Raw genomic sequence first — 72,089 nt, forward strand, 5'->3', positions numbered from 1 at the left:
CCAAGATTTGTCGTTTAACTCCCATTTAAAACAAACCTCACAGACTGCGTTATTTCATCTGCGTAATATTTCGAAAATTAGGCCTATCCTGTCCCCAGAAGATGCAGAAAAATTGGTTCACGCTTTTGTTACTTCTAGGCTGGATTACTGTAACTCCCTATTATCAGGTAGCTCTAATAAGTCTTTAAAAACTCTCCAGCTAATTCAGCAGCAGCACGTGTACTAACAGGAACTAAGAAACAAGATCATATTTCTCCTGTTTTAGCTTCTCTGCACTGGCTCCCTATAAAATCCAGGACTGAATTTAAAATTCTACTGACTCCTAACTTACAAACCTTTGTCACATCTTAGAGAGCTCATAGTGCCATATTATCCCACCAGAACACTGCGGTCTGAAAATGCAGGGTTACTCGTGGTCCCTAACGTCTCCAGAAGTAGATCAGGAGTCAGAGCCTTCAGCTATCAGGCTCCTCTCCTGTGGAATCATCTTCCTGTTCCTGTTACGGTCCGGGAGGCAGACACCGTCTCCACATTTAAGACTAGACTTAAGACGTTCCTCTTTGATAAAGCTTATAGTTAGGGCTGGCTCAGGCTTGCCTTGGACCAGCCCCTAGTTAGGCTGACTTAGGCCTAGTCTGCTGGGGGACCCCCTATAATACACCACATGTAATACACCAAGCACCTTCTCTCCTTCTCTCTCTCTCTCCTTTGCTAACATTCACGTTCTATTACTGCATGTCACTAACTCGGCTTCTTCTGCAGAGCCTTTGTGCTCCACTGTCTGTCTGGATCGTGTGACGTGGTTGTGCTGCTGCTGTGGTCCTGCCTGATGCCTCCTACTTTTGCTGTTATCATTAGTCATACTAGTATTATACACATATGATTATTGTCACATACATATACTGTCACAGATTAATATATACCTACAACATATTGTACCACAACAGCCCTAATTATTACTGTAATATCATTACTTAACCCTATGGGCTCGAACAACGCATAGTGCATCCAAATTCACACCTGTTCTTCTCTATAGTTTTCCTCTGCGACCGTGCGTCATAGCGAGAAGCCACGCATATCACGTAAAACAGCGGAATTGTAGCTTTCCGACAAGACCAGGCACATGTTGGTAGTCCAATGTTTTCACAGCAAAAAAAATGATAAAATTACACTAAAATTATGTATAACAGAGCTTTCATACAGCTCTGCACACATATTACTCTTGGATGGATTACTCACAAATGCAGGCTCGCACAGAAATGCCATGCATATCACATGAAAGGGTAGGACTAGAGCTTTCCAGTGATACCACACACATCATTGTGCTGTCATCCCATCATGCTATAAATCCAGATTAATTGTCTACAAAATAAAAACCTAACGAATTTCTTTACAATCCATTATACAGATCTTGTTATCAGTCACTTCATATAGTGAGGAATATCGTATCTTACCACGTTTTAGGCTTGCGTGTGTTTCTCCCTGTCTATCCACATTTGTAGTCCGGCTTTCAAGATGCAAATATCTCCATATTGTCCAGTTGACACTCCATCAAACTTTGTATGACAAGACAAGCCACTTTACCTTTGTGCACCCAGACAACTGTAGCCTAATTATGCATGCATGACAGGGCCGTAGTCACCATATACATTGAGGGGGACATGTGTCCCCCCCAATGCCCAAAATGTCCCCCCAGTATATAACTGAAACTGAAAAACAACAACAAACTTTGTTTACTGCAAACAAAGTGGCAAATATTATCTTGGAGGACATCATTGCACTTGGTTGATTAATTTTCTATGATCTTAGATGTAAATATTGCATGTTTCTTTCAGATAAAACACATTTTTGACTTGTGAATGAGTCAATGGAATTTCTTGCAATAATGAAAAAATACTGTGAATCATGTCCGCCTGGCACAAACCACATGTTTTGGACAACTGTGAAGTGACAGAATGTCCCACCATCATGGTTCTTATATTGCTAGATTCCAGAGAGTCTCCCTTCTTCATATATGGCAGAATATGTCATTTTCCAACTTGCTATGCTGAGATACATGTAAAAATGTAAGAATTTTGTAACACGGATTTGTTTTTGTTTTTTTTTTCATTGATATAAAAATTAATATAAAATACAGGCTTGTAGAAGGACATGAAATGATGGTAAATCTCGTTAGCCCAGATTGTCCTGGAAAAAAAAACCCAAACAAGATATAGCATGTGTATGTAGCCTTTATAATGACTGTGATATGAGCTTTAAAGTAAAGGCAGTAAAAATACCCCAAAAACACCTAGGGCCCATAGGGTTAAATTAATGTTATTGTAAGCTGTCATTACTGTCTGTCCTGCATCTCTCTCTGTCTCTGTCTCTCTTTCTGTGTCATTTTGTCATAGGGATTACTGCAGTCTCTATATACAGACTCTACATTCAGTGTGTATGAATGTAGAGTCTGTAGGCAAACCCCGGAGATCTTGGCTCTGGAAGAAGAGTGGAAGAGCCCTGGTTTCCAGTTGTAGGCTGTTTGTAGTCCTCATGATATTGACCAATCACGTTTGAGCCGGCTGCAGTTGTTGCCAGGTTAAACGGTCCGTGCGGTGAACTAACAAGGTGGAACATAATTGGCGTCACTGCAAACTCTGACTCCGCCCAAATCAAAAAATCGGGGGTCTGTCCCTAGAGGCTGTATCGCCATCTGCCGGAAGTCAGACACCAAATACAGCTGATGGGTTCCGAGAATGGGATTACTGTTATTTTATCATGTTGATCTGTTCTGTATGACATCTATTGCACGTCTGTCCGTCCTGGAAGAGTTATCCTGCCTCAGTTGCTCTTCCTGAGGTTTCTACCATTTTTTTCCATGTTAAAGGGTTTTTTGGGGAGTTTTTCCTTAAGCGCTGTGAGGGTCCAAAGGACAGAGGGATGTTGTATGCTGGAAAGCCCTCTGAGGCAAACTGTTATTTGTGATATTGGGCTTTATAAATAAAATTGATTGATTGATTAAATTAAATTTTAAAAAGTCACAGTGCAGTATATTGTTCAAAAAGTAAAAACAACAACAACAAACAAAACTAAAAGGTTAGTGTTCCCCTAGAATTTCACATAAAAGGTCATTGTATCATATGTCACCCATTCAAAAAGTAAAAAAAACAAAACACAAGATAGTACACCATAAAAATTTCATTAAAAATTATGCCCTTAAAACTTCAGAATATAATTAGAATAATATAGAATGTCATTACAATTTTAAAAAAATAATAAAATACGCCCTAAAATAAGCTAAAATAAAAAAAAGCTTACAGGATAGTATGGGATAAAATCTCATTAAAAAGTCATAGGACCGTACGCCCTTAAAGTTTCAAAAAAACAAAAAGGTTACAGTTTAGTATGTCATTTAAAAATTAAAGAAAAGGTCAAAAAATAGTATTCTGGAAAAATTTCAAGAAAAAAGGTCATAGTATAGTATACATACATACACTATATTATAAAATAGTAGGTCATTTAAAAGTAAAAGAAAATTAATTGGCTATAATGCCTTAAAAATGTCATAAAAAAGTAAGTGTGAAATTTTTTTTGAAGAATTTCATTTAAAAAGGTTAATCAAGGTCATAACAAAGGTCATAGTATAGTATATAATTTAAAAAGTAAAAAAAAGTCAAGAACGAGAATGCCATAAAAAATATTTTAAAAATATAACATTGCACTTAAAATTGCATTTAAAAAAGTCATTGTATAATTTGTCTTTTTTAAAGTAAAAAAGGTTATATTATTTCACGCCATAAAAAATGTCATTAAAGAGGTCATGAGATAGTAGTAGTAGTAGTAGTAGTAGTATGAAATAAGTCATAGTATAGTATGTTAAAAAAGTCATAGCATAGTCTGTCGAAAAACCAAAAAAAGTGACAGTATAGCATGCAAAAAAAAAACCCTCTCAAAATAGTCATCCCGTTGCATGTCGAAGAAACTGAGACAAAAATTATCATATAGTGTGTCAAAAAAAGTTATAGTGTGGCATGTCAAGAAACTGGTGAATAAAGTAAAAAAAAAAAAATCATAAAAAATCGTAAAGTATGTCCAAAAAAAGTTCTAGTGTATTATATTGTAGAATTTTAAAGAAAAATCATAGTATAGTAAACCAAAAACTCATAGTATTGTATGTCGAAAAAACCTTGTATAGTATGCTGAAAAAAGTCATAAAATAGTATGTAAAAAGTTATTTTTTAGCAGTTAGTTTTAGTGTCGAAAAGTCATAGTTTAGCAATTTAAAAAAAAAAAGTCATTGTATAGGAAGCTGAAAAAGTTATATTATGGTATGTTGAAAAAGATATGGTATTGTGTCTCAAAATAGGACATGGTACAAAATGTTGAAAAAAGTGTAAAAAGTCATAGTAAAGTTGAGAAAAGTCATAGTATAGAATGCTGGAAAAAAGTCAGAATATAGTATGTTGAAAAAAAAAGTCATAGGTTAGTAGGTTGAAAAACTCATGGTATAGTATGTCAGAAAAGTCATAGTATAGTACATTGAAAAAGTTGTAGTGTAATATGTTTAAAAGTTATAGTATAGTGTGTCAAAGAAAAGTTATAGTATAGTATGTCAAAAAAAAGGTATAGTATAGTATGTTGACAAAATGTCATAGTAAAATATGTTGAGTCACAGTGTTGAAAAAAGTGATTTTTGACATACTGTACTATGGCTTTTTTAACATGACATTCTATGACTTTTCAACAAACTATTCTGTGATTTTTTTTGACATACTATGTGACTTTACTCAGTTGAAAGCATTGTGCACTATGACTTGAACACTTTTTTCGGTATGCTGTATTGCTGTTGCTATACCATGACTTTTTATACCTTTTTCACTATGACTCTTTTTTGACATACTATACCATGTCTTTTTTTCATACTATACTATGACATTTTTTTGGCTTTGTATACCAGGACTTTAAAAATTATAGTCTAGTATAGCATGTGGTCCGACTTTTTCAAAGAAAGTCCTGCTTCTTTTGAACCTAAAACCTTTTCTTCCAAAGATAACTCCTCTTACTTCACAATTTTTTGTGTACATCTCTTTTAGAGTTTGTGTTCTGCAACAGTCGTAGAAATTAAAGTTCAAAAATCTATACATCTATGACTCGTACTCGTACTCGTACTCGTCGTCCTCCGCTTATCCGGGTCCGGGTCGCGGGGGCAGCAGCCTCAGCAAGGAAGCCCAGACAGTCCTCTCCCCAGCCACTTCCATCAGCTCTTCCGCGGGAACCCCGAGGCGTTTCCAGGCCAGCCGGGTGATGTAGTCCCTCCAGCGTGTCCTGGGGCGGCCCCGAGGTCTCCTCCCGGTTGGACAAGCCCGAAACACCTCCCAAGGGAGGTGTCCGGAAGGCATCCTTACCAGATGCCCGAACCACCTCAACTGGCTCCTCTCGATGTGGAGGAGCAGCGGCTCTACTCCGAGTCCCTCCCGAATGTCTGAGCTCCTCACCCTATCCCTAAGGCTGAGCCCAGCCACCCTGCGGAGGAAACTCATTTCGGCCGCTTGTATTCGCGATCTCATTCTTTCGGTCACTATCCAGAGCTCGTGACCATAGGTGAGGGTTGGAACGAAGATCGACCGGTAAATCGAGAGCTTCGCTTTCTGGCTAAGCTCCCTTTTCACCACAACAGACCGGTTAAGCGCCCGCATCACTGCTGACACTGCCCCAATCCACCTGTCAATCTCCCGCTCCATCCTACCCTCACTCGTGAACAAGATCCCGAGATACTGAAACTCCTCCACCTGAGGAAGGACCTCCCCCCCCCTGGAGTGGGCAATCCACCCTTTTCCGGCTGAGGACCATGGCCTCGGACTTGGAGGTGCTGATTCTCATCCCAGCCGCTTCACACTCGGCTGCAAACCGCCCCAGTGAGAACTGGAGGTCACTGTTCGATGGAGCTAGGAGGACCACATCATCCGCAAAAAGCAGGGACGAGATTCTCCCATCACCAAACCTGACACCCTCCACCACTCGGCTGCGCCTAGAAATTCTGTCCATAAAAGTTATGAACAGAACCGGTGACAAAGGGCAGCCCTGGCAGAGTCCAACCCTCACCGGGAAGAGGTCCGACTTACTGCCAGCCACGCGAACCAGACTCATGCTCCTTCGGTACAGGGACTGGATGGCCCTTAGCAAGGGGCCACCCACCCCATACTCCCGGAGCACCCCCCACAGGATGCCCCTGGGGACACGGTCGTAAGCCTTCTCCAAATCCACAAAACACATGTGGACTGGTTGGGCGAACTCCCATGCCCCCTCCAGCACCCTGGCGAGGGTAAAGAGCTGGTCCACGGATCCGAGGTTCAACTATCGACCGGACCCTCTTCTCCAGCACCCTGGAGTAGACCTTACTGGGTAGGCTGAGGAGTGTGATCCCCCTGTAGTTGGAACACACCCTCTGGTCCCCTTTCTTGAAAATGGGGACCACCACCCCGGTCTGCCACTCCAGAGGCACTGCCCCCGATGTCCACGCAATGCTGCAGAGGCGTGTCAGCCAGGACAGCCCTACAACATCCAGAGCCTTGAGATATCCGGGACGAATTTCATCCACCCCCGGGGCTCCGCCGCATCGGAGTTGTTTCACCACCTCGGCGACTTCTGCCCCAGAAATTGGACGACCCGCCCCTGAGAACCCCGTCTCTGTTTCCTCACTGGAATACGTGTTGGTGGGATTGAGGAGCTCCTCAAAGTATTCCTTCCACCGCCCGACAATGTCCCCAGTTGACGTCAGCAGCTCCCCGCCCCCACTGTAAACAGTGTGAGCAAGTTGCCGCCTTCCCCCCCGAGGCGCCGGACGGTTTGCCAGAACCTCTTTGGAGCCGATTGATAGTCTTCCTCCATGGCCTCACCGAACTCCTCCCACACCCGAGTTTTTGCCTCCACGACTGCCGCCGCCTCACTCCGCTTGGCCCGCCGGTACCCGTCAGCTGCTTCCGGAGACCCACAGACCAACCATGCCCTGTAGGCCTCCTTCTTCAGCCTGACGGCTCCCCTCACCTCTGGTGTCCACCAGCGGGTTCGGGGATTACCGCCGCGACTGGCACCAGCAGCCTTGCGGCCACAGCTCGCAACCGCCGCCTCAACAATGGCAGAGCGGAACAAGGCCCATTCGGACTCAATGTCCCCCTCCGCCCTCGGGACGCGGTCGAAGCTCTCCCGGAGCTGGGAGTTGAAGATCATCTGGACAGGTTCTTCCGCCAGGCGTTCCCAGCAGACCCTCACTGTTCGTTTGGGCCTGCCAGGTCTGCGTGGCGTCTTCCCCCACCATCTGATCCAACTCACCACCAGGTGGTGATCAGTTGACAGCTCTGCTCCTCTCTTCACCTGAGTGTCCAAAACATATGGCCGCAGGTCAAATGATACGACTACAAAGTCGATCATTGACCTGCGACCTAGGCTGTCCTGGTGACACGTGCACCGATGGACATCCTTATGTTTGAACATGGTGTTAGTTATGGCCAAACTGCGACCCGCACAGAAGTCCAATAACTGAACACCACTCGGGTTCAGATCGGACAGGCCGTTCCTCCCAATCACGCCCCTCCAGGTCCCGCTGTCATTGCCCACGTGAGCGTTGAAGTCCACCAGCAGAACAATGGAGTCCCCGGTTGGGGCACTGTCCAGCACCCGTCCCAGGGACTCCAAAAAGGGTGGGTACTCTGAACTGTTGTTCGGTGCATAAGCACAGACAACAGTCAGGACCCGTTCCCCGACCCGAAGGCGCAGGGAAGCAACCCTTTCGTCGACTGGGGTAAACCCCAACATACAGGCAGAGAGTCTGGGGGCTATCAGAAAGCCCACCCCGGCCCTCCGCCTCTCACCCGGAGCAACTCCAGCGAAGGAGAGAGTCCAACCCCTCTCAAGGACTAGGGTTCCAGAGCCGGAACTATGCGTCGAGGTGAGGCCGACTATATCTAGCCGGTAGCGCTCAGCCTCTTCCACAAGCTCCGGCTCCTTCCCCGCCAGAGAGGTGACATTCCATGTCCCAAGAGCCAACTAAGGCCCCCGCCTTGGTCTGCTGCCCCCATTGCACCGAACCCTTCTGGATCCCTCTACGGGTGGTGGGCCTGCAGGGGGACGAACCCATGTAGCCGGTTCGGGCTGGGCCCGGCCGGACCCCATGGGCGAAGGCCTGACCACCAGGCGCTCGCCCACGGGCCCCAACCCCAGGCCTGGCTCCAGGGCGGGGCCCCGGTAACCCTCCGGGCCGGGTACACGTATCCTTGATCATAACCATCATGAAGGGTCTTTTGAACCGTTCTTCGTCTGACCCTTCGCCCAGAACCAATCTGCCATGGGAAACCCTACCAGGGGCAAAATGCCCCCGACAGCATAGCTCCTAGGGTCATTAGGGCACTCAAACTCCTCCACCACGATAAGGTGACGGTTCTCGGAGGAGCCATCTCCTCCATCTATGACACTTTTTTTAATTTAAATGGCAGGTTGATGTGCCTGCTACTTGCATAACCTAAATACATGTCTGTCGTAGCTACATGTGTGTTTGTGCATGTGAGAGCATTTGTGTTGTTTGCACGATTCTTTACTCTGAAGCCAAAAGCTTGCAGAACAAAAAACCCCAAATCAAATTGACGACAGTGAAATATTTTGGTTTACTTGTGTGTGTGTTATTGTGAGCGTTTGCATGTAAACTGAAAGTTCAAGAACATGTTCTTGTTTGACTTCAGAACATCAAACATGTTGATGACAGGACAGTCTCACCAAAACCCAGACCAAAGACAACCCAAACCACACGCACACACGCACACACACTTTCCTCCACTTCATTCTCAAAATAAATGTCATTTTGTTCATGTTTCCTCACAACCACACACACACATACCCCACTCCATTACCTCATCAATGCAAATCAACCTCTGCTCACGAGATGCCACAAACACAAGCAGTACATCTCTGGACCTCTAAGCTTGTGAGGACAGTCATTGACATAATGCATTCCTAAGCCCCTAACCCTCGCAACTAAATCCCTTACCCCAAATCTGACCATAACCCTTGCCAAACCTAAGTCTAACCTAAAACTTTAGAACCAAGTCTGGACCCACAAACAGACCTTTGAAGATCTGTTCCAAGGTGAGTACTGGAGGATTTTTTTTTTTATTTTTTTTATTTTTGAGGAAAAGTCATAACCTTTCAAAAATGCACATATTCTCAAGGTCTAAAGCAATGGTCCTCATAAAGATGGATGTACAAGTTCACAGGCACAATGACTTGCTGCTGTTTGTTGGGATTTCCTGGCTTGTTCTGGTAGTCAAAGCCACAACTCATTACAGTGATCTTTAAAAGCAGCCAGAAGTGGAGGGCAGATTCTGACTGAATGATGTTGGCAAACTGCTGCTGAGGTGAAGAGCGTTCTGGGTTTCTGTTATGACTGTGAGTCATTAATGACATTAATGACGGCCAGTTAATAAGAATAAGAATAACTTTATTCATCCCCAAGGGGAAATTCAATTATCTGTCAGCTCATCTATTATATGTCAAAGAATTATAAAGCCTGATGGCTGTTGGTATATAGGATCTTCTGTATCTCTCTGTCCTGCATCGAAGAGAGAGGAGCCGTCCACCACAGGTTTTTTTTGGTCCATCAAGGTGTTGTGGAGTGGATGATCTGGGTTGTTCATGATGGCCTCTAACATCTTCAGTGTGCATCTCTCCACCACCTCCTCCAGTGTGTCCAACCTGACTCCAATCACAGAGCCAGCTCTTTTGACCAGTTTGTCCAGCCGCCTTGCATCTTTGTGTAATGGCAACTGATGTGGAATATCCTCAGTTAGCAAGTCAATCCTGCATAAAGGGGGGATTTGTTTATTCATGCAGTTCCTCTGTAGGCGAGTTGTTTCTGAATTAGCAAAGTGGTGTTACTGATGTAGCATGTTTTTCCCTTTTAGACAGAGATGGTGTTATGGAGCCACTACAAAGTCCCTTCTTTACGTCACCTTTCATTTTTCCACAGAACCAAACAACGGCGGCATCATGTCACTCCAGTGTGTGATTTTAGACAGCATGCCTGCATTGCGAAAGCAAAAGAGGCGTGACATACAAGGTTGTATAAAGTAACATCTCACACAACACTGTTGGCCTCCAGTGTGACATACAACAAACACATCAGCAGCACTTTATAAACATTAGGCTAATAATGACATGTCAGTAACAATCATTTACCATCCCTGTTATGTAACGGCTGATATAGTCCTCTGCTCAGAGGGTAAGGAGCTCCTGAACCTCATACCTGGACATTTTTGCCCGCTGTTCTTCTTCACTGACTTAGCTGCTAACTGCTGCTACCTGCTTTTTAAATCTCCTGGCAGCGGTTTGCACAAATAACACATTGTCAAAACGTCAACACTAAAACACTAGTATTGGAGTCTCGGATCATACTGCACAACTTGTGTGAAAGTTTGTAAACTGATGTTTTGATATAGTTTTGCTCTTGTTAAAGGTGGTTTCCAAGGCATGCAAGAATTATTATTATTATTATTATTTTTATTTTTTATTTTTTTTCCACAAATTCAATGTAACACAGTATGACTATTTGATTTACATTTCAGTTTGTAGGTGAAGTATTCTTTTAACTCACTCAGGTTGAGGAAACTTCTTAAAGCCTCAGTGTGTAAAAATGGTGAGTAACAGTGACATCAGCGGTCAAATTCTAGATTGCAGCACTCACTCGCTCAACCCTCCCGTCGGGTAAGTGACGTGGCCTTGTAGAACAAAAAGCCTTGCGCAGACAGTTTTTCGAGATTTTCAGAATCTAGCAACGAGGTGAATATTTATTTAGGAATCTAAACCATGTTATGATATGTTATAGCTTACCAGTGAGATATAGGTTATCTGTGAGATATATGTTAGGAGTGTTTTATTTCTAATTGTTATGGTAACACGAGCAAACATTAACACAGTAATGCTAAAATAACATGTTTTATGCGATAGTCACGGCCAGGCCTGGAATTTTGTCATTTTAGGGGCAAGGCCACTTGGCATTTCGCGTTGTCAATTTTTTGAGGGCACAAAGGCCAAAAGCCAGGGCAGCAAGGCCATACAATAAAACAATGATTTTAAGTCCATGTCCATAATGAATTTAATTTAAGGACTAAGGATGTATAACTATCTGTGAAATGAATAAATAAAACAAGCTCAAGTAATAATAATGAGTATAATAAGTAATAATGTGATTTATTTAATAGCATTAATAAACCCAATGTGTTTTAAATATAGAACAACCAGGTTTATGTATTTATAAGCAAACAATCTTAAATATTAGGCCTAAATATTTTTACATGTGTGTACATGATAAACTGATTCACTGAACAAGACTGGCTTACAATTATTTTTGATGTGCTGTTAGATAGCTAAAAAAACCAAACAAACTACAGCAGGGCTATTCAGTTACAATTACAACTGGGCCGCATTTCATGTCGATGGGCCACATTTTTAGCAGCGAGCAACTGATCCACTTTTTTTTGCATACATATATATTTATATATACAGACATGGCCCTCCTCAACATAATGCAGAAACAGAATAAAAAGAGCTATCAATGCACAGAAGCATAAGTGACATTAACAGTATCTAACAACACACACTATCTCTCTACCAGCATCTCCCTCTCTCCTCTCCTCTCCTCTCCTCTCCTCCACACACACACATGCACACACCTCACTCCTGATGCTTTCCTTATAGGTCAGGTACACAGGATATAGTTTTATACAGTCCATGGCAGCAACAGTCATGTTTACAACAACAAAGTCACTATTTAAAACCCAGTAATATCTCACTGGAATATAAATATTCCTATAAACATCACAATACTGAGGGAAGAAACTCACTTTATCTCAGATGAAGACAAACATCAGTATCAGTCATCAGTCATCCTGCTTTCTGTCCCTCCTCTACTGAGGACACTCACTGTCTGCAGGTCGGCTGCCTCAGGTACACATTCAGATAAAGTGTTAGCCTACATACGGACAGCTTTCATTTTAGTTTGTCTTTAACACTTTGCTGTTAGCACCCCGAGCGCGATGTGCTTGTGTCGACTGCGATCATAAATCATAATAACGGTGAATGAGAGATTGCGAACAGAGCAGACTGAAATATTCTACATGCTGATCACATGTATTAATAAAGTATTTGCTTGGCTGACAGAGGTTTTATTGCACTTCCTCACAGGAACAAGCATAGTTGTCGTTAACTAGAGTAATCTTTGATGTTGCCCAATAAGACTCCAGAATGTCATCACATTATTTTTTTCTCAATAGACGCAGGTGTCAAAGCCGTGATTGACAGGAAAGAGGCAGAGGAGAAAACCACAAAATCACCTGGGGCAGTGCGGGCAGGGCATCAAGGCCACTGTGGCCTTAGGGCAGATATTTTTTTCAAGGGCACAGGGCCAAATTGGGAGACCACGAGAGTCGTGGCCCTCGTGGCCCTCGTGTCATTCCTGCCCTGGTCACGGCACAGCGCGGCAAATACAGGTTGGTACGATTACGATGGTACGACCACAGTGTTCTTCCACAGGACACAGGGAGAGGAGGAAGAGGAAGAGGGAGAGGGAGAGGAGGAAGACCAGGGAGAGGAAGGGGGCAAGGGGGTAGAGGCGGTGCAGGAACGGGCAGGCGAGGAGGTAACGTTAGTGTCTCGGCTACCCAGAGGGAAGAGGAGGAGGAGAGGGTGGCAGCTTTCGCAGCAGCGCGAGAGGAATCAACAGATTAGGTTAGGTTTGGCTAGACTGTATGCTAGGCTAACCATTTAGCTGTAGCTCTGGGACAACGTTAGCCAAGGCTAGGACAATGTTAGCATGTAAAAGTAGCTGCCACTCAAACTTAGACGAGAGGGAAAAGTAGTTGCAAACATGAAGCCAAAATGATTTTAAAATGTCAGATTCGATAACCTGTCTAGCAGAAAGCAGGCAACCTCCGCATCCCTTGTGAAATCCTTCTTCAGGAGTTCTTTTCACCTGGAACAAGCAATGTCACTCGCGTTTTGTCCCGTCCTCGCTCATCTGATCTTTTTCTTTTATTTGGTGCCGTGGTTTCCCTCTTACAGGGCAAAACATATGTGTGGTCCTCCATTTAAAGTGTGACAGAATCATAAAAGTACAAAGCAGGTTCATGCAGAAGCGCCCCAGATTAATTTTCACCATAACCGTCTCCAGTGACGGCAAGTTCTAGGTAAACGCGAAAGGCGAAGCGCGTATATCCCTTTCGGCCACTGTATTCAAATATGGCAACACAAGAAGGCAGCCTCCAGCAGACCGCGCCCTGCCTGTGTATATAGAGAAATCATTCTAAGCCTATGAGAAAGCTTCCATTTGTATGTGAATTACACTTTAGTAAATATATATTTATGAAAGCAATAGTTGATATTTGCTAATAAACAACCACGTAAATTACACATTGTAACTTAAAAAAAAAAAAAAAACGTTTTAAACATGTTTATAACAACACCTGTCAGAATTCTTGTCAGCTACCAGTGACTGTACCTCTTCTGTGTTTTTTCTTCTGTATTTTTATATGAATCAGAAAATGTATGTGCTTTTTTGCCCAGTGTTGTAATTTAATTTTTTACTTTGGGTCTAGACAATACTTTTATATAACCTTTTTTTTTTTTTTTTTTTTTTTTTAACTTAAGGAACATGTAGAATCTAAAGGTTTTCAGTTATTTGGACGTGATTATTGTTTCACCTGGCTCTTATGTTGGTTCCACTTGCTTTTTGTTTTCACTTCAGTAGCTCTGTCCAAACACTCCGGTGTGTCATCTTTAAGCAGCTTTAAAGTTTAACAGGGCAGAGAAGGGAAGCCTCTGGGCTTCATCTGACCTTTTAACCTCTTGCCTTGTGTATCACAGCTTCAGTAGTGCCTGCAGTTTTTTTTTTTTTTTTGCCTGGGCTGAGGAAATGAATTCCTGCTGTTTCTCCTCCTCGCTGACTGGAGTTGCTCCAGCCTCGACCCCAAACGCTTGTCCTCTGAAGCTGGAAAAGCTCAGTGTCAGTTTTTGCAATCACATTTTTTAATATGTGAGTTTAACAAGGCAGGTTTTATATCACTACGAATGTCAACATGACCCAAAACCAAAAGCCTGTGTGAAGCTTTACAACTTTCAGGAATTGTTGCGCGACACCAACTAAATGTAGCTATGTTTTTCAAAACAGAGAAAAGGGAGTTCTGCAGCCACAGATTCCTAAAAATAACCTTATATTGCAATTATCCTCTCCTTAACTGGTACCAAACTGAGTCTCCGTTAATGAAAGGGTTTTGGTTTATATTGATGGAGAGAATATAAAGTCAGGTCAAGTCAGTCAAATATACATGGGACAAGTACCAGACACATCTCCTTTGTGTACATCCTTTAAGCTTTAATGGTGAAGCAGAAAACAAAAACAAAACAATACTGTAAAATAAATTAGATTAGAAAAATGCCACAAGCACATCTGAATTGTACAACAAAGCAATGCAACATACTGGAATCTTGGTTTCCATATATACAGAATAAAAAATAGACTTTTTATTCTTTGTCCACTTCGTTCAGTGTCAGTATTTTTTTGTCTTGAAAAAAAAAAGAAAAAGAAGAAGAACAAAATCTGAACAAATACGTGTTTTATTCCCTATTTTTTTTTTTTAAATTTATTTTTTTAGGCTTTTTGTCGGCACTGACATTTTGTATGTATGTATTTGTATGTCCATGTACACACAGGATGGACTATAAGTTTGTCCCAAAAAGTTCAGAAAAAGAGGGTCCACTCTCTTCTAAAACAATAACAACAGAAAGCGGAAATGAAATAAAAACATAACATGTGACTTCTTCAAAAAGGGACCAATACTTTTCAGAAACGTTTGGTGAACGAGTCAACAATACTGATATAATCACATATGGCACAGAGACGACCAAATTGTTTTCTCCCAAAAATAAAACAAGGTGACTGTGGATTGTCTTTTTCAGTTTGTGATGAGATAAAATAAAAGAGTAAAGCATTGCGGGAAATGGAGTTCTTGATGTGCAGGGAGGGAGGAATAGGAAGAGGGTGGTGACGTCAGTAAACAAAAACATCACCATTCTTTTGACCAACAACTAAATTAATCTGAAAAAAAGAAGCATAAATAAAACATCAGTTAACCCTCTTTATGAAAGCAAGTTTAACTTTACAATGCTGGTCGAAAAACGTTTTTACAGAGATGCCGAAACATGAATTTCTGTTAATTTTCTGTATTTTTTTTCCCACAAAATTGACATAAATCAGTTTGTAAATTAACTCTTTTTTTCTTTTTCAGCATCATTGAATATAACATCAACACATTTTCTCTCACACAAACAAGTGCACAAACCCAACTCTTTGGTGCTCTAAAGCAAACTAAAAACTGGACACTGAATGTTTTCTCAACAACAAAATCCTTCCATCTTTTCTCAATCCTAAATCAAAAGTCCTCTTATTTTACTGTGAACTCTGGGAAAATTAACAAATACACTTAATCCTTCTCTGGTAAAACTCATCACTACAAACTGAAACACTTCAATCTTTTTTTTTTATTAATTTCTTCAATAAACCCAGATAAGCTGCTAGTTTTAAGGGATTTATTCATGCAGGCTCTGTGCAAGTTTACATGGTCAGTAGCAAGCTACTCATGTGAAAAGACAACTTAAATGTATCCAAAGTGCGTTAAATTCCCCTTAGATGATCGCCTTCAATTTGACTCAGGTAAAGGTCACAACTAAGTTGCTTTTTCCTTCAATGGCAAAGACAATTGAGTGGTGCAGGAAGGACGAGTCCCAAGCTTCAGAGAGTTTCATGTTTTACATCAAGTAAATGCCTGACTCATAAATTTTAAGGGTTTTATGTGTCTTAGAGAAGGTGGTTGCTAACAAGTTGCTAAATAAGACGATAGAACATCATCACACCAAACACATCAGCCTTGTTGTGGTGGCGACGATAAGTCGTGATTCCATTAATGCTTCAAAAATCATCGTGTTCATGTGTGAAGATTATCTTGCTGAACAAAATATAGAATTATCATAAACATTTGTTTCCCACAGAGCTTTTTCTGCAATAATCCAAAATCCAGTGGAAAAATCCCATAGGCTTTTTGATGAGGGAACCAGGGCAACGTTAACTTCCTCGTTGGCCTACAAAAAGCATCATCCCCACAGCACTCTATGAGCCTTGTGATAAGTTAAATCAAGCTTAATTAATGTTTAGATTAGATTATTTCAATGGCAAGTCCATGTCTCCCTTAACAGATAAAGTTTCGGATGTCTGGCATCAATCAAAGATGGATTAGCCTAATGTTAATGTACATTTGTTTTCAGAAATACTTTTGTTTTTAATAAAGTGTCATATACACAACAGATCAAAAACTTTATCAAAGTACATTAAAAATATCAATTTATAGAGCCCCTGTGAATAAACCCATTAAAACATGTAATACTAGCCCTAAATTTTACATTATTAAGAAGCCAGGGATGTTGGAAGGACAATGTGTTTTTGTTCATAGTGGCCTAATGATGAAAACCAACATCTACTTGCGTTCTCTTGGCTGATGCTAATCACCTTCAGTTAGCTATTTTACATAATGGACACATCCACCAGACAAAGATAGAAATATCATTTTAAGGGATTTGTTTTTGTGTTTTAAGTCTGTCTTTTTGTTTTGTTTTTCAAAGGTCAGAGGGGCTAGCATCCAGCTAGCTGTCACTGAGAAAGGCTGCTACATTGACACTTATGGGAGCTGAGACATCTTTTGTTTTATTTTTGTCTCTTAGCTTTGTAAGTATATCTCAGAAAAGTCCATTTAGAGTTTTAATTATGAGCCAAATCTACATTTTTCTACTTGTAAGTACTTTTTACTCTCCACTTCAACAAAAGTCCTCATAGCATCTGAACAGACAGACTGGAAGTTCCTGTGTTAAGTTCATTAGCGGGGGTCTCGGAGGACTCGGGGTCTCATTCATAAGATTAATACTAGTATAAATGTCATGTTCATTTTATAATTATTTCAATATTAAGCTTGCTACAGATAAATGTTTCATCTTTAGTTGCTAATGCTGCTCATTAACCGGCTAGCACTGCTACATATTAAACCTGTTGGTTGGTGATTTATCCCATCAGATGCTTTTTAGCCTGTAGTTCAAACCTTAAACTTATTTCTGGAAATACAATCTTTTTTCTACATGTTTAGCGCTCAATATCTGTTTCCACTTCTTTGGGGGAAATTTTTCAAATGTTTTCAGTTCTTTGAAAACATTTGAAAAATTTCCATTTCTTTGGTGGGCATTTTTCAATTGTTTTCATAAAACAATTTAGCAAGGCCGTAACATCCATCATGATCAAATCCTCTGTATTTTTGGGTGAAATTGCAACATGGTAGGAAGTTTACATTTTACAGTTAAAAACCTACACATTGGTATATTTTGTGGTAATTTTAGACTTGATACTGAACACTTTGACGCCAATAATAATAAATAAAATGGGATTCAGTATTTCTGCTAACCAGATTTTTTGCAAGGCTCTAAGAAATTTAGAAGTCAATGCTGAGCATGAAATGTACATTTCAATGTAATTAAACAGTTTAATTTTAAGAAAAACAGCTTTAACAGTAAACTAAAAGCATTAACAATCAAGATACTGTTGTTTAAGAATTTTATAGGTTTTATTTTTGGCGTCTACTCATGACCTCAGGATTTAAAAAACCCTTGCTACAGCTCTAAAAAAATATAAATACATTAAAAGTGTGTTACTTTGACTGACAACACAGATTTTACCCAAACTAGGATTTTCTTTGCACAGAGTGGTAAATCCAAAATTCAGTCTTTGAGTCCGTCAGAAACCTACAGGTGACACTTTTTTTTTTTTAAACTATGACCCCAGAGCGACTTCTGATGACTTATCAGCAACATCTGGCCCATCATGGTGACTACATCTGTGAGCTTTCAGATATGTAACCTGAACAGGAAGCTCCAGTCTCTCCTCTCTCTGAGGGGCTCTTCACTCCGGCTAATCTGAGCACGTGTCGCTATAGTGCAAAAAATAAAAACGTTTGTAACGTTTCTTAAGAAAAAAAAAATCAACATAACACAAATGCAGCCAAACAAAATATTATTAACAACAACAACAACAACAACAATATTATTATTATTATTATTATTATTAATATACTTACTGACAATAATAATTATAACATCAACATGGTAACAAAAAGAAGTGTTTGGTTCCAGCAGCCGGGCCAACTTGTTTCTTTCAAGTATCTCTCAACACACACACACACACACACACACACACACACACACACACACCACAAATTTAAACTTCCAAAAAAATAATACAAAAGTGTCTTCTTCTGTCCTCCTCATACATTTTGAAAAAAGTAAACAGATGGGAAACAAAGACAAGACAAAGTAAAATTAGATTGTAATACGTGAAACAAGTTGCATAGTTTTGAGATTTTGTTGTTAGTAGTTTTTCAGGCACCTCGTCTCTCCACGGTCTGACAGGTCGAGTGGTGCTTGAACGTCTCAGCCACATAAATAAGCCTCGCTCCCTCCTTTTGTAACAAAAATATATTAGATATTCTTTTTTTCTATCTTTTTTCTTTTTTTTTCTGAAAGTGCCTTTGAGACTCTTTCTGAGTTCTGCTGGATGAGGACGGAGACAAGTTTTTGTTCCAAGAGAGCGACCCCAAGTGATGGGCGGATGGAGGGAGGAGGTGAAGAATGAAATGCTGGAGATAAAAGTGATAATGCTCACAAAGTCACCTGCTCATCTTCCTCTCCTTCCTCCATCTCCTCCCAGCATCTCTCTCTCTCTCTGGGTTCTACAGTCCTCCACCTGTCTGCACCTCTCCAGTCCAGTTCGTTCCGGATCGACCCGGCTCAGATTTTAATATTTACGAGCAGCCGCACTCCTCCACGATCATGTTCTGGATGTCCTTCTTGATGATCTTCTGCTCCTCGTTGTAGTAGAGCATGGACATGGCTCGTAGCCGAGTGGGAACGCAGCATGACCTCAGGTTCTGGAAGGGGCTATAGCCCCTCATGCGATAGTGGCTGATGACAGTGGAGTGGAAGGACAACGTGGACCCGGTAATACTCGCCACATGGGAGGGGCACTCCCCCTCACAGTAGTTGGCGTGGTAACCGGGAGGCGCAATTATCCAGTCGTTCCAGCCAATGTCTTTGAAGTTGACGTAGAACTGCCGTTTACAGCAGACACGGACTTTCCCGTCACACTCCAGCCCACGCTTCCTGCGCCGCCGCGAGTCACTGGCGTCCTCCTGCCGAACCACGGCCATGAGGAAGGGCCGGTGGGATTGTTCCCGCTGGTTGGCGCGCTGTGATGTCTCAGAGCCACTGGAGACCAGGACCAGCGTTGCACCAGCATCTGCGCAGAGCGGGCAGGAGACCCTGAGGCTCAGCGTCGTGCTCTCGGCACTCTCCAGCAGTGCCTGCACCGCCGCTGACACCGGGAAGGTGTGCCAGCCACTGCGACGTGTGTCCACAGTTTTCTCCGCCAGGAGAATGTCATCCTGCGGCAAAGACGAGCGTCCATTGGGTAGCCGGCGCTGCTGGAAGAGGCGGATGGTGACTTTTGCACGGCTGCGGTTTGTCTTCGCCAAACGGAGGAACAGCCAGACATTTGCCTGCTCCACCAGAGAGAGATCACTTCCTTCTTTAGAGAGGACGAAGTTCACCATTCCCTGAGAGTCACCTGAAACAGACACAGAGACAGAGATTGTTACAACATGATCGTGACGTCACAGTGCAGAGTCAGTGAGGAGGGTTTAGCAGTAAAACTCTAGTCTCTGACTGGCTAAAACATTGAGGTCAAAAGTTTAACTTCTGTTCTAAATCACTGGTAAATTACAGTTAACAGCAGGTAACCACGGCAACAGTTAACAGTCAATAACCTGACCACATCCACACTTCAAAACTGTTCAACTCTGTGGTGGAAGATACATGATGTCTTCATCTGCTGCAGGACAGAGAGACCTGGAACGCCTCACCAATACACTGGAGTCGATTAATGTGTGTGTGTGCAAGAGAGAGACTGGATTCACACCCACCCACGCACGTACGCACGCACGCACGCACATACACACACACACACACACACACACACACACACACACACACACGAATGATCAGTGAGGCCACATCTGAGCTATAGAGTCATCCACACACACAGTACACACTTATCATTATGTTACCACCTCTAACATGACCTCACACACACACACACACACACACACAATGCTGATTGGCTCTTCCTGCTGACTCAGCAGCAGTGGTCGGAGGTTTTGGAGTCAGGCAGCATTTAAACCAGTTAATGGTTCCCACCAGGAGCTCTGTTGTCATTACTGCAGCCCAGAACCACTGAATTTACAGCAGCTCGACTAAAAAAAATGACTGAACTGTTTACAAAGTGTAATCCTGTTTGGTGAATTATGGGAAAGTTTCAATGCTTGCAGGTCAGCAGGAGAGAAGCTGTGACTGTTAAGAGAACAAAGTTTTGTTTTCGAAGGTAAATGCCTGCAGTTTATTTTTTTTAATTTGACCTCGGAGAGTTAGTCATTTTGTTTGCAAGGAGGGGTTATGCAGAGAGGACACAGCAGGAATCGTGATCTTTCTTGGTGGTTTTTGTCAAGAGTCTTGAGCGAGGTTCGCCTCACAGGAAGTGAACAATAATCATCTGTGGAACGTGATTTGTTGAAACAGGCATCATATTAAGTAGACAGCTCTCTCCTCTCACACATCTTACATCTGATTCGTTGAACGCTTCCCTCGCTGGTCTGTCAGATTTTCCCTCAAATCCGATTCAAGATTTAAATCGATTTTCCCCCTCTACTTAAAATCAATTTTCAGAAAAATATTTGCGGCCTGGTAGCACATACCTGAGCTCCAAAACTTTCACCATGTGAATAAACCCCAGCTTTTCCATGGTAAATATGGGCACCATATCTCTTGCAAGACACATTGCAACTGCATTCGTGATCGCTTTCCACTGGGCCCCTTTCTCATCATACAGCAGTGTTTCCCCTACCATTAAATTGCCCCCAACCCTTTGAAGATCAAGTTAGTTTTATTTAATTTAATTTTCTATATAGCTCCAGATCACAACAGAAGTCATTTAAGGTCACCTTTCCTATAGAACAGGTCTACACCCTGTCCTTTTATTAAACTAACTAAAGAGCCTTGTGTTATTTATCTTGTTTACACAACGGCATGTCAGTTCTGTCTATACAGGGTGCATGTTTACAATCCTCCTCTGCTCTGTGTCGCGCATGGTGGAGTTCGGCCCCGATGCGCACACACACAGACACACACACACGTGCACACACACAGACACAGATAAGCACACTAGAGTGCGGCTCGGAATGCATTTTCCCGAGTCCGAGACAATTATAACCGAGCCTGGTCTGAACCAGCCTGTATTGCGTTCAAGCGTTGTCACGTAAATAACATATTCAAGCACTTGAATAGGGATATTTTCGTAGGGAGCAACACCTCTCCCACTCGGCAGCATGAGCCCACTCTGAACTATGGGAGCCCAGTGGGGAGCATCGGTGGCGGATGTTAAAGAGAAACTCGATTTTCTTTAAAACAAATCGACCTAAACTACAAATTCGAATTAATCGTTAAAATCGATTTATCGCCCAGCCCTAACCTCTGGTTAGAATTCCTTCAGTGTTCATTGTTCAGGAGGTTTTTACCAGGAGCTGACTCATCCACAGAGGTTTCCTCTCTCTCCAAAACAAACAGACCATTTGATTAAAAGTGGTAAAAACACTAATAAAGCCGTTTTACATGACAAAAATCTGATTTTTTTGTCACAGAGGGACTGCTGACTACTAATGTAATGTATCAGGCTAAATTGATTCTCTGATGGTTGTTTTTCTGGAGTCTGTTTCACCAACCTGACACCAACAGTCATTTGTCATAAAACATTTTTTATAATAAATTCAGTGGTCCGTTTTAATTGTCAGTCTTTAATTTTTTACTGGATTTGATGTGACAGATTTGAAAGCGCTTGTACATCCTAACTTTTCTTGGCTGAATTTCAGTCTTATGTTTTTCAGTGCAAACTCTCTCTCTCTCTCACACACACACACACACACACACACACACATCCAGACCTGTATTTTACATTTCCTTGAAACCTCCAGGCCAGGCAGCGAGCTAATCACTGGTTTGAGGACCCAATTACCATCCACCAGTGTTACATAAGATCTTTGCATCACCTTGTCCTCTTTCTCTCTCTCTTCCTCTCTCTGTAATGTCTCTCGCTTGTAGGCGTCCATACAGAAAATCAAAGTCACGATTTGGGAGTTTATGAATGTCAGCAGCAGTGATGCTCTGTTAAACGGTGTGAACGGGCGGCTTGTCTGTGTGTGTGGAGGCGGCCGGCACTTTAGCAAGTCCATTAACGCCGTTTAACCAACAATTCGGAGGTGATTATCTCACTTACATCACCACCACTTCAGTAAGATTAAAAAATAAAAGCTCTGTTCATTCATTGTTTCTTAGAATAGTGTTTGTGAAGTTGATTCAAGCTGCTGGAAGAAGGAGGAGAAGAAGAAGAAGAAGAAGAAGAGTCATTGTTTTAACTCGTGCAGCTTTTAAAACAAAGTTTCCTGCAGCAGCGTAAAGCTCCAATCTGTTACTTGACGCTGATAATGATGCTAGCTAGAGGAGAAGCCTGGTGAAGTTGGAAAGTCATGTAAATACATTCTTAACTGGTTTAGTGCATGCTGGGACAGACTGTGGCCTCTTGTTAATTTGTTCAACTAGCAGTCCAAACATCACGGTTATTAAGCTTTCAGCGTTAAGAAACAAATTTATACCATCAGAAACCATATTCATACCACTGGAAACCAAGTTATACCAGCAAAAAACCAAGCCTTTACCATCAGAAAACAAGTTTATACATCAAAAACCATGCTTAGCCCATCAAAACCCCCTTTTATACAATGTTTGTTTGTTTGTTTAACCTTACACTTATTAATAATACATTACAATTGTTAACAGTATTCAAGGGGAAAGTTTGTGAAGCTTGAACCATGAAAAGATTTTACAGGAAAAAATGACTTCAATCATCAAAATAGTTCACACATTCATTTTCATTAATACACTCTTTGATCAATGGACTAATGGCTTAAGCTGGACTTGTGCATTTTCATATGTTTTTTGTGTAAAAATCTAAATCTAAAGTAAAGTAACCAAAGCTGTCAGATAAATGTAGTGGAATAGACAGTGGGGCCAGACAAAAGTACTCAGTTTACTTGAGTAAATTAGTTACATTCCACCACAGGTTATAAGCTTTGGTTTAGAGACTGAAGAAGTGTTCCTGAAGGGAACAGCATTTTTACAAAGTTCCTCACAGTCAGAGGAAATGCTAACAGGACATTAGTAGCAGCTGTAACAGCGAGTGCAGTCACACTAAAGACAGCTCATGTAAAGCTGGTTATTACGGCTGTAATGACAGACGAGCTGTCAACAGATGTCTGTTGCATCAGTGTGATTTACATTCACATGTTCACTTTGAGTTGTGTCACACATCTGTCTGAAGAATCATGAAAAAAGAGCTGCACTGCTATGCTGCTGCTGCTGCTGCTGCTGCTGCACATTCTGCTAGCTTTAAAATCAGCCTGACATGTGACAGTGAATGCATCAGCTGCTTAAACTCAAAGTTAGCCAAAAATTAATTCCCTGTAATTTCTCACTGAGGTTATCTCTCTGAGACTTTGTTACATGTTTGTGGATAAATTGTTAAAGAGTTTCTCCTACTATACCGGAGTGTAACATTTGAGTGAAGTGATTATTTTGTTAATATTCAACAGCTCAGCTCTCACGAGGCTTTTACTGGTCACTCATCTCAGATGTTGAAAGCTCCTTGAATGCAAACAGAGCTACAACCAACAACTACTTTCTCAAATAATGGATGATTTGTTTGGTTTACAGAATATCAGAAAATAGTGAAAATATCTGTCATTATTTCCTAGAGTCACAATTTATTTAGTTTTGTCTAAAAAACAAAGACAAACTAATAAAGAAGACATCAGAGAAGCTGAAATCTGTGAAGTTTGGGCATTGTTGATCTACAAAATGTGTATGTGTAATGTGTAATGCTCTCAAAATTGATCAACTAATTGTTTCAGCTCTGAACAGAAAACAAACAACAAAAGTATGTGAACAAAGGTGTCCACATACTTTTGGCCACAAGACAGACATTAATCCTTTGTCTCTTTGTACAAGCTGTATCCTGTTTGTATTTTTAGCAGGATAGTGTAAAAACATGTTGACAGATTTTCCTAAAATGTAAAGAAAAACTAGTGTAGTTTGGTGCAGAGATGCCCCATTCTAAAACATAACATGCATAGTGAATAATGAATAGTTTTTGCATTTTCTCATGAACTCCTGCCCTCAGCTGAATGGAAACAACCTGCCACATACATCACATGATCGTCCATCACTGTGTGTAACTTGTCTAAAATATTATTGCATGCTGCAGCATTAAATCATTACTTCATTGGAACTATGAGGCCCAACACAGAAAACATGTTCATGATACAAGTTTGTCTAACTTGTACTTAATGTGTTAAAACATGGAAAACAGAGTCAACAGAGCAGGTAAGAAACAACAAGTTCCTGGAGCTCATTTACACTCAGACTTGTAAGAAGTTTTATGTTTCCTGGAGTCTGTCCGACCTCTGCAAGTCTTCTCCTCACAGTTCATCTCTCTCTCTCTCTCTCTCCCTGTAATCCCCCTCCATTTACAGAAGACTGATCTTTACAAACTGATGTCTTAACAACTCATAAAACCTGATTTCTGGCCCTCGTCTGCATTGTCCGACACAGTTCGTCACGCAGTCTCTGTGTTTGGACAACACAGCAGAGAGGAAGTAGACTGAAACACACACACACACACACACACACACACACACACACACATACAAACACACATAAACTACAGATCAGTGTTCTCCTGTTACTTTACATCAACTCTCCTGTCGGATGAAAAAAGTGATAAAACAAGTATGGAGGTTGATAATGCCAGGGGCAGGATTTACTGAAGGGAATTCTGACAACAAACTATCATTTACTATTTTAAAATTACATGCCCATTTTAGACTATCAAACAGACAATCAAATACCAAGTTAATACCACCTAAAACATGTTTACACCATCAAAAAACAAGTTAAGGTCATCAAATACCAGCTTCATACCATCAAATACCAAGTTCCGCCCATAAAATGTCCAAAATTGGATTTTTTACAAACTGGGTTAGGACTTTAGACCTCTAAAATCCAGATGAGATTATCCAAAACCCAGTTTAAGCTTCAAATACTTAATTTAGACAAGAGAAAGCCCAGTTAGATCATCATATATGTAATGTGAACCACCACCACCAAAAAAAAAAGGAAAAAGCATTTTAGATGATCAAATACCCAGTTTAAGCTATTCCATGCACAGTTTAAGTGTATCAAAACCTTATTTTATTTTTTTCTGTAATAACAACCTTAATTTAGACCATCAAAACACAGTTAACACAATCAAAACCCATTTTAAACCACTGAACAATGAGTTAAGACCACCAAAATCACAGTTTAGACCTCTGAAATCAGAACATTGAAAACTAGCTAATCCAAACCCATTTTATGCTGACCCAAAATCAGTTATGGCCATCCAAACCCAGTTTATCCTGTTACAAAGGTGGTTTAAGCAATCAAAAACACAATTAAGATCACTTAATGTCCACCTTGAACAAATGCAAACATCCATCTAAAATCATCACTGACGTTGTCTCAGTTCTGTCTGATATTTCTCAGCGTGTCGCTCCTCACAGAGAAAAGATTTTCAGCAGTGGCTTTCGACACAAGCTCAAATCTCTGATGCAGAAATCAAGAACGATACACTGACATTTGAGACTAACATTATCATCATCATCCTCATCGGCAACAGCCTCCAAACATTTCCTAATTCTCCTATTCGCCCCTGGGGCGTATTATGACTTTGGTTTGATTTATCAGAGGCGGCCTCTCTAAGTAGCTAACAAAGCTAAACAAGAGCTCCTGCCAACATGGGATGCAAACACTGATCGGTATGTTGTTAAAAGGACTCTGAGTTTATGATCAATCTTTTTAAATCCTCTGTAATCCCCCTCAAACACACACACACACACACACACACACACACACACACACTGTGAGTTTTGGAAACAATATCTTATGTCTACCAAATCCCACTATTTTTGATTTACCTTTTCTACAAATTAGCAAACAAATTAGCATGAATCATTTCATATCAAACCAGCTGCATCTGCAGAGTCTTTAGAGCCCTGATGAAGCTGCCTACTTTTTGCCGTCTCTGTCTCAATTCAGACTCCCCCACTTCATCGTATCATATCTTTATGTCATCTCTGAGACATGCAGCCTTCTTAAGGCCTCAAAGTCCCACAATGCACTGCATGATGATCAGTAGTTTATTAATACATACTTTCAACATATTGTACTGCAGTAACCAGAACTATAACTATAATATTATTACTTCCATTAATGTTGTTGTAAGATACTGTCATTACCTGCATATCTCTCTCTCGCTCTCTCTCTCTCTCTCTCTCTCTCTCTCTCTCTCTCTCTCTCTCTCTCTCCCTGTGTCATATGGATTACTGTTAATTTATCATGTTGATCTGTTCTGTACGACATCTATTGCACGTCTGTCCGTCCTGGAAGAGGGATCCCTCCTCAGTTGCTCTTCCTGAGGTTTCTACCGTTTTTTTTCCCCCGTTAAAGGGTTTTTTTGGGGAGTTTTTCCTTATCCGCTCTGAGGGTCTTAAGGACAGAGGGATGTCGTATGCTGTAAAGCCCTGTGAGGCAAATTGTGATTTGTGATATTGGGCTTTATAAATAAAATTGATTGATTGATTGATAGTCTAATGGTGCATTCAGTTGATCGTCATCTACCTGTAGGTAATAAACTGATCACATGACTAGACGTTACTTCGCAGGTAATTAACCTGCAGCCATCACGTTCAAAACTCAACTCTTCTTCGTTTTATGGGCTGTTGAGGGGCCGGTTGCATCAACTGGTCTTAAGCCTGGTTTTAAGGTAAGTCGGTCGTTCTAAGTCCGACCTTATAGTTACGCCGGTTGCACCAACAGGGCGTAAGCCTTCTTCTCACTAAGACCAGGCGTAAATCTTATGCCTAGTCAAGAGCAGGCGTAAGGTCATTATCAAGCTGCTCTCATGTGCTCTAGAGTGCAGAGAGCCCAACTTGGTTATGGCACGTCTCATCCACTGTCTGTATACGAGTGGGCATTTAGACGGGAGAGGGTAATTAGGGACAGAAGCAATTGGACATAGCCTATATAATGACGAGGAGCAGATTGAGAGGTTTCACTTCGGTAGGAGAGATCAGTTTGAACTTACTGAAGAGCTGTCACCGGATTTACAGTTTGATTTTTTTTGGAGATGTATTTTTTGCCTTGCTGAGAAGATCTTTCCACTTCTTCCTCATGTCAGCCTCTGTATGAAGGCAGCCAGAGTCTGAACACGTATTGATGTGCTCCGTTATCTCTGCCCATACCGACTGTTTTTTCTTATTTGTAATACGTCTCTCTGCTCGCTGTACAGCTTGATTAATTTTCTAATTTCAGTGTCAGTAAAGTTTTTCGTTGATCCTTAATGTTTTCTTCAAATCTTAAACTGTAAATAAACTGTCAACACAGATGAGAGGGGCTGTGAACTGTCAATTGTCATCTGTCAAGCACACGGGGTGATTCAGCGGCGCGTCATTTAACGTCACCACGCTTCTCTAGGCAGGCCGCGTGGGGCATTCCGGGGGCATTCACATGGACGCGCACAGCTAAAACCAGCGTAGCTAAGACCAGGTGTAAGCCCTGTTGGTGCAACCGGTGTAAGTCCACTCCTTAAGACTGGTCTTAACAAAGACCGTCTTAGGAGTTACGACCAGGCTTAGTAAAGACCAGTTGGTGCAACCGGCCCCTGAACACACCGTGGAAGATTCAGTGTTAGTGGGTGTTGCCTTTCTGAGGAGGCCAAGAAGAGTCTTGACCACTGCTGATTCTGGACACACATTATACTCTATCCACACACACACACGCACACACGCACACACACACACATTTATACAGTGTCCCTGTGTGTGTCCTCTATTGTCCATCCTAATTCCTTGTTCAGTGGATAAGCTGCGTTCAACAGGCTGAGCAAGAAAGAAAGAAAGAAACAAAGAAAGAATCAAAGAACAAAAAGACAGAAAGACAAAGAAAAAAGAACAAAACAGAGAAAGAAAGAAAGAAAGAAAGAAAGAAAGAAAGAAGATAAAAACAAACAAAAGACCACAGGAAGACAGAACAAAGGAAAGAACGAAAAAACGTGTGATGGGAAGAAAGAAACAAGGAAAGAAAGGAAGACAGGACAAAAAAAGAATGAAATAAGAATGACTTAACAAACGAACCAACAAAAGAAAGAATGAACAAACACATGAAAGAAAGAAAGAAAGAATCAAAGAAGGAAATAAGGGAAAAAAGACAAAGAAAGAAATAAAGAACAAAAAAAGAATAAAAACGAACAAAAGAAAACAGGAAGAGAACAAAATAAACAGTGAAAGAACAAATGACAGAAGAAACACAAAAGAACGAATGAAAGAATGACTAGAAGAAGGAAAGAACAAAAGAAAGAGTGAAAGAAATGACAAAGAAAGACCGAACAGAAGAATGAAAGAACAAATGAACCAACAAAAGAATGAATGAAAGAACAAAGAAACGAATTAAAGAAACACAGAAAGAAAGAAAGAAACAAAGAAAGCCACCAATTTGTGTCAGTCTCACTCAGAGAAGATGAATGAGAGGAGGAAGCTGTAGGTGCACTATGTGACAAGTGTGACAGATCAACATATGACCACTTCCTGTCCAAACGCTGCTTCCTGTCAGTTTAAAGGGAATGTTAATCTACAGCTCAGTCTGCTCTCAGTCTGTCCGTTTACACTGAAGGGTTCTCTTTACACTGTAAAAAAAATTAAATGTTTTTACCCCTGACATTAAAACTTAAACTGTACAAAACGGTTTTACCCCTTCACATTAAAACTTACACCGAACAAAACTGTTTTTACCCTTCACACTAAAACTTACACCATACAAAAACTGTTTTAACCCTTCACATTAAAGGAGTAGCTCTCCTATCTCGTTGTACAAGAATGCATAATGACAATAAAGGCTATTCTAATTCTAACTTACACCGAACAAAACTGTTTTTACCCTTCACACTAAAGGTGAAAACACACCGGCGCCATATGACGCGTGTCAAAACAGACGCCCCATTATTCTCTATTTACAAACCCACACCGCTATTGTCCTATTTTCCAGCGTCTCCACCCTTGAAAAAGCTCTTCTTTTTAAGAGAAAAGCCTATGTTGTACTTCCCAGCTCCCGTAGTAGCACATTAGTAGTAACCCACATTGATATTGTCATTGTCTGATTGCTGTCCTGCATTCTTCCCAGTCTTTTGTTCTAATTGGTGGTTGGCAACTACCACCGCTGCCACCTAGTGGAGTGGAGTGTGCAATACAATTCTGGTTGACGCACTGTAGCGCAACGCTTTCTGTGTGTGTTGGGGGCGGCACTTGACTCGCGTCAATGACGCCGCCATCATGTGACGCCACCGGTGTGTTTTGGACTTCAAACTTACACCATACAAAAACTGTTTTAATCGCTCAAATTAAAAAAAAGACATTGAAACCTTTACAGCCTGCAGCCATGAACAAGCACTGTAGTTTAATCTGACTCTGTCCCACAGACACTGTCCTGCTAACACAAATACTCAGCAGAGCACCAAATGTGGATAATCTGCAGCTGGAAATGGTCTCTAACACAGTCTTTCCTCCTGTTTGTTTGATTGAAATCTACAATGAGCAGCAGTCTTTATTTTTTACAGTGCACCACAGGATCTTTCTTTCCTCTTTACTATTAAAAGGATGACAGTCCACCCTTTCTTCTGTCTTTTTAGTTAAGTTAGTTTACATTAGGAGGGATCAGTGGGCTGGGTCACCTCTCCAGCCCCCCTTATATCACACACACAGCATGCAATTTGTATTTAAGATGTCAGAGGTTTGATTCCTAACAATGTTTCAGAAACAACCTTCATGTTTGCCTGCAGGAGTTTAAATACGTCTAAAGGTTTACCTTTGAAATACATTGTATCACCTCATTGAGCAGTAATCCCTCTCAGTCATCACTGATGACCCACTCTCAGTGTGTGGTGGTGCATTTATTTGCCCTGTATTTTCTTCTTATTTTCCTATGTTTGGGACGTTCACAGTGCTCAAGCACAGTGCACAGGTAAGGTTGGAACTTTATAAAACGGAGCAACCAGGTGCCAGACTGTAAGCATCCCAGAGGAAGCTATGAAAATCACATACAAAGTGGCAAAAAAACACAAATATAGCAAATGAGGGTGATTCTGGGGTTAATTTTCACTTTTACAATCACTAGGGAATATGTTTGCAAACAGTAACTGACAATCCTGTATATTATGCCTGTCAGCGTGTCCTCATACAATGCTTTGAAAATGAAAATGCCCACACAACAGTTCGTATGATATCCTACGAATTATTGACGCACGAATGACGTCACATCCTTAACGTACAGTTAAAGTTACTTTGGTTAGGTTTAGGCAAAGAAACATGGTGAGGAGGTACCTTAAAATGACCCAAAGTTCACTTGGTTCCAAACATGCATCTCTAAGGGAAAGTCCATGTTTTTGTGACCCACAAAGCACCCCAACCTGCCTCTTTATAGAGCACTCGCAACTGCTTCCTTGTTTACTCCTAGCACATTAATCACGAGATCACAGCCTTTCAAAACATGTAGAATATATATGAATTTGGGTGCATTACTTTTCATAGGAAAAAGTACGAACAGTTCATGAGAACAGCCTGTACCTTTAAAGTTTAATGTAAAGGCATTTACATTGGACATTGTTTTTGTTTTAACATTTCACTCATTAAGCTTCAAGACGGAAAAGAGCTGGAAGAAGCCTGTGCATACGTCTTCTGTTACAGACTTAAAGCTGCAGGGACATTTATGAGGAAATTAGAGACAAAACATGAAGATGTAGTAAAACGTACTTACTTAACAAAGAAAATGTACAAAGTAAGAATAGAGCCATTTACTGAACTTTGGGTAAATTTCAAGTATCTTTTCACATAAACACATAAACCTGGACATAGAGCATTCAGCACTCAATGCAAATACTTAAGTATCCAAAAGTAGAACAGAAGCCATAGCCTTCAGCTATCAGGCGCCTTTCTGTGGAACCAACTTCCAGTTTCAATCTGGGTAGACTTAAAACTTTACTTTCTGATGAAGCTTATAACTAGGGCTGGCTCTTATAATTAGGGGTGGCTTAGGCTTGGACCAGCCCTTAGTTAGGCAGATATAGGCCTAGTCTGCCTCCTGATTGGTGGATCTCTTTTTGTCCCTCCTTTTATGTATTATTTTGTGATATGGATTACTATACATTTATTATGATGATCTTTTCTGTACACACAACGTCTATTGCACATCTGTCTGTCCTGGAGGAGGGATCCCTCCTCAGTTTCTATTTCTGTGTTTTCTACCATTTTTCCTTATCCACTGTGAGGGTCCAAGGACAGAGGAATGTCATATGTTGGGCCTCTGAGGCAAATCATGATTTGTGATATTGGACTTTATGAATAAATTTGAATACCTGACACAACCAATGAGCAAATCCCTCAAACACACTGATACCAACCATTACTGTTCAATTAAGAATGTGTATATAAAGTCAATATCAGGTGCAACATTGCTTTTTTGTTTTACTTATAAAAAACAAATGTATCTACTTTTAAATGTTAGTCTATTAGGCACTCATGTTAGCCTTGTTTCTTCTTCGCCTTACATTTATTACTGTACTGTTTCTATTCTTATGTTGTAGCTTTTGAGCAATAATGGCAAAAGAATTTCCTTTATGATCAATAAATCTTATCTGGATTTAATGACTAAATCAAGGCCATTTCTACAAACATACTGGTTCACAGTAAATCTTTGGTGACATGACTCCTCTAACCCCCCAAACAAGTTGGTCTGCTCCTTTAAAGTCATCACATGAGAGTGTTCCGATCCTGGTGGCAACGGTGACAACGTTAACAGAGTTAAGGTGGAATTTTATGTGGGCGTGTGAAAGCCCTCAGTGAGGACTGTCAGGCTCAGCCTCGCCTGCGTGGGACAGAAATCTGCTCCAGATCCCAAGAGTCGACGCCCTGCTCGGCCTTATTGGCACCACATGTGAGTCAGCGGGGCTGTGTTAGTAAACACACACACACATACACACACACAGAGAGCAGCCTGAGATGTGAAACTAAATCTCTGTAATGCTGTCAAATGGCCGGTAAACAAAAGTGGTAAGGAGGCATTAAAGCAGCCTCTCATCTGAGAAGAGGAATGTCCTGAATGCCAAACTCGCTCACCGTCAGCTGCAGAAAAGAGAAAGTCCCGACTACACACGACACATACTTTCAAAATAAATTCTTCATTTTGTAGGGCACTTCAGTCATTTCAGTCTTTTGGTTTGGGTGGATCAAAGCAAAGAGACGAGACAAATGATTTGGAGGAAGAAAAGAGGAGGACATCATGTTCAGATGGTGAGGCAATACGGGGCTGGTGTTAACTTCTCCAGTGCTTTACTTTACAATAGACCTTTTTCACGGCAGACATTTTGACACGTCAGAGTAGGAGCAACACAGGTGTGTTCAATGACACTAATGACAGCTGCGTTCCACTTAAGGGAGACCCTGGTATTGTCCATGTTGGCTAAATGTTACTAGCTTACTGGGACACTGAATGGAACTCAGCCATCCTTAATGTTATCAATTTCACCTGTGCTTTTTCTACTGACACAAGTCAAAATGTCTGCTGTGAAAAAGGTCCATAAACTGAATCTCTTTGAGTTTTGGAATATTGGTCCACCAAAACATTCATCACCATTTTCTGACCGTTTCTGGACCAAACATTAGAGAGCCGCAATGATGAGTTGATCAAAAGAACATTTATCTACAACTACTTTGACAACTGATTAAAGTGAGATACCTCAGGTGAAAACGGTACACGGGCGGCATGATGGTGTGGTGGTTAGCACTCTCGCCTCACAGCAAGAGGGTTGCCGGTTCGATCCCGGGCGTGGGAGCCCTTCTGTGCGGAGTTTGCATGTTCTCCCCGTGGGTTCTCTCCGGGCACTCCAGCTTCCTCCCACAGTCCAAAGACATGCAGATTGGGGACTAGGTTAATTGATAACTCTAAATTGTCCGTAGGTGTGAATGTGAGTGTGAATGGTTGTTTGTCTCTATGTGTCAGCCCTGTGATAGTCTGGCGACCTGTCCAGGGTGTACCCTGCCTCTCGCCCGATGTCAGCTGGGATAGGCTCCAGCCCCCCTGCAACCCTCAAGAGGATGAAGCGGTTAGAAGATGAATGAATGAATGAATGAATGAAAACGGTACACTTCATACACTGGTCAGTTTTAAGATTTTGGGCTATTTCTGGAAATTTGAGATAATGCCTCATCTGCATATATAAAGATAACATTTCAGAAAACTTGTAATACAAAAGATAGTTTTCTTAATGTAAGTTATCAACTGGGGAAGTTTCAGGTGACACCTGTAAATTAAAATCTTTACCCTAGTGTTGTATTTTTGTTCTAAAAATGAATGATGACATTTTCTATCTTTGCCGCTTCTTTTCTTAAAATGAGTTTTGAATCTACACTTCAGCAGCACTTACAGGTACCACAGTTTAGTCGTTTCATTCCTATTGATATGTGAAGGTTTTTACAGAGGAGTTGGTTCATATATCATTCAGAGCCTGATTTATAGAACATTTCAAACCTTAAAAAACATCCTGAAAACTGATTTTTTATTCTATTTTTATGGCTGTTGCCAGTATTTACTAATTAATGGAGTGATAAAAAAGATATTCTAAATACCCTCTCTAAAAACCTTTGACTCTAATATGTCAACAAAATGAAACAAGAATTTTGAACCTGTCTTTGTCCAATGTTCAGATTTCTGTTCTGCAAATGTATGCAAACCAGCAAATATTTAATTAGATGATGCATCATTTTCATATTTAAACAAAATTTAGAAAACTTTGATACAAAAAATAATTGTCTTATAGTAAGTAATCAACTAGGGATGTTTCATGGTGATATATATTACTTAAAATTGTTTTTTCTGGGGCGTCGGTAGAGTGGTGGATAGTGCCGGCGCCCCATGTACAGAGGCGACGCCTCGCTGCAGCGGTTGCAGGTTCGACTCCGGCTTGCAACCTTTTGCTGCATGTCACACCCCCCCACCCCCACCCCATTTCACTCTGTCCTGTACATTAAAGGCAAAAGCCCAAAAAATAATCTTAATTTTTTTTTTCTTGTTATTCTCTTTCCTTAATTGTTAAAATACTTTTTCAAGCAAAAACAGACAGAAGTTTAGTGATTCCAGCTTCTCAAATTTGACAGTTGGCTCCTTTTTGTTCAGATATATGATAGTAACTTAAATATCTTTAAGTTTTTGGATGAAATTAGACATGTTTAGATGTTATCTTGGATTCTTAATACTTTCTGTGCATGGTTAATTGATTTATGGAGAAAATAACCAGCAGTAATGAAAATAACCGTTAGTTGCTGCCTTAATCACGTTTAAGGTCAGTGAATCCCTCACATGCAGTCTGACAGGATCACAACCAGGCGAGAACACCCGCCAGGTACAGTAACCAATCACAGCTGAGATCTGTGTTTAATACAGATGAAAGTAAACCGCAGCCTGAAGGTGTTCAGAATGCATGCAAAGACACAGTCAGAGGCCACGAGACACAAAAAACACAAATGGTTGTGAATTTAGGTAATTTGCAACAGATGGTTCAAATCAGTTTGAGAAGTAACACAGTATTTGTGTCGCTGAAGGTTTTAAAAATTAAAAGATGTAAAACTAAAGGCGATCCAACTGAAGTGAAAATAGAGGAAAACGAGGATTGCATTGTTAAACTTTTCCGTCATGTGCTTCTGCTGTTCAGCGTCAAATTATTCCAGCTGTGATGTTCAGTTTCGAACATAAAGACAGAAACAAACAAGATAGACTGTGGTAAACAGGGACTGCCTCTTCAACATCAAACCAACTTCAACTGCTCTGTGCTGCTCCTCCACTTATCTGTCATGTTTCCATCAGCTATTGTGTTTTCATTGTTTTAATAAAGTGATTTTGTGGCAGGTCTTTCGTTTTCAGACCTCATCTACAAACCAGATTTCTCTCTCAAGACAATAAACTTTGAGCTAAATTGGAGTTGAAGTGCCAGCTTGTAACTCCCTCTGTCTGTCTGGGTTCCCAGGCCACTTTATTTATAATGAGAGAGCAGATAAGCTGTCTGATCTGACATCTTCAAATACCAACATGCCAAAGAGACTCCGCCACTGCTTGGCTCGGGTTTCACTGACGACTTTCTGACACGCTAAAGGAAACCACATCCAAACTGTGAACATCGATAGAGTCTGAACCTCAGCAGTCCACCATCACAAGACAGAAATAGGGACGCACCTTCAAACAGCTGTATTTATTCAAGTTTCTTGCCAAATTCTACATATTACAATATTACACTTGAACACATCATGACAACATGATAATTAACCTTCACCAAACAATCATTTTACTAAATATAGCTCAAACACATCATTGTGTAATTCAATACAACCTCCATTAGCTGCTAGTTTGGACCACCAGCTCCTAACAGCTAACATTAGCTAGCTCTCCTCCTATCTGTCACATGATGCCATTGGGTCCAAAAAGACTTTTCCCCCACTGACTTACATTGTGAAAGAGACAACTGCAAACCAGTGGATAAATATATTTTTTGAGTGTCACATCCCATGAAATAACTCATTTCACCATCAGGATTTGATTCTTTCAGTCTGATAACATTTTGAAAGTCCTGAAGAGCTGCATGATCCAGCACGCTTAACAGGAAGTTAGTCGCCAGATCTTCAGTATGTGCCCAATGATGCCAAAGCAACGCAAATCATCTGGGTAATTTCATAAGTGGCAGTTGAAAATGTTTTGCTTCATGTGCCACCGAACAACTTTCACAGGAATGAATGGGGCCACACCTCCAATGCTGTATCCAGGTCTCTTAATACAGCCAAGGCTTGAAAGCCTGGTTCTGGGGACGTGCTCTGACCAGCGTCTGTTGTCACAGCGGATGTTGCGGTGTGAGATTACAAGAATGTCTGTAGTAATATCCTACATATTTGTGAATTCAAGTACATTTTCTGAACCTAAAAATAGAAGGGTACTGTCTACTGGCAGTTAGCGGGAACTCTCACGCCGCTGACACAGACACTTTTGCCAGACAACAGCACAGAGAGTAAAAACATGACACATAAGCAACAATAACACACAAAACAGAAGACTCACTCTCAGTGGTTTCTGTGACAGGAAAATGACTTTCAAAATACCCAAAATTACAAAATCAACCAAAACACACGGGACCTTCTATAGACCACACCTCTCGTTCCATAGATGAAGTGTGGACGAAATCATCACAGTAAATAAGTAATATGTATTAAGTAAAGTATATGTAAAACAGCAGTTTACTTCAGTGGATCACCCGGGACCAGCCAAAGATTCACAACTTTGACTCATGGACATTTTGAGAAACAGGGCAGAAGCTACAGAATCAGTCAGACCTGACTGACCAGAGGGAAATTAAAAAGCCAAGAAGAAGTTCTCTTTTATCTCAGCAGGAAAACTCTTATCACGACTGTTAAAGTAACAACTTCCTGTTATGACACATTAACAACATTTAACAAATAGCCACTTTTTCCATACAGCTGCCCATACACACAGACCCACACTCACACCCACACCCACACACACACACACACACACACACACACTGGGAGTCTTCCAGTACAACCAGTTTCACACTGAGAAGGATTGGAAAAGTCTCTGTTTCAGTTTGGAACACATCTAAAGTCAATGTTGGTCTCCCTGTGTGGTTTAAAAAGAGAGGAAGAGGGACTGTTGAGTCTGCAGGAGTCATTCAGGGACAGTTACCAAGGTTGAGATGGTTTACTTCAATCTTTAATTCTCTCTTCTCTTTCCCACCCAATCCTCCCTCTCTGTTTGAACTCGCCTGTCTTTAGCAAGGCCACTGCTTGCTGCCTTCCTGTTCTCCAAGAGGGACGACACAGCGTGCTGGCAGAGAGGAAAGAAAAACAGCGACATCTCACTCTGAGCATTTTTCAACATACCACGAACATTGCTCATTTTGTTCTGACAATGGCTGATTTATGTCTCATTTTGGAAACTCTACCCTGGAGAGACAGGAAGACAGAAGCCACTTAAATCTGGACAAAATAAAACAGGTCAGTGTTTCCCCTGTATGCAACCAGCAGTAGCGCACCGTCACTGCTGAAATATGACCGCCGCTGCTGATTTTTATTTTTTATTTTTTCATTTTGGCTTAGAATCTACGGTTATATTGTGTGAGTGTGTGTGTGCACATTGGGGTGAAGCTCCGCCGTGCGCGCTACGGACACTTCATATCCAGGCCTAGAGAGCAAGTCTAAACCTTGTCCTTTTATTAAACAAACTAAATAGCCTTATATTATTTATCTTATTTACATGATGGCATGTCATTTCCGTCTCTACATGGTCGCGTATTTACAATTCTCCTCTGCTCTCTGTATCGCGCACGGCGGCGCTTCACCCCAATTTGCACACACACACACACTCACACACACACACACACACACACACACACACACACTCAAGTGAGCACACTAGAACGTGGCTCGGGAGGCATTTTCCTGACCTAACCCGACCCAAGTCTGAGACATTTATAACCAAGCCAGGCCCGAACCCGCAGCACGGCACTAATGGAGCAGAGCCTGTGTTGCGTTCAGGCGTTGTCACGTAAATAATAAATTCCAGCACTTAGGAATAGGTCATAGCACAACACAGCAACATGTCAAGTGGGCCAAACCCAAGCAAAATTTTTGAGTTTTATCCCAATGTAGGATTGAGTCAAAATAAAGTACAATGTGTGTGTTCATGGTGATGAAGGATCCCAAAAACTCTACATGTTAGTACAAATATTCACTGCAGTACAGAACATCACTATCAGTTCTCCTTTGCTGTGTGATGTTCTGTAAATCTACAGCATCATCAGATTTCTCCCAGTCACTCTGTGTGTTTGCGTTCGGCAGGTCTGGACACAATCTCTAGTTGTTTACTATTGAGTGATTCATCTCCTCAGACATAGAGCATCTTTGGCGGCTGGTCACACATCAAAAGAGAGCCAAACGATGTGGTGGGACGACATCGACTACAGCGAGTCGCCAGAAATTCAAACCAGTCACGACTGCCCGGACACAACCATAAACACACTATAAACACGGTGAAGCCACGTCACAATAAAAAAAAGTGACAGACATGGAGGGAAAAGGCAGAGGAGTGAAGAGGACAGAAAAAGTTGAAAAGCAGCAGAGAAAACTTGGAGATGGAGAGAAAACAGGAGTTAAGGCCAAGAAAAAAGACAAGAGAAGAGGGAATCAAAAGGAAGCAGAGTGAAAAGAAAAATGTAAGCATGAGAAAAGAAAACAGAGAAAGGAAACACGCTAATTATGGTTTATTTTCACATCAGACAGACGTCTTTGTCTTCCTATCCGCTGCTGAGAGCCACTGTTTCCTCTCAGTTGTCGGAGGCCAGTGAACCAGCCCAAAGCTCTTCGCAGGGTTGCTAGTTTGAATCCCCAGACGGACCCAGCCACCAGAATAGATCCAACAATGACCGGTTTATTCAGTCTGCCAGAACAGGGAAGGGTAGACTGAGGTTAGAGAGAGCAGCAGAGAGGGAGGGCAAGATGAAAGTGGATTGTGGAATGTTGCTAATGATGTGTTCAATTAAGTTCAATTAGCCTAATTGTCCTCTGTGTGTTGGGGAGCTACGGGGGGAAGATAAACAGGGTCGGAGGAGAAGAATTTAAATAGAATAGGCTGATGGAAAGAAAACGGTGGACAGATAGATATTGTGTCGGAGCTAAACGGAGATTGACACTCAGTATCCGCCAAGAATCCAGTCGTCCCTTCACTCCCTTACTCACCAATTTTGTTGCCCAAAATAATTACCGAGGTCCCTGAATGCATCAGTTATTCCCAACAAAGCACAGGATCACTGGCTGGGTGCAAAATATTCTCATGGCGGGCCGCGTTACATCTTAGAAACACAACATCAAGGTTTTATCAGTTTCTATGAGAAGTGGCAAAGTCTTTTTTGAAAGCTTGACGCAGGCTTTTTAACCTCTTTCAGCTCAGACTTTAATTTTTACAGCACATTAAAAGGATTCAGTCAGCTAAAAAAATAATCACAACGACAAAGGTAGATGAATATGTCAACAAAACATCAAACACTTCCCATTTCTTACCAACAGTCAATGCTGATTTCATTTCACATCTTAACCCAAACCATGATCTTTCTCTGTGTCTAAGTAAGTTCTTAAACCAAAGCTTAAAGTAATATTTTACCCCCAAAAGGACCATTTCTCCATCAGTTACTCACCTCATGTTACATTGAATTCATGACGAAATTTTTGTTTTTCTCACATGCCTCCAAGGTAAATGGAGAATCCGGAAAAAAAAGAGAAAATTATTATTGACTTTAGGGGTCCATGTTTAACAAAAGCAAAATTAGATCAAATCATCTGTTTCCAAACTCTTACATAACTTGTGCAGTATAATCAAAGTCTCATTTATCCAGTCAGATGATCAGTGCTTCACAAATAGACAGTCCACAGGGAACTGAATGCAAAGTGACAATCTATACTCACTTAAAAGCCAGACTCCACTGATGAAAAACAGTACTTTTACAACACTAAACACAGGAGCTGCTGCTCTACTGCTGTCTTGATTTGTGTTACTGTGTGACTTAAGTGTTTCAAAGGGTTTGTTCTGATTCACCAAAGTCACACAATAAGACAAACAAACTAACTGATGGAGGCAGTGGAAGACCAGCAGCTCCCATGTTCAGCCAGGTGAAATTACTGTATGTGTCAATGGAGTTTGGATTTGAAGAGAGCGTAGATTAGTTTCACTTTCAGTTTAGTTTTAGTTTTTTTTTCTGTGTGTGAAAATGCATGTTTGTGTTAAGTACTGAGCATACGATGAATAAATAAAATATATGAATAAATAAGACTTGGATTACACTAAGCAAGTTGTGTTGAATTGAATTCTCCCTTCACTGTGGATGCCTGCAAGAAAAACAAAGTTTTCCTCATGAATCCACAGTAACACTGGGTAAGTAACTGGAATACAAATGATTATTTAGGGGTGAAGTATTCCTTGACTATAGAGGTGTCAGATCAGAAAACAACATGTTACAACAGCTGAGTGATTGGTCACCTGGCTGGTTTGATTGTCTTGAACTTGAAGTACATCTTCTTTTTGTTATCTCCACTAAGGTGACGTTTACTGTCACTGAAACTGATTCTCTGCAAAAATGGTGTCAAAAGTCAGTAAATCTGAACAAAACTCAACTAACAGTCCTGAGCAGCCTGCAGGCATACAGCCTCTGACAAAGTCAATCAATCAGGCAGATGGAGCAGTACAAGAGGCAAAACTTTGGTTTAAAAAGTTTCTAATGGGTTCTGTAGAGAATCTGTCCAAAATTTAAATGGACCTCTGAGTGATGTTTGCAGGTGTTCTAGAGGAGTCTCTAAGTTCTTGATTTTAATAAAAATCTTTTGTGTAACGGGACTGAAACAGTTCAAATGTATCAAACAGACTTCACTGACATACATAAAGTGTTTTAAAAGGGTTCTAATGATGCTCTCATTGGTTTGTAAGGGCCTGTAAGCAGAGAGGAACATTTAAATACAGGTAAGAACAGTATCCTGAGTAGTATCTAACAAAGAGAAAGCAGCAGAAATAGCTGATTTTACATCAGACAGAGGAGATCTAATAGCTTCTGAGAGGAACAGAGAGGAACTCTTTAAGCAGCAATACATTCTGTGTTTTGCTTTAAAGAAAGCTGCTCCTCTCGGCCTGTCTGCACACATCCAGTTCATAAAAATCTTTTCCATCTGCTGTTCCAGACTCTCGCCTACAGAAACTCAAACTGCATGAACAGAAAATCCAGAAGGAGACGTCACAGTCCCGCCCACACTGCCTGACTGACAGGTGAGCTCGTGGAAAGTGCTGCACGGGGATGTCACAACGATCAGCAGTCAGCACCAGGACGAGGATTTTGCTGCTCTGAAAACTTGTGTTGCCTTTTCCACTGTGGGGGAGAGGGGGGGGCTTTTCCACTGGAGTACTTTGCTCATACAGGTGAATTTACGTGTGTGTGTGTGTGTGTGTGTGTGTGTGTGTGTGTGTGTGGGGTGGGGGTGGGGGTGGGGGGGGGGGGTAGTAGTAGTAGTAGCAGAAGAAGATGAGAGATGCCAGTAATGCATATGGCAATGCTCAAAAAGTTATTTTTAGTACAATCACTGAAAATAGCACAGCTTTACCAAATGACTGAATTTGCCATATAACATCAGTTACAGCCGCTGTATTGTCGGCAAATCCAGTGCTTATGGTAGATTAGCAAGTTAGCGTGACTGACTCGTGGCTATTTCAGTAGCATGAAAGGACATAACGTTAGCTACAGTAGCTGTAAAGTTGTCTCATCCAGTGCTAATGGTAATTTAGCAAGTCAGAGTGACTGACTTTTAGCTGTTTCATTAGAATTATGTGTCATAATGTTAACGCAGCTGTATAGTGGACTCATCTAATGCTATGGTAAGGCAGCATGACTGACTTGCAGCTATTTTATTTGAACTATATGACATAATGTTAGGTACAGTAGCTGTAAAGTCAACTCATCTGATGATAATGGTAAGTTCGCAAGTTAGCCTGACAGGCTTGCGTCTATTTCATTAACAATGAAATGACATAACGTCAGCTGCAGTAGCTGAGAAGTTGACGTATCTACTGCTAATGGTAAGTTAGCAAGTTAGTGTGACTGAGTTTGGGCTATTTCATTAGAATGAAATGATATAACACAACTAAAGATAATGTAAATAAACCTTTCACACATAAGGCTAACTCTGCCACAATTACGTCAGATAATTTTTCACCGGCACTTAATGACTCTGTTACCTCACAACATCATCAAAGTCTTAAGATATTTTTGTCTGTTTATTTATTAGTTGACATTATTTGGATTATAGTGAAATAAACTGTTTAGCACGTGTTTGTCATCTTCTGATGATAGATAATAGTTTAAACTACAATTAACCGTGTGGTTTCTTGAGCCTTTAAACGTGAAAGAAATAATGACTTGACATTTATCATGATGTTTATCAATAGGATAGGAAAATTTTTGACCTGATAAAATCTTTGCCATACTGTCCAGCCCTATCACACAACTACTTCTTTCTTCTCCCTACCTTCCTCTCTCTCTCTCTCTCTCGTTTTGGACTCCTACTCGCTCTTTGTCGCTACCGTCTGTCAGAAAAGAGTTCCAGCATTCTTACTGCTTTAAAACACACACACACACACACACACACACACACACACACAGTGACACATGAATCTACTCTGACTTTAAGTAGATAATGAGGTATTCTTTGAAAACAGCAGGAGGCGATTACAGAGGTTAGTGCGTGTCTGTGTGTGTGTGTGTGTGTGTGTGAGTGCATATCTGACGGGTTCGTCTGAGTGAGTATGCAGGTGGAATTAAGCAGGTGGTGGACACACACACACACACACACACACACACACACACACAGAGTGGTCATTTCCAACACAGCTGCTTTTTTGTCTTTTACACAGACATACACAAAACTGTAACACATGCAAATATTTGCTCACACACACACACACACACACACACACACACACACACACACACGTAACACATTCCATGACACAAAATAAAAATGCAGATTTACACACTGACTGTCGAGCTGCTGCCATTTGTTCACACACACACACACACACACACACACACAACTGAAGTGTAACTACACACCCCTCATCTTGGCCACCGTCCATACACACACACACACACACACACACACACACACATATTTTGTCCCTCTCTCTGCGTGTCATTCTACATACACTGATGCAGACCTCGATGCTCGCACACACCGAGTCATTTGTACTCACCAGCCTCGGCAAAGGTGATGATCTCCGTCGTCTCCTGCGCGTCTGCGCTGTCTACTGTCCGAACTGCTGCCGCGGCCGCTCCTCCCCCTCCTCCCCGACCTCCCCGCCCTCGCGCCTCCTCCTCCCCCTCGATCTGCACACTGCCGTCCTCTGCCACTCGCCCCACGTGGAGCTTGCGCAGGGCGTTGAGGAGCGCGGCGCGCGGCACAGGCCGCGTGATGTTCGGCCGGGCTTGGAGGTGCAGCATGTTGAGGATGTGCCTCTTCACCGCTTCCACCACATCCTGCTGGGCCGCCTCGTCTTCTTGGTCATGCGCCACCATGTCGTCCGACGTGCCCCCTTCATTTCTCCTCATCCTGGCCAGGGCGCAGGAGGGGCAGTGGGAGCTGGAGGCAGCATCCGGCAGTGGCTGGTGGTGAGGATGGATGGTCAGTGAGAGCGGCAGAGGCTGAAGTTTGGACGCCGGGTCCAAGAACGAGCCGCAGTTCTGGACCAGCAGCAGGACGGTCCAGCTGAGCAGAGGTAAGACAGACATGATGGCAGGAGATACCTGACTGGCTGCCAGGCTGGATTTGGTGATGCTGCCGGATGTGGATGCTCAGGCGGAGTCAGAAAAAATGAAGAAAGTCGAGTTTTGTCTGAAAGTGTCTAACCAAAAAAATTCAGTCCTGGTTGATGAAAGAAAAGTCTTCTTCTGTTTAAGATTCACCTTTCCTCCTTCCTCTGCCTCCTCTCCGTCTTATTGTCTTTGTCTTTCTCCTCTCTCGTTCTCTCCTCAGAAGTTTGGAAGCTGCAAAGTTCAGCTCAGCTCACAGTCCACCTGCGAAAACGGAGGGAAAAAAAGCTGCAAAGACACAAGAGAGAGGAGGACAAAAAAAAAGAAAAAAATGCAGAGAGAGAAAATGAGTAATCCTTATCTTTTTTGTCAGGGACAGATGGCTGGAAAATGTGGAGGCGTCACAAGAAAGAAAGAAAAAGAAACAAAACAAGAAGAAGAAGAAGAAGAAGAAGAAGAAGAAGAAACTCTCAGATGTGATGAATGGATGATGAAAAGGGAAAACTCGCAGCGCAGGAGGATCCTTGTTCCCGGGGTGAAGTCGCTGCAGAGTGTGTGTTCAGAGCGTGTGTGTTCGAGAGGCAGTTTGACTAAGTTATCCCAGATGAAGGGAGTTCCTCTCTCTCTCTCTTTTTACCTCTTTTCCTCTCTCTCTCTCTGTCTGTGTTGAATGCGTTCCCTCGCTCACCAGTTGAATGGTTTTACCGGAGTGGGCTGGACTCTCTCTCTCTCCTTGCTCTCTTCTTTCTTTCCTCTCTCTCGCCCTGGCTGCCTCCTACCATAATTATACCTCCCTCCCTCCTCCCTCCATCCCTCTCTCTCTCTCTCCTCCACTACAGTCTCCTCCCATCTCGCTCCGTGACTCATAGCACTTCTAACTTTTACCTTCTCTCTCCCTCCCTCCCTCCCTCCCTCCCTCCCTCCTCCCTCCCTCCGTCTCTTTCTTTCTTTATTTCTCCCCTCCCTCCCTCTGTTCGGCTGTTAATGGAGCAAAGCTGGGATTCCTTTATCCCTCCCTCCCTCGACTGTGAATGAGTTACGTGTTGAGGGGAAAACTCTTGGATGACTTGGACTTTGCCTGTGACTCTTCTCTCCATCTGTCTGACAGTCTATCAGTCAGTCAGTCTGTCTGTCTGACAGATTTGTTTAGTCTGGTTGCTGTTCGGCTCCAGTCAACATGACATCATGGCTCATGACTGTGCGGTCTCGCCTTGTCGTGTTGGGGCAGCCGAAGCACCAGTCAATTCAGATTCTTCTCTCTTGTTTTTCCTCCTTTGTTTTAGTGCTGTTTTATTTCTCTGACTGAATATTCTACACTCAAGGTGTCACAAGTTCCAGAAGTGAGAAAACCTCATCCAGAATCCCACTGACATTTCTAACAATAATAATAACCAAAACTCCAGCCTGGAAGCAGAGCTTGTCTCAGCTGTAGTATCTGGAAGTTTTTTTGAAAAACACTAACAATAATGTTACCTCCACCAAGGGCACGGTCGGATCATGAGACAATGGGCCCCACTACCTCTCCTTCAAAGGAGCAAGACATAGACTTTGTGGTGGTTTTGCATCTCATTTTAGTTGTTATGCATCCTTATGTGGTTTTGTGTCTCTTTATGGTCATTTTGAGTCTTCTCCTGGTCAGTAAGTGTTAATTTGACATTTGTCTTTTTGCAGTTGAAGGATGTGGGCCCCTTGGCCTGTGCCCAGTAGGCCTGTTCAGTAATCCATCCATGCACCAAGGAGGTGCATGGATGGATTTCAGTTTGGTTTGTCTGTCAGCGGAAAAATTGCCTGCCTCATTTTTATGAAACTTGGTGGAAGGGTGAAGCATGGCCAGAGGGAAGAACCCTTCAAACTTTGAAGTGGCTCTTAATCACAGGAGGGTTACATTTTTCACTGTTATTAACATTGCAAGATAGATCTGTGATCTCTCCAGTTGTTTATTTCGTATTTTTGCTATTTACTGTAGAGGCCTTTAACAAACACCATTTCCCAAAAGCCCTGGATGTTCATGGGCTACATGTCACAACCCACTGGAAGAGTCAAGTCCATGAACTAATCCAGTGTCTGGTTAATTTACATGTCTGTTCTTTCATTACTACTTTCTTTCTTCATTGTCTGCTTAGCTCACCTGCAGATGGTTTTTACATCTGAACAAAATCTTCTGCGTGTGATCATCTTTAGCCTTTTTCATGCTGCCTGCTTAAGGCAGGACTTTCGCAGGATGGGGGGACAGAGTTGTCTTGCCTTTAGGCCAGCAACGGAGGTAGTTAAAGTGCTAAATCGACATCTGTGTAAGAAGTGCAAGCCAGCAGGATGTTTTGACGACAAGTTGTGTGTGCGTCCCATCTCCAGAGACTAAAAAAGAAGCTGTCAGCAGTTAGCAGCTAAGTCAAAGTAAAAGAAAAGCAGCCAAAAATGCCTGCAAATTGGAAAATCGGTGAGGTCTGGGAGCTCCTTACCTTCTGAGCAGAGGACAAGATCAGCCACCATATAAAAGAGACGGTAAATGATTGTTGTTGCCATTGTTATTGTTTAAAAAGTGCTGCCGACATGTATGTTAGGCTATATGACACACTAGAGGCCAATGCTGTTGTGTTACATGTCACACCTGTCACACACTGGGGCAGCATAATGCTGCTGTTTTTTGGTTCTGTGTAGGGACGGGCAAAAGATCAAAATTCATTATTTGATCATCAAAAAAGGGCGGCACGGTGGTGTGGTGGTTAGCACTCTCGCCTCACAGCAAGAGGGTTGCTGGTTCAATCCTGGGTGTGGGAGCCCTTCTGTGTGGAGTTTGCATGTTCTCCCCGTGTCAGCGTGGGTTCTCTCCGGGCACTCCGGCTTCCTCCCACAGTCCAAAGACATGCAGATTGGGGACTAGGTTAATTGGTAACTCTAAATTGTCCATAGGTGTGAATGTGAGCGTGAATGGTTGTTTGTCTCTATGTGTCAGCCCTGCGATAGTCTGGCGACCTGTCCAGGGTGTACCCTGCCTCTCGCCCGATGTCACCTGGGATAGGCTCCAGCCCCCCCGCGACCCTCAAGAGGATGAAGCGGTTAGAAGATGAATGAATGAATGAATGAATGATCATCAAAAAAATTAACAATCAATTATTGATTAATTGATAAGCAAGTATTTCAAAAGAGAGAAAACAAAAGAGTGCAGTGCAGATTGTCGCCACAAGAGAGCGCAGCTGCCCCAGTTTAGAGCTTCAACCCCCCAGGCCAAAGAGGAAGAATGGTGTGCATGCGCAGTTTACCCCTGGGTGTTTACAACCATTGCCAGCCAGAGTTACAGGCTTCAGTTTTCAGCAAAACCTCCGTCTTTCAATGGCGTAGTGTTTTCAGAGACCTCAAGGGAAGCCGCAGAGGCTTTGGAGAGCGATGAGAGCCTCCGTCTGTTTCTGATTTTTTGCCTGGCATAGGTCCGGCGGGGGTCTCGTAGGCCCGTCGAGCTGCCATGCTCGCCGGGCGGAAGGGTCTCATGGCACAGCGACTCGCCAGGCGGGGGGGGTCTCGTTGGCACGGCGACTCACTGGACCTATGCCAGGCATTGTAGGGGAAACACTGCGACAATCGATCAAAATTATTTGTGATCGATCAAAAGCCTTAACAATCAGTCATCGATTATCGAAAATTGATGCCCATCCCTAGTTCTGTGTAAAAAAGACAGGTCTCTGTGCAAAATGGGCTTTAGTTATTGTAAGAGTCATCCCATCATCTTCCTGAAAATACCCCAACTGTTCTCCCACTCCTGCAAACATCTCTAGAAATGCATTACCATCTTACTTCATTTCCCTTCAACCCACTCTTTCCTCCAGGCTACACTGCACAGTGCACCACAGACACAGTTTGTCATTGCGGTTTTATTGAGAAATGCTCCTCATCTCAGCAAAATTTGAAGAACCGCAACATTGCTATACTTAATTTAATTCTTAAGAATTTTCAGGAAAGGATTAAGTAACAAAGAGGGGATTAAGGTAATCTATAGGGGTTCGGGAGGTCATTAATGTGGATTATAAAATGTTTTAAAGGGGTTATAGTAATGTTTCCATTAGTTAGGGGGTTCTAAAATTATTCAGAGTTTCAATAAAATTCCAAACGTGGTCTGTTTTACTGTCTACCGAAGGTTTGAGGAGTTTTACATGGATTCGTGGGGAGGTTCTAATAAGGTCTCTAATAAATCTGACAAGGCTCTGAGGGGTTCTTACAGCCCTAGTAATGTGAAATCTAAATGGTTTTCTAAATTTAGAAATGACGGGATTAAATGGGATTGAAGGGTCCTGAAAAGGTGAGTTTAAGGTTCTCAAGCCTTCCAAAGGGTCTAAAGGGTTCTACAGGGGTTCGTATGGATGTCCTTATGAAATTCTACTGTAAAAGATGAACAAGATCTTATGAGATACTTAAAGGATTCAGAGGGGAATTTTAAGGGGTTGTGTGGAACTTGCAAAGGATTTTGACACATTCTAAAGGGGTGCTTCTGAAGAGGTTAATTTGGGGTTGTTATGTTTTGGGGGTTCTAGGGGCTTCTAAAGGGGAATGTAGGTAGTTCTGCATATTTAAAGAAAACTTACTGAGTTTCTAATGTTTTGAGGGAATCTGGGGGCTTTGAAGGCAAACAGAAGTGGTTCCATATATCATTGTAGTTCAATTGGTTCTAAGAACATGCTAGGATTGCTAATGTTTGGAGGCAGCTCTTGGAGGTTTCAAAAGGAATTCGTTCTACATGAAATATTAAGGGGATCTTATAGGTCTAATACTGTTTCTCACATTTTAGGGGGTTCAGTTTTTAAAAGGAGAATCAAATTGTTCTCCGTAGGATTTTAAGGAAGATTTAATGAGTTTAAATGAGGTTTTAAAGGGTTTTTTTTGACACCATTATAGTTATACATGTAGTTGCTGATTTTGTTTGTAAATCATCCTCCCTCCTCATCTGTCATTACATTTTGTTGTGTCTCAGTCCCTCACTCTCTAACATGTGGTCCATTAATGTGGAGAACTCAGAGAACAGAGTCAGATCTGACTGTAGAGGAAGCGTAGAAGACGCAGAATTACACACCAAACCTTCCTGCTTTAATCACACGTCTGGGATTCTCCCTCTGCTGTTATGACATCATCACTGCAGAGGAAATTGTGTGTGTGTGTGTGTGTGTGTGTGTTTGTGTGTGACTTGTCAAAAACTCTGGCTCATGCCTGTGTGAGGTCAGCGCTCGCAGAGTTGCCTTATAAAGGCGTTGCAGTCTGTATTATGGAAATTAACTTGTCTGCACTGGTGGCTTCTTTAAATAACTCACAACTTGTGAGTCATGAACCTGTTGTAACGCCGGCAGCAGCACTGAGGCACTTTGTTCTGAAAGTCACCTCCGGGGCTGGAAAAAAACAACAAAAAAAAAAAACACATCCAAAATACATTCAAAACAGCTGGAAAAGTCCAAGGAAGGTTTAAATGAACCTCTTCAACCCCACCAGGTCCATCATTATGCCCGCATATTGTTCGCAACCACAGAACTTTAAAGTTTTAGGGGAGATTCCAAAGAAACAAAACATGTCAGGCTGAATTTGGACGGGAATGTGTGTTGAATGATGCAGCATAGAATATTTCCATCTGGTGATATAATACAGCCATAAAACAGCATGTTGTGTTGGGTTTGAATATTTAACTGAGAGGAAGCATCATAAAGAACTGCTAATACATCACATGGATTTTTACTTAAAGAGAAACTAAACCCTAAGACCATTTTTTCAGCTGATAATCATTGTTTCTGGTTGTATAGTAGTGTTACTGACTGATCCTGCTCAAAATCTTGACAGTTTAGTCCAAACTGTTGAAAATCTACATTTTATTTTAAAAATGTGGTATGGAGTGCCCTCTACAGCTTGAAACCTGGTTACTACATTTAAATTTACATTACATTACATTGGAGGCGAAAGACTCTTTTTCGGGGCGAATGACGTCACTAACTGTCCACGCTAAAGCCTGCCCTCCTCCCTTTACTCCTCCCCTTACTATAAAACCATTCTGTCCGCAGTTATCAAACTGATAGCGAGTAGGTTGGATCAGAGCAGAGAGAGTAGTAGAGCAGAGAGAATAGCTAGTAATTTGTCGAATTGTATTGTCAGCATAGTGTATTTTAGTGTAGGTTTACAGTTAGTAGTGTGTTTATAGTATTTAGGTTAGTTGGTCAAGGAGATGCGCAGAGGCTCCCCCACAGCTCCGCCTATCTTTTCTGAATTTTTTGAAATCAAGCTGTGGGCAGAGTAATGCCCAGAGAGGGGGGTTTAGTTCCCATTTAAAGATACCTAAATTTAAACTTTGAGGGTAAAAGCTGAATCATACTTTGTGGTACTTTAAAGAACTCTTATTAAAACAAAACAATATATATAATCATCTAAATAAAACATTTACAGTAGGATATAATATTACTAATACTAATATTTGTCCAATATAAGATATTTCCTTAGAGGCTGTTTATATCAGGTTCAGTTAGAGTTGTTTAGAGACTTTCTCTTAGGGGGAACATCCAACTATGGGAGTTTGAACTGAAGAACAAAGGTTTCCAGGGAAGGAAATCAAACACAGCTCAATTTGTTTAAAATGTCCAAACCGCCTTTACATGTGGGTTTGAGTTTGTTTTGTTTTGTTGTTGTTGTTGTTGTTGTTGTTGCTTCTACTATTATGTTGCTTCTACTATTATCCCTGATATCCTGTTTTTTGTTGGGGTTTTTTTTTTAACCTAAATTCTCTGTCAGTTTATAGTTTATGTTTATGTTGAGATACTCAGGTTCTGATGAAGTCACAAACAGGTAGTCAGGTGTGATGATATGAGATAAAACAGTAGTGGTGTAAATCACTGGTTTCATCAGGATACAATATGATTCTTTGGACAACAATATAACATTTGCTGATATTACAAAGTCTGCCACAATATTAAAGAAGCATTTAACACAATAAAAGATAAACAACATATAAATAATGTAAAATACTGTTAAGTGCTAAGTAAGTTTACTTAAAATTGACTCCACTAACACAAATAAAACAGCACATGAGATAAATTAGCCTTCAGTGTTTGCTGCCAGAAAGACCTTTCTGGAGGAAATGTTCTTACCTTAGGTAACTCAAACCATCATCTTTTTCATAAAATTTGGGGTTATCTGGATTAGAGCCCTAAAGGCAGACTTCACCCAACAGCCATAAATCATAGATTACTAACAAGATAATTTAACAAAGGTATACAATTCAGCTCAATAAAGGTTCATACATGTCAGTTGTTCTTTGCTAGTCACTCATCATTAGCTCAAGCACGTTTACATTGCAATAATTAGCCTAGCGGCTAGCTGACCTTCCTCCCTTAATATCTTAACTAATTACATATATTATTTATACTTTTTCTTACTCACCATTAGTTTAAGTCACATTCTGACAAAACCGCTCGCTTAAATTTCCGCCTGCAGGCACGTTTATTTCAGCAGAACACTGGTAAAACAGCATTGCTAATGTTGCTTGGGTGACAAGTTAGCTGAGCATGCAGTACAGGCATGTAACCTTAGGTATTATCTCTTAACAGGATCGTTTAAATACGCCATGTGCTCTGTCTGTTGACCCCTTCTTTCTCCGAAATTGAAAATATTTCCACACTGGTAATTTATTCCCGAATAAAAATAGTTATCCTCACCTTATTTCTCTTAACTGCTTACCATTTGCCTGTTGCCGTCTGATGGTGACACAGACTTCCAAAATAAAAGCATATCCTAGAGATGATGATAAGGATGGATGTTTTCCCTGTGCATTAATGATATTGGATTGTTGATCACTGAATTGATTTATTGATCCAGATCGATGGATCGTTACCACCCTAATAAACAGGTAGTCAGGTGAGATGATGTGTGATGAACAGGTGATGCATTAATTAATCATTAGACAGATTTAAATATATTTGTAGCCTACAGCTTTAATCTGACAGGGACAAAATGGGGCCAGTAACTGAAGATGTAAAATATAGTTGAAGATTTTAAAGATATATACATTCATAACAAAAACAAAGGCATGACTGTATACCATGCTGTATACTCACAATCTAATCCAGTAATAATGTGTTTGGCGATTTGCACTTGAAAGGCGCGGAGATCAATCTACATTAGATTTCAAATTTTAGACTTTCTTTGGCCCAACAGAATTCAGTGGCTTTATTTCAGCTACTTTAACGAGTGTTGTAAATAATAAAACAGCCCCTGAAATTCTGTTAAAACACGTTCAGACTATACACAGCCTATTTAAAAAAACAAAACTTCAATGTCATTCTGCAGCTGCACCACAATCCTGCTCATCATAATTAGTAACATGTAGCCTCCAGTATTATATGATGTTCTGTTAATGGGACCAATTCCATTATGAGTAAAAAAAAAAAGAACTACCACTTGTGCAAAAAGAAGGACAGGCCAAGGTTTTATTCCGAGCTGGGGTGACCCTATTGGTTATCATCTGACGAAGATAAAGCATAAAGCATAAAGCATACATATATAGATATCTGTATATAGAGATTAGAGGTGATTTGATGCTGTGTGATATTTGAATGTGAGGGCAAAAATTGCTGTTTAAAGAAATGAGTGACAGCGCATAAAAGTGGTAACTTTAGATAGTCCTGAGTAACAAACTAATATCCAACCAGGATTTAGATTCTAACATACAATTAACCACCACAGTAATCAATGCACTTCAATGCGCACTTTGATTTGAACTGCATCAATGAGGAAATAAAACCGTATGTCTGGCTCTGTCAGAGAGAGGAGATAAAGAGTAACTCAGGGTTTGTTGAAGAAAACCTGCGACCAAGCAGGTTAGGTTCACCGAGTTTCCCTTATCTCAGGGTTAACTAACTAAGATTTTTCACTAAACTTGCTCTCTGAAACAGGGCCCAGGAGTGATAATAAATAGGTAATCAGGTATGATGATGTGATGAACAGGTAGTCATGTGGGATGATATGTGACAAACAGGTAGTCAGGTATGATGATGTGATGAACAGGTAGTCATGTGGGATGATATGTGACAAACAGGTAGTCAGGTATGATGATGTGATGAACAGGTAGTCATGTGGGATGATATTTGATAGTCAGGTGTAATGTGTGATGAACAGGTAGTGAGGTATGATATTGTGATGATCAGGTAGTCAGGTGTGATGATGTGTGATAAACAGGTAGTGAGGTATGATATTGTGATGATCAGGTAGTCAGGTGTGATGATGTGTGATAAACAGGTAGTGAGGTATGATATTGTGATGATCAGGTAGTCAGGTGTGATGATGTGTGATAAACAGGTAGTCAGGTGTAATGTATGATAAGCAGGTAGTCAGGTGAGATGATGTGATGAGCAGGTAGTCATGTGGGAGGATGTGATGAACAGGTAGTCAGGTGTGGTGATGTGTGATAAACAGTTAAACAGGTGAGATGATAAAGAGGTAAACACACACTGGTGATGATCCAGTGAGCTGAATGCACAATGAACTCCTCCATCTAGTGGTTGTCAGCTGTAATCTCTCCTGTGTGACCTCAAAAAACCTTCACACTGTTTCCCTCCTTCTCTCTCTTTCTTTAGCCGCCCCCCCCCCCCCCTCCGTGTCTCCATTGATTTTACCTCCTTTTCTGTTGTAGGTCTGACTTGTTCTTCCTTTCATCCTGCAGTTTCTTTTTCGCTCTGTATCCTTCTTTATTTCTCTGCAGGTCACCATTTCCCTGCTTCTTGCTCTCTACATATCATCTGATTTATTAGTTCATCCTTTTTCTTTTTTTCTTTCCTTCTCTCTACTTTACCTTCAGTATTTTTTCCACTCCTTTCTTTTCTTTCTCTTTCTCCACCTACTTTGTTTCCTTTTCTCATTTCTTCACTGTTTTTCCTCTCCTATTTTTCTTTTTCCTTCTTTTACTCTCTTTCTTTCGATGTATCTCTCCTTTCTTTCTTCCTCTCCTCTCACCCTTCTCACCTTCCTTTTTCCCTTCAGTCGTTCTTTTTTCTTTCTTTCTTTCTTTCTTTCTTTCTTTCTTTCTTTCTTTCTTTCTGTCCTTCCCTCCTTCTTTCTTTTCCTTTCTCCTTCTTTTAAGAAAGAAGACTCCATTCCTTCTTTCAGTCTTTTTTTCTGGGAGATGAATGGTGTCTTCCTCTTTTTTTCTCTCTGTAGTTTTATGAAACACTTTGTGGAGGTGCAGACCAGTTAACTGCCCCGCTGCAGCCGTGTGTGTGTGTGTGTGTGTGTGTGTGTGTGTGTGTGATGGATAGCGTTGCTCTGACCTCTCACAGTGGCAGAGGTGCACGAGAGATGCTGCGAAAAGGCATCTGTCTTTCACTTGATGAAGTGAGGAGGAAGAGAAGAAGGAGGAGGTGGAAGAGGAAAGGAAAACAGTGACGAAGAGGAAGGAAGATGAAAATCACAATCAATATTTCATGCTTTTTGTGTTACAGTTTGTATATATATGATGATTTTAAAATGTTAGTTTATAGTTATAATAGTGTATAGTTTGATTTTTATATTAAAATATAACACATTTAAGTCTGTCCTCGAGGGAGTGTTTTTATGGGTGTGTCTCCTATTAAAAGTCGCGCCACAGAGTTCCAGCTGTCAGCTGCCATCCAGAGAAAGAAGCCCTCCATCTTCCTGCTGCTGTGAATCTTTTCAAACTGTCTCAGCCTCCACTGGAACTATAATCAATAATATCTAATTAAGTTTTGGTTTGCATTATAACCCTGTGTGTTTTTCTTACTGAAGAACAAAATGGCAAATATGAGAAGGCAAAAAACACAGAAACTATGTCAACTCTCCAAACAAACTATGATTTTAAAGGTAGACTTTATCTGAGTTCTCCTCCAGGTTTTCAAACTGAACTGCAGGTTAGAGCGCTGATAACAATAACATTGATTGAAAGAGGTAGTTTGGAATTTTTGAAACAGGGTTACATGTCCATAGTCAGTGTGTTACCTGCAGTAGATGTTTGTTGGCACGCCCCAAGTTTGGAGAAAGGAGGCTAGAGCATGTCTGTCCGTCCTGGAAGAGGGATCCCTCCTCAGTTGCTCTTCCTGAGGTTTCTACCATTTTTTTCCCCCGTTAAAGGGTTTTTTTGGGGGGAGGTGTTCCTTAGCCGCTGTGAGGGTCCAAAGGACAGAGGGATGTCGTATGCTGTAAAGCCCTGTGAGGCAAATTGTGATTTGTGATATTGAGCTTTACAAATAAAATTGATTGATTGATTGATTGATTGATTGATTGATAAATTCCGACACAGAAGCTAAGCAACGTTCTGCTGTGGACAGGGGCAGCAATAAAACCTATTTTATCCACCTAAAAAAATCTGTTTAAAGGGCCAGTGTGTAAAATGGGTTGAAAACAGTGACATCAGTGGTCAAATTCTAGATTGCAGGGCTCATTCGCTCACCCCTACTGTCGGGTAAATGACGGCGGCCTCGTAGGGACAAAAAGCCTTGCGCACGACTTTTTCAGGAGTAGGTCTATCTAGCGACGAGGTGAATGTTTATTTAGAAATCTAAACCATGTTACGATATTGTAATGAATCCCTCACAAGCAGGAGACCAGAGGAGCGTTCAGGAAAAAGCCCCGTTTATGTGAGCACTCCAGAAACTCCGGTAACACTCCACTCCGTTCCAAACTCTGACTCTTTCTCATAACTTTACACACATACTCGTTTATCATGCCAAGTAGGGATCCCCCCACCCATCTCTGCTCCGCCAATCTCTAGCCCGCACACTGACTGACAGCGTAGCCTGTAAACAGAGCTTAGCTGTTTATTTAGCCTAGCAATATCTCCGGACTATAGTAGCTGCAATGGACGACTTTGAACACGATTTTGAAGAGTTTCTTGTCGCGGACACAGACCCAGAGCCATACCTGTTTGAGCCGAAGCATGCAGATGAGGAACTCCATGTGTTTGATGCTGAGTAGGTGAGAAGACAGGCTGAATGCACAGAATGGGATTCGGTGCTACTGCTACCATCGTTGGGGAGATATATCATCAGGAGGAAAAGCGCCGCAGAGAGTGCATCACAAGGAGTGAAGTTGCGTCTTCTTTTCCTCGCAGATGACGGTTGGGGTTCATTCTCTCCTGTTGCATGGTAAGTATGGTCCATTCGCAAACTTTATAACTAAAAAAACTTTTCACTACTCTCTATCGACAAACTACTAACACTCTGCTGTTTCTTCCTCCTTCTTCCTTCCTTCCACTGTCTTCGCTGGTTCATTTATACACACGAAATGCGTTCTCTGGCTGGCTGGATTGTCCACTCAGTCTGCCGTACATACATGGCGGCGCAAGATGGCAACCTCTCTAAAGCAAGGCCCTTGCTATATATATACATAAAGCATAATTATAAGGCTACGAAAACCAAACTTGACAATCAACCATGCCAAATATTACACACTGGCCCTTTAAGTGAACGCTATATTTAGAATATTTTCATTGCACTACCTCGCTGTCAGACAGCTCTTTCTGACAGGGAACTGAAGCTGTTAATCTATACTCTCTTCAAAGCCAGACTCCATTGACAAAAACAGTAACTTTACCTCACAGGACACCAGAGTAGGTCTACCGCTGCCTTGATCAGTTTGTTTGTGTAGTTAGATGGACTGGAGGACCTTTCACATAGCTCTAAGAACCTGCATTTTTTGTCCGCATCACAAGAACTAGAAACAATTGTAACACCATTTTGTGGGACTTTTTTTAGCTCCTACTTCAGAGAAGAAGAACCGTGAGTGACGTAGCTGTACAGTGGTCAAACACAGCCAATGGACCACCTGCCACTGCCACTATTAAAGCAACTCTTACCTTTCTTGCATTTCACACAGCACTTAGAAACACATTTGAACATCCACAACTCCACCTCCCTCCAAAGGCCTACTCCCCCCTCCTTCATTACATCCTCATTACGTCTATGATAGACGTAGGCATTGGCAAGGTAACGTTAGATACAGGGAAGAGGAGAGCAAGTGTAACGTTACAACCAAGACAGTCAAACGCAACCTCGGAATTTTAAAACTCAGCCAGAGTTAGTGATGACCAGTGTTGGGCAAGGCTTACTTTAAAAGTAATCAAAGTACGTTACTGCATTACTTTCTAAAAAAGTAACCAGTTACTTTACTGCATTACTCCTTGAGTAAAGTAACTCAATTACTTTTAAAGTACTTCCAACGTTACTCCCTGAGAAAAGTAACTCAAGCACTTTTAAAGTACTTTTGAGTATTCTACATTTCCTATTGGGCAATGGACCACAGGGCGCTAAGCCTACATTTTTTTTGTCTCCAAAATTAAAGTTATGGACCACTTGCCCTTCACTGAGATCCAGTTCTCCCATCACAGCCGTCACTTTGACCAGTAGAAACACAGAACGATCTGCTGCCGTAGACAACTGTATGACAACAACACCCCAGTGTTTTTAATATTTCCTCTGGGGATGTTACCACACAGAGTAAAAGGGGCAAATGATGGTGTGAAACAGCAGAGGCACTTTGTCAACCCGCTGAGTTAACGTTAAAGTCATTAGCATCAAGCTAGCAAACAATGGTACATCCTCATGGTCGGACATAAAGTAATAACATTAACAAATAGCAGCGGGGCTTTTACTCACCACAACTGCAGAGGCTCCCAGCTTCATTTGAAACAAACTACATTATAGATGGTCGGGGGCCTGTTGTTCGAAACCTAGATAAGGGATTAAGCCGGGATATGTTGGTTATCCTGGCTTAACTTAGTGTTGATTCGGTTGTTCGAAAGCAGAGGCACATACAGTGGTGGAAAAAAGTTTTCGGACACCCCATGCATTTGTGAAATATTGCATTAAGAATCACTCTTAGGTCTTCAAGTGCAATTTCTTTTAGTACGGTCACAGCCAAAATACTAAATAAATCCTAAAAAAGCCATTAAAAACTTAAAATTGATTGGTTCCATAAAAATACATAAGAAATTTTGAGTATTGGGTCATTTTGGTACCAGTGATGAAGGTCGTTCTTTTTATTAAAAGACACAATTTTTGTTGCCAAGCTTCGTGTCTACATAAAGCCAGCACATTTGAAAGTTCTTCAGACACAAAAATGGCTAAAACAAGGAACCTAACGCAGGAAACACGCCTGAAGATAAAGATTCTCAGCCAGGAAGAGTACAGCTGCCGCCGGATAGCCAGGAAGTGCAGATGCAGACCTTCAGCAGTTGGATACACTCTGCAGAAATACAGACGAACCAACAGCTTGGAAGACAAACCAAGATCTGGGCGTACAAGGGTTTCTTCAGCAAGAAATGACCGCATCCTGATCCGCATGTGCAGGCAAAACTGCCGAATGACATCACAGGAGCTTCAGCAGCAGTGGTCAAACCAAACTGGTGTCCAGTGTTCCACCTGCACTGTACGTGGCCGACTTTTAGATCATGGCTTAAGGTCCTACAAGGCTATCAAGAAGCCCCTGATCAATGAGAGACAGAAGTTAGCCCGGCGTTGTTGGGCCCAGGCACACAAGAACTGGACATCCAGGAATTGGAAGAAGATTTTGTGGTCAGATGAGTCCAGTTTCCAGCTTTATCTTCCTCCTACTAATGTGAGGGTACGCAGAAGGCCAGGCGAAGCATTATGTCCAGCATGTACAGTACCTACTGTCAAGCATGGTGGAGGCAGTATCATGGTTTGGGGATGCATGAGTGCTGCTGGTGTTGGTCATCTCACTGTCTGTGATGGCACATTGAACTCTACCAAGTATTGTACCATTCGAAACCCACATGCTCCCTTCTGTGCGTGCACTGTTCCGTCGAGGTAAAAACTTGATGTTTCAACAAGATAATGCCCTTGCCACACATCCAAGGCCAGTAGAACTTGGCTGCAGGAGCACAGTATCCAGGTCTTAGAGTGGCCAGCTCAATCCCCGGACATGAGCCCCATTGAAAATCTGTGGTGGATTATCAAATGGTCTGTTTCAAAGCATAAACCAAAGAATTTAGAAGAATTAAAAGCAGTAATTCAAAAAGAATGGGACAAGATTATCCCTCAACAGTGTGAAAGGCTCGTGGGGAACATGCCAGCCAGGATTAGAGCTCTACTACGTGCCAATGGCAGGACTACTGAACATTAATTTGATGATGTGATGGTTTATTTTTTGTTCAGTTTTGAACACATTCTCTGTTATTTGTTGACTTTGATACTGACAATGTTGAGAACTGACGTATTGAAACTGTCAAGAATTTAGTTTTGTTAGTTTTTCTTGTAAACAATAAACAAGAAAATATAATTTGTATTTGTTTGTATCTGTCTAATGCAGCCACACCTTTTGAAACACAAAAGATTCTTCCACAAATATTTCATGATAATATTTGAGATTGTGTGACTTTTTTCCACCACTGTATGTTGCCATGGAGATTTATTCTGTGCACACAACCAGGCTTAGTTTAGCCTGGTGCTTTATCTGTCCAGTCAGCTTTCACTGTAATCAGAAATCAATGTGTTTTACCGTCATTTCATGTTCTTATGTACGTATTTGCCTCATTTCTGAACAAAATACATTAAGCCTACAATAATAATAAAAAAAAAAAACATTTAAAACATTCTTTTTGTCATAGCCCACACATACTTTGACATGCACATATCTTTACCAATAAAAGGATTAATTGTTGGAATAACCATACAAGTAGGTGTATTTGGCATTAACACAATTAGTGTTTATTAGGTGTCATAACTGTATGACCTTCCCAAATTATATTCCCAGTTAACTGGACCAATAACTCCAGGGTACTTTACATCAGTGAATGAAAACAGGAAGATGAAACCACAATATTCTTTGACCTCATTTTATTTAGATGAAAAATACTAAAATCAGTCACTGTCTGCTTTGAGCTGTGGAGAGAAAGAGAGAAATAATATTGATTAATACATTGCATCACAGTCATGCTTACAATGTGCATTACTTACTTCTTTCTGTAGTTTGTTAATTTCCAAGTCCAGTTTCCTTAAGGTCTTTCTTTTGTCTGTCAGGCTCCATGTCCTGCAGCTTGACATCTGCCAGTGCTATCTGCTCCCTCAGATGACTTGCTTTTATCTTAAACGATTTATACTTTTTATGAAAACAAAACATGAAAATACAATCCTGCTATAAGCAGCCAGATTCATTTGCGCAGCGTATATTTTTAGATTACTTACGCATTCAGTCGGTCCACAGTTGTTTGCCACGCACTCTCCCTCTGCTTTATTATCGCTGCAGTGTTTCCTTTCTTCGTGATTATATATTTTACCTCTTCATAAGTGTCCATGATGAGACGCTGCTCACTGGGTGAGAAGTATGCGGCACATGCCCTCTCCATTGCTGCATTGATGAATCTGTGATTGATCTCGGGGTCTATTTAAGAAAGCCGTGGACGCGCACTCACCTGAATAAGTTACACTTGGTTTGACAAAGCCGCGCCTCCTCAACCTGGCTTGGTGTTCGAACAACCAATTAAGCCAGGATGGACTTAGGGGAATTTGTCCAGCCTCGCTTTTGCACTTATCCTGGATTGGTTAATTCTACTTTCGAACAACAGGCCCCCGTACTGTGTGTTTATATATTTACTTTTTATCAGGGGTCCGTTTCACAAAGCAGGTTTAACAAACTCTGAGTCTAATCCTGAACTCTGAGTTGATCTACTTTGAGATAGGAAACTCTGAGTTTCCAGTTCCAGAACAGCTGATTTGAATCAGTTTAATCAACTCGGAGTAGTTTCACTTGGAGTTAAGCGCGTGCACCACAACTATAAAAAGCCAGCATCAATGGAGCCCCGATTCGACGAGTCACCATGGCAACGCGGAAGAGGGCTGCGTTTTTCACCCCACTAGAATTAGAAATCTTAATGCGCTCATACGGCGAGTTTGCACATGTTTTCAAAAAGAAGTGCAACACTGCTGCAGCTGCAAAAGAGAGGGAGACGGCGTGGGAGAACATTGTTGCTCGGGTCTTGAATGGTAGCCTATTAATTTATTTCATTTAGGCTAGGTGCAATCCCGCGGGGGAGAGGCGCACTTGGCAGCAGTTTAGGATGAAATGTAAACACATTGTTCAAACAGGTAAGACCTCGGCATAATCTCATGGGGGTACCTCATTTTGATCATGTTTTACATTGTAAAGTAAATATTAAGTGGCTGTTTGACTGTGCAGTTGTTTTATCCCCAACATAATGCTGTTTTCACACACATAAATGTCTTCTCATCTATATCATGTTCTGTTAAATAATTAAGCCTATTTAAACTTACACATACTTCTACTCAGCCAACAGAAAGAAGGCAGATGCCTGTAAAACGAGCACACTTTTCTGACCGCCCTGCATACAGTTGCCTTACTCAAGTGCTCAGCATCTCCGACATTGTACAAAAAACTTCCATTTGCAAAGAAACGCAGCGCATTTTTATACAGTCTATGAGCGCAACACATAATATCTGCTGGGATGTGAGAGCATGACTACGACTGGTAATGTTGCAAATGTAAGGACGGATTAGGTTGTGTATGTAGATGATGGACTGTGACGTGAAACGGTAGACTACAGCTCAAAAAGATAATTGTCTGGAAATGCTAAAACATCTATGCGTGGTCTGATAACCATCTCCCGACGAATATTTAATTCTCTACGCAGTAATGCTGCTCCTTCATCCACGGGATCGTTATCAAAAGGACATGCCATGTTAGTGAAAAAAGTCGCCACCTATTGTGCCTGATGGACTTCTAATATACTGACTCTGATTTTTTTTTTTAATGATTTTTAAAAATGACAGACGGCAGAAGTAGGCTACGCCAAAACTCACCTGCTGACTGAATGAATGAGGAAATCAAATGGAGTGTGTGGCTCTGAAAGAGGGCGGAGACAGAGAGAAACTCGAGGCTCATTGAGAAAAACCTGGTCCCGACCAGGTTAGGTTCATAGAGTCTGTCACTACGGTAACTGACCGAGAGCTTAAGTTACCTCTCTCTCTGAAACAGGCTAGAGTTACCCCTCTTTCTCTGGTTTGAGTTACCTCCCTTTTTGAAACGGAAAACTCAAAAGTTTCCCTCATTTCAGGGTTAACAGACTCTGAGTTTTCACTAAACCTGCTTTGTGAAACGGACCCCAGCTCCCGTTGTCTTTGTAAAGTTAACATATCGCACCGTCATTTCAAACTCAACACTTGTTTCAAATTAAAAGCCCCTTATAACCTCGGCTAGGGAATCCCTCCATTTTCTAAGTAGGCTTTTATTCTGAAACATTTGTCAGAACTTCCTGTGGAAGATACAGTAGCTTGACAGTTTACATATGGCGCTTCAAATGTAGCTCCTGCCATCTGCTGACGCTTTTAGGTGACTACAACAACATGTCGGCTGGCACATATTTTTATACAGTTGATGGAACAGACACAGTTCTGGCAGTGACTCAAATAATAGTCAAAGTAATAAAAACAGAATAACCCGATGACATCACACGCGCCGTGAAAGACAACCGGGGATAATTGGTGAGTCCCAGCGTGTAGCGTGTACCAGGCATAATGCAAGTCCTGAGTCTGAAATATGTCTGTCAGCGAGTCCTACTCCACCTATTTAGACTCCATGTAGACAATGGCAGCATTTCTCCGACCACGTAGCGAGCCACAAGCTCCGTGGCTTCTTTCAGACTGATAGGTTTAACGTTATCTCCGTTATTAGAACCAAACGACAGCCGTTACTGTTTCGGAGCTGAAGGACCAGCGTTCTAAAAGTAACGGAAGTAACTGATGTCTTGTTTGAAAATGTACTGAAGTATTTGATTACTCAAACAGCAAATGACCGCGTTAGGTTACTCGTTACTGCAAAAAGTAATCAAAGTACTCTGCGTTACTTTGTAATGCGTTATACCCAACTCTGGTGATGACTGATGAGTTTTAGAATGAGGTTACGGTGCTAACGTTAGATAGTAGCGTTAACGTTACTACTAAGTGGAAACACAAGGAAGATAAAGTTAACTGGCTATGCTACAGTAGGCTAATGTTAGTCATTAGCAACTGGATGCTGTGTTGTCATATATAACGTTATGAACTGAACTGAAATTCTTTATTTGTCATTTTTATGCACAGCACAAAAACAAAATGACATTTTGCATACCCCAAGCAAAAAGAAACAAAACATTTAAAACAATATATAAGAACGAATGTATAGTGCAATAGTAAGATGAAAAGGGTTGACAATTCACATTCAAAAACTCCACATCCTGAGAGCAGAACAGGGAGATCCTCTTCACATCACAGCACCATGAATTCTTTGCGTATATTGCCGGAGCTTACCAGATGTTGCAGCCACCCTGTCTGCTCTATGTAGTGTTAGCCCCGTTAGTTCAACACCCGAGTCTGATATGTTACCATTCATCCATGTTTCAGTTAGTCTCGCCACCAGACAATCAGAGATCTCCACCTTCTGATAGTCTGGGGACACTCCTTTCTAAAGTCTGTTTAACACACCGGAGAAAACAGTCGGCAACAAAACTACGCCTCTTGCATTTTTGAAAAGGACACACCCTCCAGGAAATGTGCGCTCCCCCTTTTAACTCTGTTTTATCAAACGTGTGCTCAGTCCACAAGATTGTGGAAATGAAGGACTTACAGCGACTTTGTTTAAAACTTTTAACACAGTCGGACTATGTTTACAAGCCACCGAAGGACCGCCCTGCGGGTTAACTATTGGCTCTGCAACGTAGGGAGTTTTTTTAAACTCTGAAATTGTATCCGCCCATCTAAACACAAAATCAGGGAGAAAGACATCAGTCTTTAGTTAAGCAAAGCGTCTAAAGACTGACTTGTGAGTCTATGTCTCAGTGAACAGTGACGCAGCAGTCCGTCACTCCTCGGTGAGTGGATCTCCACAGCCAGATGTCATCCATTTTCGTGTCCAGCGAGTGGACGTTCGCCAGAAGGACGCTGGGAACAGCGCTTCCCCCGCTTCCGCGTCCTGTCACAGAGCTGCTGGCATCTCCCCGTTGGGACAGCTCCAGGCGAAACCACGGTTATCTCAGGGCTAGCTCGACGTAGCAGGCCAAGTTTGCTACACATCCTGAGCTCTCTCGGTTGTAGCGTTAGATCTCTGCAGCAGTTTCTGATGTCTGTTACAAACTCCCAACTGTATTGCACTGAAGAATTTACTTCTTGTTGCACCATGTTTACTTTGCTGGTGTGCGTACACTGGCTGTCGCAAGCATTGGTAACTCCGCCATGTTGATTCAAACTTAGAGGCAAACTAAAAATACCTGTCCAGCAGAAACTCTGCGACCATCTCATCTCTGCGACCATCTCGACCAATCATTGCATTTGGTTCGAATGCAATGATTGGTTGGAGTTTTCTTAGAACCATTTGAGGATGGTACAATTATGAGGTTTTATTTCTGGTGGAATTCACTTACATTTGAGTGTGCTATCAGCTTATTAATAGCATTTCAACCTAAACAAAGAAAACCGTAAAATTTCCAGAAAGGGTGTGTATTGCTCTAAAAAGCCGTTAGCCATGTAAACAGACAACACAAAACACAAACAACAGTTTTTACTAACAACAGAAACAGAAGAAAACGCAGACAGATTGTTTGACAGTGAAGTCCAGGTTTTACTGAGTACACATCCAATGGTGGAAATACAACAATTTTGGCTTATCAAAGCTCATTTTTATATACTTTATTAATCTCCCTGAGGGGAAATTATATTTTTTCACTCTTTTTGTCATTAACACACAGGTCTGAAAGACACACACATGCACAAACAGGACCTATACATGCACAAGGTGGAGAGATGTCAGAGTGAGGGGGCTGTCATGGACAGGTGCCCCGAGCGGTTGGAGGGTTTGGTTTGCTCAAGGGCACCTCGGCAGTGCACAGGAGGTAAACTGGCACCTCTCCAGCCACCAGTCCATGCTCCATATTTGGTCTGGACGGGGACTTGAACAGGCGACCCTCCAGTTCCCAACCCAAGTCCCTATGGACTGAGCTGCTAGAATCTTTGATGGCTGGATGACAGTCAGTACGTTTACATGGACAGTTTAATTCCACTTTTAATCGGAATGAACGGCCATTCCGATGAAAAGTGGTCATGTAAACGGTCATTCCGATTGAAAAATGGTCATTCCGATTGAAAATTAAATCCGATTAAAGGGGGTGGTTTATTCCGTTTGTCATTCCGAATGAAAGAGTTTTGTGTGCATGTATACACTCATTCCTCTTTGAGTTCATTCCGGTCTTTCTGTGCATGCTCGTTTCCTTGCCCTTCTGGTGCGATGACGTATATAGCGCACATAGCAACGGGCTGCATAGCAACGGGCTGAGCTAGAGCAGTCCGACTCGTTGCACTCACCGGTTTCCATTCGCCACAGCATGGTCTTCTGCCTCCCTTCTCCTGCTCAACAGATGAAGCATTAGCAGAACAAGGTTGTTGTCGTACTGCTGCTTCAAGAATATAAGCAAAACACACCTGAAAAAGGCAGTAATAACGGCGTCGTCAAGCATCTTGTTATCCGGAGCGAGGACCACAGTGTTTTCTTCCGGTAAACGTAAACACGTAACATCCGCCCCGCCCCCTATCAGAAACCTTCCCTGCCCCAAACCTTGCGCAGACCTGAATAAAGGCGATTGAACGGATCTCCCATGTAAACCCTCATTCGGAATTAATATTTCCCATGTAAACTACCTGGAAACACTTTAATTCCGAATGATTTCATTCAGATTCATTTCATTCCGAATGAGAAGCTATCATGTAACCGTAACCAGTATGTCACTTCAGCGTGTGGTGTAAATGCAAACAAAAAAAAAAGCCCTTGAAGGCATGTAGTTCTTGGGAGAGCTCTCCAGAACTGTTTGGTCCCAAAACATCAATTGTGTCACTGATCTGAACTAGCATAGCATCCACAGCAGCATGTCACTTAACAAAGGCTCGTTTCAGTCACGAAGAGGCACATTAGGTCGGTGAGGAGGGTTATCTGTAGCAGTATCATCATGCATAAATCTACGTCAGCTCACAAGGCAAAACATCTTTGGAAGGTATTGGGATTTTAGCATTTTCACACTAAAACATATGAAGTAAGACCAAAGTTTTAATGTTCCAACTTGAATACACGGTGGACACCCCTGGGAGGCCACAGAATGATATAAAAACCTCAACAAAATAATAAAGAATGGACCCGTCCTATAACACAATCAGTAGGCAAAGATGTTTGGCGATGGCTGAACGTTGGCTGACTTGTCGGCTGCCTCCTGGCTCAGTGTGCTATCTGTTTGCATGCATTTATCTGTGTGGGTTGAAACACACACACACACACACAGGGGATTTGTCCACCGCATATCTTATTTAGTTGACATGTTGTGAGTGGTGTGCACATGTACGGGTGTGTTTGTAATGTGTGTGCAACCCCATCATAGGAAAACTTAAGAAACAGTTTTTAGTGATGTGGTTATAATGCTCACTTACCAATCAGACAAGGAGGAGGTGAGGATGTCATCCCAGTGGGTAAAGTTGACAGTCACAGTACTGTGATGATGTGGAATCAGGTTAAGGGTTTGTCATTAAAGGTTTAGGTCCTTCGACACTGAAGCAGAAGTATTCTTAATCTGCTAAAGAGCATTTTACTCGCATTTGCGACTAAAAATTGTTTTGTGCAAGCAAAATAAATCATTCAGCACGCTGTGCAAGTACAGATTTCAACCAGCAGCAGAAACGAAAGGCAAATCCTGCCAGCTGTGGGTTGAACGGGGGTCACAGACAGGAATACGACGGTCAAATAGCCTACGGCGGCTCCGTGATGCAAGATAATGGCTTACTGGCGACAGAGAAGTCTGACTCCAGGTCCAGTAGCCTAATTTCCTCTTTCGCTGGCGTCATGACTGCCCAGTAGTATCTGGACAACCGAGCCATGGCGGCACACAGGTATGTGGCGTGTCAGAGGAGAAACAAACCATTCACATTTCTCTCTTGTGGCAGGTAACGGTCCACAAACCTCACCGCACTTTAGGGATTGTTCTTTACTTATGGAGGGACTGTTCTTTACTTGTCAGGGGAGGAGGGTGGCTGGTTGGTTTTTATTTTATTTATTTATTTTATTTTGATCCCCCCTATGTTAATCACTTATTGATGCTGTTTTTGAAGTATGAATAAGTCACTAAGTAATTTATTCCATTGAAATATCATTGATGTATTATAGAAAAGTGATTTATCTTTTTATAAATGACAAAAGACACATCTGCCTAGTTTTTGCTGTGGTATCGTGGTACTACTCAGAACCATGATACTTTCACTGGTATTGTACCTTGGGTCACAATTTTGGTACCGTGACAACACTAGATGTCACAACCATTCCATTTGGAGTTGCGCAGTGAGGTGGCTCGAGTGCCGCTTTTGGGAGTCGGGGAACACTGCTCTCTCAGAGGCCCAAAGTGTTCCCCTACTTCTAATTTTACAAATTAAGCACTGTTAACATCTAATTCAATTCTTAACCCACGCTAGTTCTATTTAAGCACTTACAGCTCTCCTCCTTTTTACAACTTTCTTGCCAATCTCTTAGCTGTTGTTTGCATGTTATTAGCGTTGTTAGCTACATTAGCTTAACACTTAGCGATAGCTCCTCCTGCTCTTTCTTGCTTGGTGTGCCAGATGTTTAGTTATGCCTCTGCCTCCTTTAGTGACAGTGGTAATTGTAATAAGTGTCGCTTATTTGCTGTGTTGGAGGCAAGGCTCAGTGAATTAGAAGCGCGGCTCCACACCATGGAAAAATCCCTTGGTAGCTGCGGTAGTTAGTCAGTCCCCTGTAGCCGGTGCGGAGCCACATAGCATAGCCTCTATTAGCGGTCCCCCGGAAACCCCATGTTCATGTTTCTAACCGCTTTTTCCCACTCAGTGACACACCCGCTGAGGAGAAAACTCTGGTCATTGGCAGCCGTATTCTGAAGAACGTGAAGTTAGCAACACCAGCAGCCATAGTCAAATGTATCCCTGGGGCCAGAGCAGGCGACTTTGAATCAAATTTAAAACTGCTGGCTAAGGCTAAACATAGTTTTAGTAAGATTGTTATTCTCGTCGGCGGCAATGACACCCAGTTACGCGGGGGTCACTAAAATTAATGTTGCCTTGGTGTGTGAATATGCAAAAACTATGTCAGACTCCGTAGTTTTCTCTGGACCCCTCCCAAATCTGACCACTGATGAGATGTTTAGCTGCATGTCATCATATAATTGCAGGCTGTCCAGGTGGTGTCCAGCAAATGATGTGGGTTTCCTGAATCATTGGCAAACTTTCTGCGGAAAACCTGGTCTGATTAGGAGAGATGGGATTCATCCCACTTTGGATGGAGCTTCTGTCATATCTAGAAACCTGGCCATGTTTATTAGTAATTCAAAACCCTGACAACCCAGAGTTGAGACTAGTGCTGCACGATTAATCTAATCGCAATCGCAATCGCGATGTCAGGCTGTGCGATTACATAACCGCATAAAAGGCTGTGATTTGCGATTTAATGTAGGCTAAATAAATGTTAACGTGTGTGCCTGTGAACGTGACTGCCTCTTCTGTAGTGTGTGGAGTTTGTTGACATCACGCCCACAAGCTATCCTGGTGCGTGCAGCCGGCGTGCAGCAGTGACCAACACAGACACTGAAGAAGAGCATGAGCTCGACCATGAACAGGCTGAGTTGGTGGCGAAAAAAACGTCTGTTACATGGCAATACTTTGGCTTTAGGTACGGCGATGTTGAACAGAAAGACGTGTTGTGTAAGTGTAAAAGTTAAAGTCGCCACGTCCTGCGGCAACACGACCAATCTATATCAGCACTTGAGACGGGACGTGGCGACTTTAACTTTTACACAGCACGTCTTTCTGTCCAACGTCGCCGTACCTGAAAGACGTGCTGTGTAAAAGTTTAAAAGTTAAAGTCGCCACGTCCCGCGGCCACATGACCAATCTATATCAACACTTGAGGCAGCACAGCACAGCACAGGGAAAAGTAGGAAGAGTGCATATGAGAGAAAGCTGAGCCGTGTAACGTTAAAGAGAAAGAGACAGCTGAAAGCCGCCAGAGCCTCATAAAACAACATCCAAGTGCAGTTGAGCAAACATTTGTAAGTGTCACAGGGAAATCATGGACTCCATAACAAATGAAAAATTGAGCAATTTTGCTCTGTTTCGGCCCACTTGACATGTTACTGTGTTGTGCTATGGCGCTGGAATTTGGCATTCACGTGACAACGCCTGAACACAACATATGCTCGCTCCGCTGTGTGTACAGTGCCGTGCTGCGCTGCTGTGTGAGCAGCATGTTTGACGGTGCTCAGTCTGTTAATGGTCATTGACACACTGTCTGTCCATAATAATACCTATGTCAGGTCAGTGCCCCCCTAATATAATGTAGGGGAAACACTGAATCAAGCAAAACGACTCATGATACCATTTATTTATTACATTTTATTGTAATTATATTGTAATTGCAATCGCAATCGCAAATCGCGATATTGTCCACCATAATCACAATTGCACATTTTTACCAAATCGTGCAGCACTAGTTGAGTCCAGGAATCAGAGTTGCAGTCCTATACGCTTCTCTGAGCTTCTAGTGCAGCTACCCACCCATAATTTTATACAAACGATGTCTGTCCCCCGACCACCCAAATTATCTTAATCTAAAATTAAAGAAAGAGGAGTTGTGCATAACAACCTCATAAAAATTAAAACCTCTTCTGTGACAGAAAGACAAAACAGGAGAATTATTATTATTAAATATCAGGTCTCTATCATCGAAGCAGTGTTAGTAAACAAATTAATATCAGATAATCATATTGATTTACTCAGCCTCACTGAAACCTGGTTGTGTCCAGATGAATATGTCAGTCTAAATGAATCCACTCGTCCCAGTCATAATAATACCCACATTCCTCGAGGCAGCAGCCGAGGAGGGGGACTTGCAGCCATTTTTAACTCTCTAGTCTGTTAATCAGCCCTAAACCTAAACTAGATTATAATTAATTTGAAAGTCTTGTTCTTAGTCTTTTACATCCGACCTGGAAAACCTCACAGCCACTTTTATTTGTTATAGTGTACCGTGCTCCTGGCCTGTATTCTGAATTTGTATCTGAATTCTCAGAGTTTTTATCCAGTTTAGTTCTTAAATCAGATAAAGTTATTATTGTAGGTGATTTTAACATTCATGTCGACGTTGATAATGACTCCCTGGCTACCGCGTTTATCTCATTATTAGACTCCACTGGCTTCAGTCAGAGTGTACATGAACCCACTCAATCTTTTAACCATACCCACGATCTAGTTCTGACGTATGGAATTGAAATTGATAACCTAACAGTCTTTCCACAGAATCCCTCGTTATCCGATCATTATCTGATTACTTTTGATTTCTTTTACTTGATTACATGCCACTCAGCAACAGTTACTATACTAGATGTTTATCAGATAGTGCTGTCGCAAAATTTAAGGAAATGATTCCTCCGTCGTTGAATTTAATACCATGTCCTTCAGTAAGAGAGGTCTCCCGTACCGACTTTAAACTCTCCTGAATTGATCATCTTGTCGATAGCGCTGTAGCCAGGCTGACTGAGAGTCACAACTCTATTGAGCCTTGTATTCCTTTAGCCCTTAGCAGTAATGATTTTATGAGCTTTTTTAATGACAAAATTCTAACTATTAGAGGCAAAATTCATGACCTCCTGTCCTCAGATAGTACCTGTCTAACCTCAAACACAGCTGTAAGACCTAATATATATTTAGATTGCTTCTCCCAGATTTCTCTTCAAGAATTGACCGCAGTGATTTCTTCATCTAAATCATCAACGTGTCTCTTAGACCCCATCCCAACTAGACTACTTAAGAAGGTCTTACCTTTAGTTAACACTCATATATTAGATATGATCAATATATCCTTATTAACAGGCTATGTACCACAGTCTTTTAAGGTAGCTGTAATTAAACCTCTCCTAAAAAAGCCCACCCTGGATCCAGAGGTGTTAGCCAACTATAGACCAATATCTAATCTTCCCTTTCTGTCAAAGATCCTTGAGAAAGTAGTCGCAGACCAGCTGTGTGATTTTCTCCATGATAATCATCTATTTGAGGAATTTCAGTCAGGATTTAGAATGCATCATAGCACTGAGACAGCACTAGTTAAAATTACAAATGACCTTCTGATTGCTTCAGACAAAGGACTCGTCTCTGTACTTGTTTTATTAGATCTTAGTGCAGTGTTTGACACTATTGACCATCAAATTCTACTGCAGAGACTGAATCACTTAATTGGCCTAAAAGGTTCTGCACTGAGCTGGTTTAAATCTTATTTATCTGATTGTTTTCAGTTTGTTAATGTTCACAATGAATCATCCTTATGTACTAAACTTTGTTTTGGAGTTCCACAAGGGATGTCGTATGCTGTAAAGCCCTGTGAGGCAAACTGTGATTTGTGATATTGGGCTTCATAAATAAAATTGATTGATTAATTGATTTTTGGTCTAATTGATGATATGCTTAAGACTAGTGTATCCCCGGCTTGTGTGTCCCCAGCTTGTGCGTGCACGCGCCTCCCACTCCTGGCTTGTCGTGGTAGAAGTGTCCTCTCTCTCCCTCTCCCTCTCGGCTATTGTGCATGCTATTACCTGGCTAACGCTAGTGTGGTCACAGGTAGAGTGCCGAGATGCATGAGCTCTCTTCCTCCCTCCTCCCGTGTGTGTGTGTGTGTGTCCACCGCTGTTGACAGGTATGTATGGTTAATGCAGTAGCAACTGCATCATTGTCCAGCCGATTAGTATAGTAATGCTAATAGCCCCTTTTCCACATTTCCAGGAACTTTTATTACCAGGAATTTGTTTACCAGGGTAAAAGAATTCCTGGTAATCTGTGTGGTTTGCATTCCCACTGCACCTAAAAGTTCCGGATAATTTATTCATATTAGTGTGATGACGTAGGTGATTGGGCATGTGCCCTGTATTTGGCTCTGCCAGCATAGCTGGTTACGTGCTGGTAAAGAGTTGGGGCTGTTTGTCTCAGCCAGCAACTAAGTTTAAAAGTATTTTAAGATAAGTGTCAAACTAAGTTAGTCTACATACAGACAGCTATCAGTTGAGCTTATTAGTAACAATTTGCTATCAGCTGAACTAGCATGCTGTCCTTGTGTAAGACATAATGTTAGTGACAGTGGATGAGAGACTGTGGACGGAGCGTATTGAATATCGCTGTCTACATGTTTACGTGGTCATGCTTCCTGAACACATGTATTGATTAAGTATTGGCTTCTTACTCGCTAAGGTTTAATGTCACTTACA

The 72,089-nt window shown here is 41.6% G+C and overlaps 1 protein-coding gene across 3 annotated transcripts; it reads right to left on the reverse strand.

Moving 5' to 3' along the window:
* Nucleotides 1-18,279: 18,279 nt before the first annotated feature.
* On the reverse strand, nucleotides 18,280-53,388 carry inhbaa (inhibin subunit beta Aa). 3 transcript variants are annotated; one of them, XM_049565816.1, is made up of 3 exons: nucleotides 51,481-53,388; nucleotides 43,252-44,095; nucleotides 18,280-19,732 (listed from the first exon to the last, which is right to left on the reverse strand). In XM_049565816.1, the coding sequence occupies exons 2-3, from the start codon at nucleotides 43,784-43,786 to the stop codon at nucleotides 18,912-18,914; spliced, it is 1,356 nt and encodes a 451-aa protein (XP_049421773.1). In that variant the 5' UTR covers nucleotides 43,787-44,095; nucleotides 51,481-53,388; the 3' UTR covers nucleotides 18,280-18,911. The 3 variants fall into 3 exon arrangements, with proteins under 3 accessions (XP_049421773.1, XP_049421776.1, XP_049421775.1); XM_049565819.1 differs by lacking the exon at nucleotides 51,481-53,388 and adding an exon at nucleotides 51,206-51,473; XM_049565818.1 differs by lacking the exon at nucleotides 51,481-53,388 and adding an exon at nucleotides 44,445-44,651.
* Between the last annotated feature and the right edge of the window lie 18,701 nt (nucleotides 53,389-72,089).

The sequence above is a fragment of the Epinephelus fuscoguttatus genome, linkage group LG21 (assembly GCF_011397635.1).
Source record: "Epinephelus fuscoguttatus linkage group LG21, E.fuscoguttatus.final_Chr_v1".
Classification (NCBI taxonomy): domain Eukaryota; kingdom Metazoa; phylum Chordata; class Actinopteri; order Perciformes; family Serranidae; genus Epinephelus; species Epinephelus fuscoguttatus.

Bases quoted from the DNA above. Each gene is read 5' to 3' on its own strand.
- inhbaa (XM_049565816.1), bottom strand. From the start codon at position 43,786: ATGTCTGTCTTACCTCTGCTCAGCTGGACCGTCCTGCTGCTGGTCCAG. The intron at 19,733-43,251 runs GTGAGTACAAAT...TGTCTGTTTCAG, and splicing joins CATCACCTTTGCCGAGGCTG to GTGACTCTCAGGGAATGGTG.